This window comes from Channa argus, chromosome 6 (genome assembly GCF_033026475.1).
Source record: "Channa argus isolate prfri chromosome 6, Channa argus male v1.0, whole genome shotgun sequence".
In the NCBI taxonomy this organism is placed as follows: domain Eukaryota; kingdom Metazoa; phylum Chordata; class Actinopteri; order Anabantiformes; family Channidae; genus Channa; species Channa argus.
Genome location: NC_090202.1, coordinates 27,018,978 through 27,076,736, shown reverse-complemented (window position 1 = coordinate 27,076,736; position 57,759 = coordinate 27,018,978). Strand labels below are relative to the sequence as shown.

Below are 57,759 nucleotides of genomic sequence, written 5' to 3'. Positions count from 1 at the left end.
TGCCATTAACCAGTGTGACTTTATTAGTATCTGTAGTTTGAGGCTTATCCTGGTGGTAGTGAAGAGGCAGCAGGGGGAACATTTGGATGACGGTAGTGAATAACTGGATGACTTCCAGAGTAGAAACCTGTTCCGTTCAACCTCGGGCAGGCTCGTTATGACCACTTTAAGGTGGGGGCTGAACTGGACTCGTACTGGAGTGTCAGGGTAACATAAGTTTCCTTCCTTTGTTCAAAGAAATGGCAGATGTGGACGTGCTAGCTACAGTATTTTCACCACAGTGTGTCACAATTACGTTTCCTCTTAAAACCCCCAGATACAGAAAAGTTGCTTACTTGCTTTTCACACTTTGGATCACATCATGAGAGAAGTGACACATATCTGCGACAGTAGAAAAGGTCACAAGGTGGAGCTTTTTTTTTTACTTTTTTAACTTTTTTATTCACTTTTGTCTAATTTTTTACATTTTCCGAACATTCGTAGTCCAACAGAGTTCTAGAAGGTATCTTGAAATAGCAGTGAGAATGAGGCAGATTGCTGCTGGTGACAACAGTGAAATGTGTTATCGTTGCAAATTCCCCAAACTAGATGATTCTTGTTGGAAATAGGAGGAAGCATTTTTGCATTATTATGCTCCACAGGTTTAACAAAATGTCGTATAAATATCTTTCAGGCAATAAAATTTCCATGAACTTGTAGTGATAGTATGTTGGTTCTAGGGGTTTCTAGGGCTTTTAACCACATCTCCTGAGATAAAAATGAGCTAACTGCTCTCACTAAGAACATGAATAAGCATTTACACACTGTGATTTATTTGTTAATTCATTTAAATTATATTCCATTAATCAAACAGTTCATGTACAGCAGATGATATGAAAGTCAACACTTCTGACGTCTAATTATAAAATTCTCCTAAATCAATTGTGTTTAATTCAGTACGTTTCCTTCCTGACAGTTCAGAGAAAGGCTGGTGTTTTTGTCCTGTACAATTCAGTGTCACACAGGAAATGAATTTATTCGCCTAGAACAAGTGGCAGCAGAGAGACAAGCAGAGCTGCAGGAGAAAACACAAGCATGATGCACATGAAACATGTACTGAGGGTCCTGCTGCTCACCAGCCTGCGTTTGACAGGTAGGCTTCATATTTGTCTGTTTCTTGTTAGATTTGGTCAGTGGTGGAATATGGACAGTAACTATCAAAACTAAAAGATGAAAATTATCCCTGTAACTGATATATTAATATTTCCGATGTTATCAGTTCGTCATTACTGATGCATCAATGTTTAAACAGCAGTTTACCGTCATGGCCACTCGACGCACAGCGGGTTTAAATGGGTTATTAACCTAGTTTGATGCAGTTCTAAAGGTCGGGTTGCCTCCAAAGGGTCACAAAATAAATCTGAATAATGGTGAGATGATCAATGAGAGTAGAAACTGAATAAATTAGGTTCTGACACAAAAATGTGTTTTCATTTTTTTAAGAAATTCTCTGAAGTTAACTTTTTTAAGACGTAGTAGATAATTTGCGTAGTAGATAACTAAAAACTAATTGATATCAGTGCAGAAATTGTGCAGGATTCCCATGTGTTTTGACTTTGAAGATCGATAACATGATCTACAAAGACTTTTATTAAATATTCCTCTTCTCCATCAATACATTTGTTTTGGAGTCCTGAGGTGGACTGGTGACCCGTCCAGGGTCTACCCCACCTCATGCCCTACAACACTTTTTGTCTACATTCTGAAAATCCTGCAGTCATACTCCTGGTGAAACTGGTGGTGGATCGTGGCCGTACACAAACAGGGTTACATTTAAATGCACTTCTCTGTTTTAGCTTCAAATCTACAGTTTAATAGGCCTCTAAGTTGTATTCACATGAAATTCTATGAGAAGAAAAAAGACTCTTTGGTTGGCTACTGGTCCCAACTAGCTGCACCTCTAAATTACAGGTAAAGACAAAGAATTAACATAACGGATTTCCCCATAGCTACGTATCTTATTTTGATTCCTGCGTGTTTGAATTTTTAAAGGTGAGGATTTCATAGATATATCCTTTTTTGTTTGTTCGCAGGTGTCTGGAGCGACAAGAATTCAGTTTTTGTGTACAACACCCTTGGAGGGAGCGCCATCTTGCCGTGTACCAATCTAGTCTCCCAGGACTGCTCCCTCATCTCCTGGACTTTCTATAAGGGCGGCAAGGTGAGGTACAGAGACGTGGTCACCAATGGACAGGTGAGGGCAGACTCGGACACATACAGCCGCTTGTCCCTCACATCAAACTGCTCACTCTACCTCCGTGACCTCAGAATCGACGACGCTGCCTCCTATGTCTGCAAGAAACAGAAGGACTCCATCACTGACGTTTACCTCTCTCTCCTCACTATCACTTCCCCTTCTCAAATCACTGACCTGCAGCCTGGAGGAAACCTCTCCCTGAGCTGCATCCTTTCCACTTACTATGATGCTGGGAGCTGCAAGTCATACTCCAGCGTGTTTAACCTGAGCTGGGTGGCCGAGGATGGGACCACATTACCCACAGACAGCAGGTTTTCATTTTTCCTCTCATTTCCTTTTAGTAGTCATTCAAACTGTGTTGTAGGAAATCACATTTTATTAATCAAAATCATTATGTTAGTTACATTTCATTTTGTGTCACTGATTACAAACTACATATATACAGTTCATTTAGACAAACATCACACACATGAACACAGCACAAATTAAAACCATTACAAATATTATTATATATTGCTTACAAGCTATATAATATAGCAAATGTTGCAACTGAAATAAAACTAATAAAGATTATAGATAATGAAGCAAAAACACAAAAAGCTAGAAGAAGAAGTTTAAGAAGAAGACACTAACAAATTTGTAAATTAATTTTGTCAAATTATTTCCAAGCCTTAGTGGTTGTGTCTGGACTCGTTTTAATCACCAACGGGAGATTAATTTAATCGAATGAATTTTTTTTTTTATTAAGAAATCAAACAGATGACGCTGTAAATGATACAAAAATCTTAATTTGACTTGTGCTGTCTTAATGGTCAAAAATGACCCAGAACTATTAGCAGCAGAGAAAAGCCTGCATGATGCCATTTATATAAATGACAGCTATGATCCATACAGGTATGAGATGACTGCCCAACATCGCTGCAACATCACTCTGGTCATAAAACTTCAGAAGGAAGACAACAACAAGATGTGGAGGTGCCAATTGAAAACTAAAGAAAACAACCAGACAGTATTTCAGGACTTCAGATCCACCTTTTTGTTCCAAAGCTCTCCAGCTGCACAAAATCTGACCACTTCAATTGCCATCAATTGCCAAACCTCGCTGCCCATCAGCCGCATTGTGCTCTGTGTGGCTCTGCCAGTCATGGTGATCATAGTGGGAATCTTCACATGGAGAACAGACCGTAAACAACTGGCCAAAACATCTGCAGCTGGCTACGAGCTCAAGGAATTTAACTATTGAACCACTGTATCTGTTAATCTGTGTGCAAGTTGTAATGTCAAAAAAACCCATGATTTTATATTGTCCTTTAATTCATGAAAATCTGTTTCGAAATTCAAAAATGGAAAATAACTGTGTGGGATGTTGAAATTAATTCTTTTACTTTTGTTAGTTTCCACATCCTCACTTTGTTTTTAATGTTTAAGAAATGTATTTGTTGCCACGTGAACATTAAGCCATCCCATCCTGTTGCTGTAAGAGGTACACATAGAGTTATTTAAGCAAGAATTATAATAATTATTAAAATATATTATTATAATTAACGAAGAACATGTAGTGGTGGCAGTTTCACGGGGGTTGAAGAATTAATTTTATATTTAAAATTAGAAATAATGAATGTAAAAAAGATCTTTTTTCTCTTTGTTTTCACATGTTAACAGTGGGTGAAAGTTAAAATTATTTGGCTTAAATTTTGTGATGTAAATTGGTAAACTCCAATTTTAAGTGTGCTTCTCTGTGTGTAGAGCAGTAAAGTGGCTTTGAGAAAGGCAGCTTGGGCGGCTTTCGGCATTCTTTGGATGGTTCTTCACATCATCAACTGAAACTGGCTGTACACTTCTGTATATGAAATCAATTCATAAAATATTTTAGCTTCTCTAAGTGAAGGTTGTGAAGTGAAGTTAATTGCTTAGTTTAGAAAAGGGATGTGTGTGTTTTGTTTGTATAATTTGTTCCATTTTTTAATACAGTGTCTTTAAATTTACCAGTAAAACCTATGTTTAAAACGAAAAAAATAATCTTAAGCATTACAAAATAAGTAATATGATTACTAGAGCTGATCCAATTTAATTAATTAGGTGGGTGTGAGCAATTACTAATTCCCTTTGTAATAAATCTGACTATGTTTTGTCATTGGACTGTTGGTCATAAAAAAAATAAACATTTGAAAAGGTCACCTTCGACAACCCTGCATGGACATTTTTCACTGTTAATATTATCTTTATATACTAAACAACCAAAAATATTTATGAATTATTAAAACTAATGAAAAATTCTTTGTTGCATTTCATAAAACAATCCAAAAGCCAATATATGTGAAACACTGTTAAATTATTCAAGTGTTATATTACAAGGTAAATTATTTAAAACCTTCTCACTGCAAAAAAAATCCTAAATGTTAATTTATAGTAAATTTATGGTAAGGAATGGGTTCGCAGTTAATCTTCGTCCAAAACATTTTACTGAACTGACAATTGATAAAGGGAGGCCTCTTAAATAGTCTATAAGAACTTATAACCAACATAGACTGTGACAAGCCTCCTTTAGCTTTAAAAATTATTTTACGTTATAGCTTGTGAATTTAAAGTTCATTTATGCAATTTAAGGGGCAATTTAGTCAGGAGAGTGGTAATTTACAAAACGCATTTTACTTTACGTACCGTAGCTACGGGTAGTGAAAGCGGACAATTCACTTCCCTGCTAAAAACAGGGAAGCTTCGCTAACATCTCTGAACATGGCAGCACATTTGAAAAAGCGTGTTTATGAGGAATTTTCAAAAGTTGTACAGGTGAGCATATTAATGTGTATTTATTGATTCAGGTAGATTCATAACAGCAAGAATAAATGTCGTGCTTTAGCGCCAGTTAGCCCGTTAGCTAATGCTAAATGGCTAAGTAAGTTAACAAAATTGAATAACAGCGAGCCGCTCGCAGTTACAGTAGCGTAAATAATCGTTTTGATCTTTGTACATATTAATCATATTTAATAGCATTCCTCCAGATTGACCAGAACTGACTGAATTAACTTTCAGTTTGCGTTTGCCAACGTTTATGGGGAATGGAATAAGATGCAAAGTGAGATATTAAATTCGTTTGTGTGGCTTGTAATTCTTGCTTGTTCGTAATTTAGTAAACCTTAAGCGATCAGATGATGGTGACGCTTTTACACCTCAACTCGATCTTTATCATTAACTGATTACATAAATTCTGTGAACATCTGATTTTTCTAGGTTCTAGTAAAGTCACCTCTAAAGAACAGGGTAGTGGGTTTTACAGTACTTTTATAGTATTCGTGTTTTTGGGTCATTAGACTGAAGTGCATTTGTGACAGACCGAAAAAAGAATGTCTTGGGCAAATACTGGTATTCAGAAGATATAAGATTATCGTTCTACACAAATCATTTTGTCTGGACAATCATTATCCAGCAAATGTACAGATGTGTAATTTTGTTCTTTATCTAGATATTGTGCTTATTGACCCAACACAAAAATGTATTTAGAATAAATCCAAATTTCTACTAAAACTTATTTTATAAGCAAACAATATAAAGCCGAACAATGAACAGCGAAAATCAGAGGACAGAAAATAATGAGTGCTGGTAAAGTTCAATAAATAGATTTGATGCCGAATCATACCATCTGCCTTTGGTAGAAAGAATTTTTCATTCCAACTGTTGTATGTTGACAGATTCCCCATGAAGACATTCCAGCAAAGAAGCTGCGACTGTCCAAACCCAGCAAGTCTGCAGCTCTGCACATTGACCTGTGTAAAGCCACCAACTCCACTGATGCCTTACAGTATCTGCTGCAGTTTGCACGCAAGCCTGTAGAAGCAGAGAGTGTGGAGGGTGTAGTCAGGATCTTGTTGGAGCACTACTACAAGGTATAGAAGTATTGAGAGCCCTACAAATATAATGTTATGATATAGCCATGTTCTGCAGCTGTAAGCACAACTTAATTTGTGTGAATTTCTTTTCTATTTGATTCAGTCAAATTTAAGGTGACCACACAAAACACATGTAATAATGATGATGATGTTGATATCCTCTTTCAGGAGACAGATAACTCTGTGAGGCTGAAGATCGCTTCTCTACTGGGTCTGCTGTCGAAAACACAGGGCTTTAGTCCTGACTGCATTGTAGATGATGTCATTAACATACTCAACAATGAGAGTAAGACACATTTAGACCCAGTCTGAACATTACAGTTTTTACCTATATATGCACACAGATTATGCACATGGTGGTTTTAACAAAAATGCTGATTATAACTTAAACCTTTTAAACTACCTGTCACATGTTACAAATCACACAGACTTGATTGATTATAAATTATGAGCGTTTGCTCTGTTCTGTTTCTCTCTGTCTCTGAAGAGTCCCATCAAGTCCTTGCCCAGCTGCTAGACACTCTGCTGATTATTGGCACAAAACTACCTGACAGTCCTACAGTCAGACAGAGGCTCATAGAGGTGGCTTGCAAGGTGACACACACACACACACACAAACACACATGAAGTTCAGTGTTCACACTTTCAGTAATCACAAAAGGATTCCTGAGCAAAACTCTTCTGTGTTCTTCATCTTTTTTCAGCACCTGTCTGATACATATTTTGGAGTGAGAAACAAGTGTCTGCAACTCCTGGGATGTCTCGGCATGGTAGACACTCCTCTGAACAAGAACAATGAGGGACTGAGCTCCTTAGTAGGTATGGGACACATGCATGCTTTTAAAATGTTGTGAATGTGACATAGAGCAGGATACTCGTTGTCAAATTGTCTTCAACAACAATGAACAAACATGTATTCTGTTATGGCAACTTTCTGTGAGTTCCAGAACTCAAATGAACCCAAATACCTTTTTCTAAAATGAGTTTATGGGTCATGATTGTAGTTTGAATTACTAAATGATTTTACATGTTGCTCTTTGCTCCAGGAGGAGTGAGGGATGTCCAGAGTATCATAAGTGACTATTTTGGAGACCAGGACCCCAGAGTGCGCACGGCAGCACTTAAAGCAATGGTAGGACACATCGAAACCCACAACACTAGCATTACCACACTCATAAGTTGAGAGACCACACACAGTTAGCTCCAATCAGGAGTGAGAAAACTCGATCCGCTCTTATTTCCACAATGATGGTCTTTATGTACCTGAGCTCAATGGGTGTTCCGCTGTTTGTTTTCCAGCTCCAGCTGCATGAGAGAGGGATGAAGATTCATCAGATCATTTATGACCAGGTATCAGCACAGTTATTTGATTGGAACCGGACAAAAATAATGTCTTAGAAGACAGATTTTCCTATGGGAGAAGTAATCATTAAAATAAAAGGTGTTTTAATGATAATCACCCTGTGACAGTGCAGACAATGGCTATAACATGGTTGACTTTCTACATTTACAGCTGTGACGGTTTAAGACTACCTGTCATAGTCCGTATTTGTGTGTTTGCAGGCCTGCAGGTTGCTTTCAGATGATTATGAGCAGGTCCGCTCTGCAGCAGTTCAGATGGTTTGGGTGCTCAGCCAGCTGTATCCAGAAAGGTGAGAAGATTGACTTGCTTTCAGTGTAGCTGTAGAATTAGCTTCATGTACTCAAACATTAGAAATTTAACAGCATTTGGAGGAAAAAGATTTGTCTCTGCTGCAGTGTTCTTGAGCTAGACACTGACTTTAAAAGCAGATGCTCTAGTGAAAGAGAAAAAGAACTTGTATGACAAATTCTGCTTCCCAAAATGGAACAGTACCTATTGTCTTTTAAATATTTGGCATCTGACTGTCTGATGTTTCTTTTTTTTTTTCTTGAAGACTGATGGTTACAAGAATTAGTTTTTTATATAATTCAAGTTTTATATTTCTTTGTTGCCATTTACAAACCTATTGACTGCACCAGGTTGTAGTGGTCTTGCCTGACATGTTCTAAATGTCCAATCAGCATTGTGCCCATCCCGTCGTCCAATGAGGAGATTCGACTTGTTGACGACGCATTTGGGAAGATCAGTCACATGATCAGTGATGGCTCCTGGATGGTCCGGGTGCAAGCTGCCAAAACACTGGTGAGGGAATACAATCAAACCAAGACTTTCCTATAAATACAGTTTTGGGTGAACAAAATATAGCTGCAGTAGAAATAAACTCAAACATTAAATATTGATGTATTATCAAATTTCTACTTGTTTCTACCCTTTTAAGGCAATTTGCTATTAGAGCTTCTTTAAGATTTCTTTCAAAACAAAACTGGATAAACTTTTTCTTGTGTGTCAGGGTTCGATGCTGCAGGTCAGTCCTCACTTCCTGGAACAAACTTTGGATAAGAAGCTGATGTCAGATCTCCGGGTTAGTAATTGTGGTTTGTTCACAAGGTATCTGTATTTTTACTAAAAATGGTGAAGCAACACAAGAAACTCTTTATTTCTTTGTCCAGAGGAAACGTACGGCCCATGAACGGGCAAAGGAGCTCTTTGCCTCTGGGGAGTTCTCTTCTGGCAGGAAATGGGCCGATGACGCCCCCAAGGAGAAACTGGACACTAACACTGTCAACCTCATTGCCTCGGGGGCCTGTGGAGCTTTCGTTCACGGCCTGGAAGACGAAATGTTTGGTATGAGAAACATGAAGCAGCCTATCTTTGTTTCTCTAAGAAACTGTGCCAGAGGAAATATCTTTTAATAAAGATAAAAACTGAGCCCAAAGGCAGCTAGTGATGTCCAGCCCACAGCACCTCACAGAGTTACTGATTTTGCACTTTGACATACAGTAATGATTCTATTGATTTACCTCTGTCTTAATTAAAATAATTCATTCTTTTTTCCACATTTTTTCATATTTTATGTCTTCTCATCTGAGTGCTCCTACCTTTTAATCTTTAATACAATTTCAGAGGTACGTATTGCGGCAGTGGAGGCATTGTGCCAGCTGGCCAGGTCGTCTCCCAGCTTTGCAGAAAAGTGTCTGGACTTCCTGGTTGACATGTTCAATGATGAAATCGAGGAAGTGAGGCTACAGTCCATCCACGTGCTGAGAGAAATCTCTACCCATATAACACTGAGAGAGGACCAGCTGGACACTGTGCTGGCTGTGTTGGAGGTGCCCACATTAACACGACAACAATGTCTCTTTAAACCCCTCGTCCTGTTTGTCACACAGAACTTGTTACGTTAGCCTGATGTGCACACTAATGAAGTCACTGTCTGTCTCCAGGACTCGTCTCGTGACATCAGAGAAGCTCTACATGAGTTACTTTGTTACACCAATGTGTCCACTAAAGAGTGCATCCAGCTGGCTCTGCTGGAGCTGCTGAAGAACCTCAACAAGTATCCCACAGACCGCAACTCTGTCTGGAAGTAAGAGTCTGTATGTGTGTTTTACAGTCCCTACGAGAAGTGCTTGATTTCTTATGGTGGGTTAAAAACTTTATTGTCCATATTGTGGACAGGTCTGTTCAGCTTTACTACACAGGACCTAAAACTACAATGTCATGAATGATAGAAAGGCAACATTTCTGTGGGCTTCAAAGAGAGCTCCTAAATTTTAAAAGGGCTACTACACTGGGTGTTTCTGTCTTTGTATTTGTAAAACTACATTTTACAAATTTCCAGACATCAAAATAAAGGAAGCAAGCTCACGTTGCAGATGTTTAAAACTAAATACTAACTTTTTTCTGTTACACAAAGACATAATGATGCCAATTATATCATTTTTCGGTTACAATGTTGCTGGAACACATTTTTTTTTTTTTTTTTTTTATTTTTAAATTGTGTTTTTATCTGTCAGCTCTGAGTTTGTCATTAGCACTCCAGGCTGCTCGAGGTTAAAAACTAAATTCTAATCTGCAGTGAACAGCTCAGTCTGAAAGTGGCTCTGCAACACAAAATCGACTAAAGTCGACATAACAATTTTTTATTTGGTTAAAAACTCTTCTGATGACAGTGTTTCCCCCCAAACAAATTGTAGCACAATAACAAGAGGATAATAAGAGGTTTTTCTGTGTGCACACAAATAAATTTGGTGTATGTGCTACATATCTGCGCTGCCAACTGCTGCTATGAAAGGTCATGTGTGTGTCTGTCACCGACCAACATTTTAAAGGAATCCTTATGTTTTTTGTTACTTTATGCAGTGTTTCCCCAAGAAAAGTTTTAGGGCACAGTGGCAAGCGGATAATTTGGATTTTTATTTCTTATGCAGCACCTTTGCTTGGTAAATTCCATGTGAGGGTCAAGTAAAACCAAGTGACAATGTTTACCTTTGCTTTTTTTCATAATTGCTTTTTTTTAATGGAATTATCATAAAAAATATGTTTTAAATTAACACATTTAAAACTTTTCACATTTTAAATTTATGAACCCAGCAAATTCGAACTTACCATGTGTAGCCTAATATATCAGATTCAAACATTGTAAACATTACATGAATCCAGTTTCAGGTAGCGCACACAGGCCACGAAGTTTATGGCAGGGGTTCTCTTTGGCCTGCTTGTACTAATGCAGGGGAAACACTGGATGACATGATGACTAAAAGTGGTTATTTTCTTCTGTCCCCTTAGGTGTCTGAAGTTCCTGGGTTCCCGCCATCCAACACTAGTGCTGCCACTGGTTCCTGAACTACTTAGCACACACCCGTATTTTGACACACCAGAGCCGGACATGGATGATCCAGCCTGTATCCTTCCAGCTAGTGGTTTTATTAGCCTGAAAATAAATGAGCACCAGCAGAACACAGGCAGTATATATATTTTTTAAATGATCTGTTTTAGGCAGAGGCCAACACTGAGTAAAGTATGTAGAACTCATTAATCACTCTTTAGTCCACTGTGGAAACACTGTAATAAAACTCTGACTTCACCTGGAAACTTAGACATAAAGCAGTTTGTCGTCTTGTTTCTTGACTCTGATCTCAGACATTGCAGTGCTGGTGTTGGTCTTTAATGCTGCCAAGTCATGTTCCACTATGCCGGCCCTGTTCTCTGATCACACCTTCAGACATTACGCCTACCTGAGGGACAGCCTGTCCCATCTCGTACCACCACTAAGAGTAAGAGCTACAACGCTCAAGTTTTGACAGTAGAGTCTTTCGATGCAGAATTTTCCGTATTACACATTCAGCATTACAGATATTTCTTTTCATTTTTGGTATTGTCAATAAATCACAGATTGTATAAACAACAATAAATTGTGTCTATATAAATCCAGAACCTGATTTAAACGTATTCGTCTCAACCATAAAGCCCAATTGTTTTTTTAAAAGCCAAGTTTGCCTAATCAATACTATTATTAACAAAATATTGTGTTAGATGGACCTTTTCATGCTTTTTCCATCAAATTGTCTGGAATTCTCCTATGTATATCTCCAACTGTCTGAATTTTAATGCCATGTCATTCCAATGCCATTCTACATAGAGAGAATTTTGTGCATCCCACTAAATTTCAGGGACCAGGTTCCTGTTGTTGAAGTAGTAACAATAGGCCAAACTACAGTTCTTTGAGTGGAAAAAATGTGTTTGACTCAATGCTCAGACACTCAGCTCTTTGTCTCACCAGTAACTGTTCCTTCTACCCTTTAGTTGCCAGGCAGAAAGCAGATGTATGGTCTGGACTCGGTGGACTCAGGTTGTGGTTCAGGTTCTGTGGAATCAGCTCAGCTCTTCCTTCAACAGAGTCTGAACAGGGTCAGCACCATCCAGAACCTGGAAGCACCAGGAGCCCAGGAACTGTTGGACTTCACTATTCGGTGCACACTCACGTTTGTAGTTCTATACTGTACTTCCTGCGCCCTTTACCCCACCCTTCAACTAAATGTCTTTATTATATTAATGTCTTTGTCCGTCAGAGACCTCCAGCGCCTGGGGGAGCTGCAGATCGAGCTTGCTGGAGCCGCTGATTTCTGTGCTACATATCTGCGCTGCCAACTGCTGCTAATGAAGGTGGGCCTGTGTCTCTCACTGACCAACATTTATAAAGGAATGTTTTTTTGTTACAGTATGCAGTGTTTCCCCTAGAACAGTTTTTAAGTACGGTGGCAAGAGGATGATTTGGATATTTATTTTTTCAAGCAGCAGCTTTGCATGGTAAATTCAATGTAAGGGTCAAGTAAAACCAAGTGAATATTAATAAGATGTATTTATAGCACGCAAATAATTTCTCCTGTATGTCATCTTCTAACAGGCTGTTTATGCTGATGGCATAAACAGCAGATTATTTCTACCATCCAGCAGTAATGAAAGACAGTTTTTAACCATGATATTTTTAGAAATATTGCTTATTTTTTCAAACTGAATTATAATAAAATTACTTTAACTCTTTTTTATTTAAACATCCCATCAACATAATTGATATTTGCTTATGTGTGGACTTGGTTTAACACCACAAAATCATATAAATCTAATGTCACTGCTCTGCATTGTAAACATTACATGACTCCAGTTTAGGTCACGTGCACAAATGGCGGCAGAGCAAAGAGGCTCTGTAACAATCAGAAAAGACCATTTAATTTCACTGATTTACATATTTGTATGCTGCTCCCTCTATGTCCCACTATGTCAATCTCCCATCTTCTCGCTCTGACCGAGCTGAGGAGGGGACAATTAAATGCAATTTGCATTTAATTGCATTTAAGGACAGCAACGGACAAATCATACGGCCTTTAGTAAGTCAACAACAACCATCTCTTTAAATGGCTGGTTCTCTTCCTTCAGTAAAGAAGAGAGGAGTGGATGTGGGACGAGCAGTGAAATTTGGGCACAACATTACCAAGAACGGCTCACGGATCCCTTTGTACCCACCCGCGAGATGTTAAAACGATCCGGATTGGTCAAGAATGCAACATCCCTAGATATAGAAATATCTTCTGCCTCATTGTCTGACGTTCAAGCATGGCGGGGTTCTCGTTGGTTCAGAGGGCCGCCATGCTTGTACCAATGTAGGGGGAAACACTGCAGTATGTAAAGGTGGACGTTGCTTATAAGACAAATGCTTAACATGAGCAATAACTTCAGGAAAAATACATTTTTCAGAGGAAGAATCTTAATGTATTACCGTTTACAATGTTTGTGCAGGCTCTGCAGGAGAAGCTGTGGAACATGGCCGTCCCTCTCTGCCTCAAACAAAATGTCACGGCCACAGCAGCAGCTCAGCAGGTCAGCAAACACACATTGGTTGTACTATATGTTTGAGATCATTTGGGTTGGCTTTTGCCTGTGTGAACACACACGACTGTGTCTGTAGATCTTAGAGGAAACCTACAAGCTGGAGTTTCTGTACAGTGGTTTGGAAAGTAGACAGGTGGCCACAATACACCATGTTCGCCTACAGGCCAAAGCTCTGCAGCTCATTCTGACAGCTCGTACCAGGCAAGGGTCAGTATACACACACACACACACACACACATCCCAACTACATTTGACTTCATTAGAACCACATCAGTGTATAATGTTTCATTTTTCCTCAGGTTGGATTCTCTCATGAGCAGCTGTGAGAAATTTTTGCAAGATGTCGAGTCCTTTCAGAGGTAAGATCTGTATGTCTGTGTGTGCAATTGTCATTTTTTCATGAGAGTCCAAACATCCCGTTTAAACATATAACCTTTACCTGACATGTGTGCTCATTCCTGGCATGGCAAATTCATTTGTAGGCAATAAAAGAGCAAAACACAAAACATTTAAATGTTCCCTAAAGAACCTCTGTGCAATTGTAACTTCAGCTCCTTTCCTCTTAATTTTGACTATCTGTTGTAAATGGGATTTCCCACTGCGTCCTCTGACATCTAGTCCCCCTTAACTCTCTGTGGGGGATCTAGTAAATGTTGGACATTAACCTATTCGCTGGAACCCATTCATTGTGACTTGGATAGGTTAGCAGATTCATACTGAAGAGGGAAACTAAAAGGAAATAGCTTAAACCCCTACTGGGTTTTGTTGGTCCATGTAGAAAAGTGAGGCTATCTAAGCTCCACTATTTCTCCACTCAGCATTTTCTACATTCCTCAGGCTTTTCCTGACAGAGCTGCCCCACCTCCAGGACAGTTTTGTGGATAAGCTTTTGGAGCTGATGCCCCGACTTTCATCCTGTAAACCAGTGGAGATGGTGAAGATCCTGCAGACAACCCTCAGGCAGAGCGGCCTGCTGCAGCTCAGATTACCTGCACAGGTACAATGCATAAAGTCACGGAGGGAAGGAAGGCAGGGTGACCACTGAACCAAAAACGTGATGCTCACTCTAAGGCAGTGTACACGAGCAATACACCACGATATGATACCTGATTCAAGTACCAGGAGAGTTGTTTAGATTATGAAGGATTTTCCACATGAAAATGTCTTTCTACTCAACTCCATTAAAGTACACTGTGATATATAGAGTAATTCTTATTAAAATAAAATGCACTTGTCTGTTAACAGATCCATCGGGCAACAGCAACCATCATTGAGCCAACAGGGGAATCTGACAACCCACTAAGATTCACATCTGGCCTGGTGGTGGCACTAGACATCGATGCAACGCTAGAGCATGTCCAGGACCCCCAGAACACAGTTAAAGTACAGGTCAGCTTCGAAAATGCAGTCTTCACAAAGACTTGGTAGATCAGCCAAATGTTTGTGGAATGAGTTTTTTTTGATTAAGTAGTGGTTTTGTACGGAACCATTCATTTCTAATTCATATTAGAAAGAGAATTACAGTAGCTGGGCATGACTGGTCAGAGACTATTAACTTTTGGAGTAAGAGTCAAATTGATAAATCATTGAGGACCATTTAAAAAGAAAAAAGCCTGGACTTTAGCCCCTTAAAGCTACAGTCCTTAACTGCCCACTCATTTTGAGAATGGCTGAATCACCTTTCTATGCGTTGTACAACAGGTTCTATATCCAGACGGCCAGAGTCATGTGATCCATCCAAAACCTGGAGACTTCAGAAAACCTGGACCCGACAGACAACGGCTCATCACACAGGTTTACCTCTCACACACTGCATGGACAGGTCAGTAATGTGTTTATGTCCTACTGCTTTTAAATCAAACTGGAGCAAACAATGTAACGTTTGAGCAAAGAATTAAATGAACACTACTTAACCAGGGTAATGTGCATCAATTACCTCATTGTGAATTGCTAAATATTTACCACTGGAAAACTTGACTAAATACATATACACAGATCAGGGAGAACATTATAACCACCTGTGGAATTTAAGTCCAACACAGTGGTTCTGCCATGAATTCTACATTTAAAAGGTTATAATTTCTCTTTTTCTTTAGGTTGAAACTGTCAGAAAGATGATAATTCTATGTGTTTATTATTGAGGTCAAAGTGATTAGTGGATTCATACTGGTGTGAATGACAAGAGGTGGTTCTAATGTTTTGGCCAATGTGTGATCAGTTTATATATATTTTTTTGAATCTAGGCCAAATTTATCCTCTATTTTATCCTGTCTTTCTCTCAGAGCCCTCTCAGATTGAGGTGCGTCTCCTGCTCGCCTACAGCTCCTCCTCAGCCTCCCTCTCGTCTCCTTCCAAGCTAGGATGGAGCGACAGCACTGACAGTCTCTCTCCACCGGAAGCTGCTGTTGAGGGAACCATTCCATTCAGCAAGCCCGTCAAAGTCTACATCATGCCCAAACCTACACGACGCTGACAGACTCCCTCAAGGAAACACAGACAAGGCTTTAACTCTTTTCAGCTTTTACACGCCAGAGTATCTTGGCCTTTCCCCCCCTTTGATTAGGACTGACAGGATGGTAGCTCATCAGCAGCCATGTTAGGTTTATTAGAGTTGCTTGTACAGAAAAGGCCTTCCATGTGGTCACACAGACAGAATACAGCACCACATTTTATGTACAGGGAATACATTTTGCACTCTACAGTTCTTTCCTATAAAGATGAAACCATGTGATGGAGATTATTCATTTTCTAACTTTATTTTGTATAGCAAACAAGCAGTAATACACTTCCACCTCATGAAACCTGTCCTGTACCGTACATTCATATAATGTAGTTTTTGCCCAACCACTGAACTAAAGAAAGAGAAGCTTCAAAGTAAACCATACTTTGTACAATTTCACTTGGATCTAAATGAAACTTTTGGAATTTTTAATAAAATGACCAACTTCATTTCTTCTTTACACTAAAGTTAAAGCAGACCAGTCTGATCATTCTGGGTAAACACTCCTGGGGTCAAATTAACAAAGACCTAATGGGTTTTTTTCTCAGAAGTTTACGGATTTATAAAACTTCATAAGATGATTTTAGGCTATTATCTGAAGGTGCCTAGTTTTTGTCCATTTTTCCAGACTAAAAATGTACTGAAGACATTTCAGTCTTCCCCTAAATAAGTGGTGTGCAGACAAGCTGAGAGCTAAGAGGGCTTTCCAGCTCTACGCATGCTTAACACGGAGGTTTTGAGCAATAGTGCACTATAGGCTGTCCTCTTATTCAGGTCATCTCAGTTGATCTCAGTCAAGGGCACCATCAGCAGGTAGAGTGGAAAACCCCACCCACTTTGGAACCTTGGCCAGCCAGTTTGTTGTACTCGGCAACAGCCTTCTCGGTCTGCAAGACCCTGACTTCGACACCTTTCTGCTTAACAAAGTCCACAGTGGTGGAGGGAACCTGAGCAGACGGATGAAAGCACAAACAAGCATTTTGTTGAGAATTGCCACTATATAAATAAAGTTGAATTGAATTTCATATCTGCAAAGACATTTCATCTAGCAGAACATAATTTATTTGCATTATCAATCTAGAAGCTCACATTTTACATGTGCACTATGTGAGTACATTGTTATGCTTCAGTACTATTGCTTTATGCGCATAATCCAGTGTCTGTATATTGAGCTGCCAAAATGTTGTAGACCTACACTCAATACTGAAAAAAGCTAAAAACACAAGTTGCATTTTTATTTATTTTTTGTCCTTTTGGCTCATCCCGACACAACCCTCCCCAGTTTCCCCAGGGCTTGGACCGACTCAGAAAACACAACTTGCATAATGATTTACAAACAGACCCTATATTAAAATTATGCACACACACACAAACTCTGCTATATGAACATGAAGGATACAGATCTGTTGTAAGTGTTTGCAGGCACACATTGGTGTTTTCAAATCAAATGTGTACTTTTGCATATCCAGAAGTTTAATGTGAAACTACAATATAGCCCCTGGCTGGGTAAAGAATAACGTCAGGGCCAACAGACTCGGGCGCTTGCGTCCACACCCCAGAGAAAGTTCCAGTGCATGTCTGAAAGGGGCTTATTTCTAACCAGTGTCATATATCCCAAATAGTTCTTTATTACAGACATTGCTATTTGTAGGTCTTTTCTTACCTGCAGAGCTTCACTCATGCCCTTGCCGATGACCAACAAGTCTATTCCCTTCTTCAGAACCTCCTCCAGATCAGCAGGCTGAACTCCTGGGTAATGCTGGATTGGGACAAGCAAGTCCTGGCTGAAAGCATGTTTCCATTCATACCACCATCAGTATAGATGTGTTCTATCTATAAAGTGTGTGTGTGTGTGTGTGTGTGTGTGTGTGGTTACACTCACATCTGTCCCAGTCTCTCTCCAGTCCCAGGCCCTGCTGCCCCCAGGCCAGACCTTACAGTCCTTATAGCTTGAAGAGCATCCCTTTACCTTCATATGGCCCCAGGAGAGAGAGGAGATCTCTGGAGAGGACATGGTTCAGTGAGACTCTTGCTGTAAAACAAAGACGCACAGAGATACAGAAGGAGACTGAGCAGGTGTAAAGCTGCACTTAGATTATTTAAATGTTTCTCACACAGACACACTGTGGACAGCTAACATGCCTTGAGACCAATTTTTCTCACCCAAGTTACTTTGACATGAGGATCAAGCAACATAATTATTTGGATAACAAAACATTTTCTAATTTCACTCTTCTTTATGGTCATATGATTCGACAAAGCCAGTTTTCCCTAGGTCACAAAATTAAACCCATATTACACCCATACTCCTGAATACAACTTCAGTTTTGACCACTGCATTGGTTGCGTTTTTAGTAGAACTATTAAATGTGCTGCAGTTAATTGTATTTCTTCAACCTTCAAATTTGTGCTTGTGATTTATAGCTTTAACTTCGTAACTTCCTGTCACAACTGTAGCGTTAACGTGCGGTTAAAAAAAAGAAAAAGACACGGGAATGCTGCAGTTAAGTTTTCTGTTAGGTGTATTCGTATTTTAGTGTAAGTAGTTCGTGTGTTTTTTTTTAAGTACATTTACGTTGATGTTTGCCTCGTGATGCCTTTACAGGCCAATAAGCTCTTAAGTGCAAATGTGCTATCACCAACATATCTGATAAGTGACACCTCAACCGTTAGATAAAACTTGTTAAGAATTATTTTAAACACACACAGGAAGGTGCACCGGTCCTGGAGATACTGCAATACCAGGTCGATGCGTGGAGTGGACGGAGCAAGCCCCTATTCCATCTCCCTGTTCCAAAAATCAATTTAATATATGGTCCCCGGGTAGGGGACGTATCAGATATTAAACTGATAAGAACAGATACTACACTTGATCTTAGCCAAAAGGCCGAGAAGCGATGCTGAGCACAGGCGGAGGTAGAGGACTCATTCTCCGTGCAGACTCTGTCACTGACGGTGCGTTTGGGGGACACGCGGCAAAGTTGATAAAGAAAAACAGACAAACTTGCTCAGTGAGCGCTTCATGAATAAAATTATTCAAAAATATCTGAAATGGGTAAATTTAATCACGACAATGCGGCGTCTGGGGGTCGTGTTTTGTCACGTGATACCGCTCTCGTCCAATGAGAGCAGAACTCATCAAAAACTCTTTATGAAAGAGAACTAAAGTCCAATGTTTGACGAAGCTCTGATAGTCTAACAAAGCCAATATTATTAAGACACAACAAGTACACACACATTTCCCCCAAATATCAGCTCTGGTCACAGCTATACTACTGTACAAGAGTCAGACATTAGTACGTGCTACTAAATGTGCTGATGCTTATTACACCTCAGAAGAGCAAAATAAAAAGCAATTTAAACAGCAAAATCAGCAGAGCTGTGTAAATAACAGCAAAATCAGCTGAGATCAGCAGTAGCAATGGCAAAAGTTAAACCTTCCACTGCCAGTTCTGCTGTTACAGGACCAGACTGGGAGCTATTTTTGTAGTGGCTACAGTCTGGCTGCAGCTACCCAGCACAAACAACTATTTATCAGAACCCGTAGAATTATTGAAAAGCTCCACAGGCTGAACACGTTTTTAAAGAATTGGGTTTCAATATGTTTTCGATTAGTTCATTAAGCTTAAACAAGGAAATCACAAAGCAAAAGCCCGTGCTGCTCCTTACCCTGTCTCCGTGTCAACAAACTGGACACTCCCCCAAACGATCCTTCCTTCTGTAATTAAAGGGAAAGTAATGACGTCCTGATCCTCCTGTTAACATGTGACGTCTGTCTCTTCCCCACACAAAATACTCATTAGTAAGAAAATGTTGACCCTTTGATCCTTAACTTCTTCAGCGACACCAAGTTATCTGTCTTTGCAATTGTTAGCAATTAAAATGTCATGCAGATTGACAGAAAGATAAATATCGAGCAACAAATTTGATATTGATGATACAATATTGTTTAATAATTTAAAATAACAACTAGGTTTTAATTGGAAATGTAGATCAATAAATGTTAAGACAGCGCAATAATTATTCTTCCACAGTGAAAGGAGGGTGCACCGGTCCAGGAGATACTGCAATACCAGGTCGATGCGTGGAGTGGACGGAGCAAGCCCCTATTCCATCTCCCTGTTCCAAAAATCAATTTAATATATGGTCCCCGGGTAGGGGACGTATCAGATATTAAACTGATAAGAACAGATACTACACTTGATCTTAGCCAAAAGGCCGAGAAGCGATGCTGAGCACAGGCGGAGGTAGAGGACTCATTCTCCGTGCAGACTCTGTCACTGACGGTGCGTTTGGGGGACACGCGGCAAAATTGATAGAGAAAAACAGACAAGCTCGCTCAGTGAGCGCTTCATGAATAAAATGCTTCAAAAATGTCTAAAATTGGTAAATTTGCACACGATAATGCGGCGCCTGGGGGTCGTGTTTTGTCACGTGATACCGCTCTCGTCCAATAAGAGCAGAACTCATCAAAAACTCACACATTGGTTACATCCCCGTTAGAAACACAGCTGCTGTTGTAAATGCTTACACATGTTAGCAGATAGCATTTATCACGCGGGAACAATCCAGCGGAACACGTTATGGAAGAGAACTAAAGTCCAATGTTTGACGAAGTGTGAAATGCAGAACCTCAAGGCTGAAGAACTGTTTCTTCCCCTCTGCCATCAGACTCCTAAACAGCTGACAGGAGTTGCAACCATGAACATAACTGTTACACGGACATAACTGTTACGAATCACATTTTGTATTTGCACACTAATTTTTTTTCAGAATTGCACTACTGCACTGAGAACGGCACTACCTCACTTTATTGCCTTATTGCTCTTATTTTATTCGCTCTTATTTTTATTTTATTTTATTTCTATTTTTTGTCAATTCTCATTTTACTTACTGTGACATTCAGAGTGGAGGGCAAAGTAAGAATTTCATTGTACAGGGAAACATGCGTTCTATCTGTGCATATGACAATAAACACTTTGAATCTTGAATCTTGAATCTTGAAGCACTGCTAGTCTCTAGCAGAGAGCAAAGCTAAGTAAATATAATTTGAACATTTGAGCCATACTTAAATTTGATAGTATGAACACCAAAGTACATCATGCACAGCTTTGCTGCAGATTGTCAAACTTCGATTTCATTTCATTATGTTAATTCTAAGAGATGAACAATAAGATATTATCAGATTCCTCTTTGCTGGCTGTTTGAGAGGGGTTTGGTGTCTTTCCCAGGGACACTTCGAGTGTACGAACCTCTGGATCTATCGTCTGTGGGCAGACACTACCAACTGCCCCCATTTTAAATTTTATTGGAATTAAGTTTTAAATTGCACAAAATTTTGGGTTTACCAAGTCAAGACCAAATAGGCCAGTGTTTTCCAGCTGACTAACTCTTTGTGTGGATGAGACAGACATAATGTGTAAATGTCAACAGGCAGGACACACATCCCCTCAATAACTAAAAGTTTGAAAAGGTTTTGCCAAACAATCAAGATCTTTAAAAGTTATACTTTTCTCTTGTTTGCAATTATTAATAAGAAACTAGTACAGATAAATATCCACATTTACCCCCAAACACCAGATCTCAACTATACCAGCAAAGAATCACACATTAGTAGTGCTACTAACTGTGCAGCTGCTCCTTACACCTCAGAAGTGCAGAGAAGCCACAGCAAAAGCAACAGAGTTGTATAAAGGATTTCCAACTTATTTTGGTTTAAATAAGCTCGTTTGAGTTTGCAACATTGATACGATTACAGTCCAACAGTAACTTGTTAATCTCCGCTCTAATATTCAGCTCTTACACTAGTTTCATGATGAGAAAAAAAATAGATAAAGAACAAACGTAAATGTTTTTTAAAATGTAAACATTTAGAAGAGGTGCACAGCTACAAAGTCTTGAAACCAAACCTTGCTGCATGTTATTTGAGCTGGTATTGCTGCCAGCTCTAATACCATGCAGCAAGATTTCGTTATGAATTCTGTGTACTATCCAGGATTTCTAACTTCTGTGTGTGTTTTATAAGATAAAGTTAGCCACATATGACATTTATGGCACAATATCAGTTGCACCATTTACTAAACAAATGACATAATTAGCTCTGAAACATATAATATGAACTAAATACAGTTTTACCTTAAACACACACAGGAGGGTGCACCGGTCCTGGAGATACTGCAATACCAGGTCGATGCGTGGAGTGGACGGAGCAAGCCCCTATTCCATCTCCCTGTTCCAAAAATCAATTTAATATATGGTCCCCGGGTAGGGGATGTATCAGATATTAAACTGATAAGAACAGATACTACACTTGATCTTAGCCAAAAGGCCGAGAAGCGATGCTGAGCACAGGCGGAGGTAGAGGACTCATTCTCCGTGCAGACTCTGTCACTGACGGTGTGTGGACGGTGCGTTTGGAGGACACTCGGTGAAACTGAACAATGTTGACCCAGTGCGGTCTCTGTGTGCAGTACCATCCAAATATATGAAATGTAAAGGTGTATTTAAAAAAGGGTTAGTGAAGTGCCGTCGCTAACGCTTCTATCCGATGACATTACAAATTATCAGAAACTCTGATGTAATTTACAGCCGTGTTAGAAAAAAGTTGACCAGAGGATCCATGTCGAGATCTCACAGAAACACAACATGTAAGAGACGCGTACAGTGTCCTCTGTAAGAAGGTAAATGCTGTTTTTAATCAGCCACTCTGGTGGAAATGAGAGTTTAATGCTAAAGTCCAAGTTCCAGTGAACGGCCCACAACATAATTTAGTGGTGTTGATTCTGCACTAGATGCTTCAAATTGTTGACCTTTTGACGATTTGAAAACAGCCAAACATGGAATAATGTGATATTAAAATTAAAAATATATCACACAACCAAATCATAGTATTTTCTAACTCCTTTCCATTTGTCTTAAGATGATTAAGAGCTACACCGCCCTCTGCTGGACGACTGGCAGTTAACACCAGTTAAAACTTGTTAGCAAAAATTATTAAATACATTTTAAGTTTAGGTTATTTGAAGTTAATTCATGTTTACCGTTGTATGGAGTTTATTAATTAGTTAAATCATTAATTTGCCAGTCACAACCACGTAAAACCTTGCACGGAGCCACTTAATTGACCTCGCTAATTGAAATGAAACTAGGCCAAAACACGTTAACGTTACATGTGGATTTGTCCATACGGTCGATAAACTTTAAGTAAAGTTCTGTGACTTTGCACAAGCGTTTTTAAGCCCGTTTCTACCTTTAAGGTGAACCCCTGTCAGCGCACCTGAAGCGCTAAAGCCCGACGCCAACACTCAACCGCCATCTGCAAAAAAAGGCCACTGGCGGCATAACGTGCTCGTGACACGGCGCTGGAACGCGTACATCTGTACATTAACTCACCCAAACACGTCCTGAGAGCAAAAGCACGTTTACATGAAGGTAAAAACCGGGTTTTAATGCTCGTGATCTGTGCTTGGTTGTGTTACGATGATGAGCTCCACACCGCCTCCAGTGGATAACGGAAGTAGTTCACGCTGCAGGTAAACAGGGACGTCATTTACTGCACTTTCTTATTTACGGTGACGCGCATCTCTAAATGTAACTATGCAGATCCCTTCACTCTGCGCGCTTTGTTGTGCGTTTGAAAGAGCATTTTCCCCTCAGTGACCTATAATGACGATTTGTGGGTTCTCTGGTTATTTATTTATCCATATCTACAAACTCCAATTCCAAAAAAGTTGAGAAGATGTAACATGATGTAAAACAAATAAAAACAGAATGCAGTGATTTGCAAATCCCATCAACCCGTATTTTATTCAGAATAGAACACAAAACAACATGTCAGATGTTGAAACTGACACATTTTACCATTTCATGGAAAATATTGGCTCATTTTGAATTCGATGGCAGCAACGCATTTTTAAAAAGTTGGAACAGGGTTTACCATTGCGTAGCATCCCCTCTTCTTTTAACAACTGTCTGTGAGTGAGACCTGTTGCTGGAGTTTAGGAGAGGAATGCTGTCCTGTTCTTGTCTTATGCAGGGGTCTAGCTGCGCAACAGTCCTGGCCCTTTGTTTTTTGTTTTTGTTTGTTTTATGATGCACCAAATGTTTTCTATTGGTCAAAGGTCTGGACTGCAGACAGGCCAGTTCAGTACCAGGACTCTTCTCCTGTGAAGCCATGCTGTTGTGATTCATGCAGAATGTGGTTTAGCATTGTGCTGCTGAAATATGCAAGTCCTTCCCTGAAAGAGATGTTGTCTGGATGGGAGCATATGTTGCTCTAAAACCTCTATGTACTTTTCAGCATTGATGGCGTCTTTCCAGATGTGTAAGCTGCCCATAGGCACTAATGCACCCCCATACCACCAGAGATGCAGGCTTTTGAACTGTCCGCTGATAGCATGATTCAAGATTAAAGATTCAAACAATCTTTATTTATCTCATAGGGAAATTGTGTTGCCTTGTTACTGCTGCTCTCCACGTGGAAAAAGAAAAAAGTTCCACGGAACCAAAATAGTATTAAGTACTAGTACAACCTACTGATTAATAAGTAAGAAAAAACCCAACTAGAGGAATAAAAATAAACAAATAAAATTTATAAATGAAATAAAAACAATACTATTTGTCCATTTTGACCATTTAGTCCCCCTCGTTTTTACAGAAGGCGGATGAGTTGAACAGTTTAATGGCCACTGGGAGAAAGAATCTCCTGTGTGGTTCTGTGGAGCACTTGACTGTGATCAGGCTGTGGCTGAAAGTTCTCCTCTGTGCAGCCAGCACACAGTGGACTGGGTGGGAGGGATTGTCCAGGACTGAGAGGAGTTTGGACAACATTCTCCTCTAAGCCACAACATCCAGGTCACCCCACAATACAGAACCAACCCTGCTTATTGGTTTATCCAGTCTGTTACTGTCGGCCACCTTCTTATTTCTGCCCCAGCAGACCACAGCATAGAAGATGGAGCTGGCTACCACGGACTCATAAAACATCCGCAGCAGGGTGCTGCAGACGTTGAAGGACCTTAGACTCCTTAGAAAATACAGCCGGCTCTATGTTTTCCTGTATATTGATGCTGCATTAACTGACCAGTCCAGTTTATTGCCCGAGTGGACACCCAGGTGTTTGTACTCCAAAACTACTTCCACCCCCTCCCCGTTTAGAGACAGGATTGATAAGCTGGATGGTCCCTCTCCTTTTTAGTCCCCAGGACACAGCTTTCATGGTTTCCAAAAAGAATTTCAAATTTTGATTGATCTGACCACAGAAGAATTTGCAATTTTGCCTCAGATCATTTTAAATGAGTTTTGGGCCAGAGAACACGGCGGTGTTTCTGAATTGTGTTCACATTTGGCTTCTTCTTTGCATGATACAGCTTTAAGCATCGAGTTTTTGACCTTTGTTCTTGTCTCACGCACACAGAGAATCCTTCTGATTCTCTAAATCTTTTGATGATATTATACACGGTAGATGGTGGGATCTTCAAAGTCTTCGCAATGTTACGCTGAGGAACATTTTTCTGAAAGTGTTCCACAATGTTTTGACACAGTTTGTGATAGATTGGTGAACTTCTGGCCATGTTTACATTCAAGAGGCTCTGCCTCTCTGAAATGCTCCATTTATTCCCAGTCATGTTACTGAGCTGTTGCCAATTAACCTAATTAGTTGTCAACTGCTCCTCCAATTTGTTTTGTATTTGCAGCAGTTATTTTTTCCAGCCTTTTGTTGCCCCTGTTCCAACTTTTTTTGACTAGAGTTGCTGCCATCAAATTTAAAATGAGCTGATATTTTCCGTGAAATGGTAAAATGTCTCAGTTTGTTAGAAAAATCGAACCATGAAGTGCAACAATTCTCTGTAGACATTGTTTGTTTTAACCAAAATCTAATGAAGTACATGTATGTTGATAAAATACTTGGTCTTGCTTTAATGCATAAACACACATCTGCCTTTCTGTTGATCAAGGATTGTTAGCAGCATTGTTTTTGAACAGTGCAGATGTCAAATGTCATCAAACATGATTTCTGCTTTGTCCTGCTTCTGAATAAAATTGAAATCCTTTACCCTACATTTAACAATCAGACAATATTTGTTTATTTTAAAGAGTGCAGACAATTCTAAAAGTGTCGTTAACAGCCTTAACCAAACATGACAACAGTTTCAAACAATCAAAAAAAAAAGTTTGCCATATATCACCAACAACAACATGCATAAGAGTCTTTCCAAGTTTTTACATTAATAAAACACCCTACCGAACACAAATGGGACCTGGCCATCACACACACACACACACAGCAGAAAACATCATAAAACACATGTATATCAAAGAGGATACCACAGCCATTTCATGACAATATGTTCAATAGTTCCACTTAGTGCAGTACACAAAAACGAAAAGTGGAAAACGCTCAAAATTCAAGAGGTCTGAAGTAAACACTGACAATCATTGGTGGTGTAGTGAGAGGTTTTAATCCCTGAGGTTTAAATCCAGGCTGAGACATTAAGCATTTTAGAGAAAGAAAAAAAAAACAATGAAATTATGATAATATCTGAAAATGGATAAACCATCAATTTTGCCAAACAATTGAGAAAACCCCGTTATCTTTATAATGCGGATAACTTAACCAACCTTCTAAAAAATAGACCAGAAAGCTAAAACCTAAACCTGTGATGTGGCCTCTGTGACCACAGGTTCATGCTTTAGCTGCTTCGTGTCAGTTAATGAGAAAACCCCTATTGAGCGTTTTTCCCCCCCATGACATGATTTCTAAACGGTATTGACGAGTACTGTACTTTCTTCGCAGTGACACAACAAATAATGTCCTCATAACTACAATGTTGACAATTTCCCATGAACTTTAATTTAAAGTTAAAACGGTCTCACTGGTTCATTTCCATGGCACTCGATGGCTTGGACACATAAAAAGCTGGTAAAAGACTCAAGATTTTTACATCCAGCCAATGTTTTCTTTCAACAAGCGAAACGTACCCTTTGCAGAATTAAACCACCACCTTTTACTTAATATCCCACTGGTTAAGGCAGCAAACAAGGTGTTTGACGGCAACACCTACTGTATACTCACTGTACTGCTTTTACTTTAAATAGTCACAGAAAAAAGTAAAGAAAATCGTGGGGTTTGAGTATATAAATCCACTGGATAAATCCCTCCCGACAGATTAATAAATGTCAATAATGTCACACTTTGACACTCTTAAGATTATAAGAAATGTCTTAGTTAAAAAAACAAAAGTCACAGCAGGCCTGCTATAGGTACCATCAGTCTGATGCATTGAGTCACGGAGCAGAACAGTTGGATCTTTGTCTGTAGCGTTTTCACCTTTAAGACACAAACTAACGTCAGTACAGACTCTATTTTTATGAGATGATTTTTACACATTACACTAAATAGTTTTCACATACAGCAGCATCCAGTTCTTTCTCATTATCATGAGTAGCCAACTTATTTCATTTTTATGGGAAACCTTTTTTAATATATAACAACAATTGGCCTTGTGTTTATGACAAACATTAATGGTTCAGAAACATCTGTGATAAGATGAGAACGATCCATTATTGTCTTAATTAGACGGCAGTCTCAAGCCATCATATAACATAACTATGACATGATGATAGACGGGTGATGGGTTAAGGCTGTGAGTTGCTGTCGCGTGGTATGAGTGTACATGCATAACCATTATGTGTTCATATGGTATCAGTGATCGTCAATGACCAGGATACAACTTAGAATCAATCAGGTCACCTACCCTCAAACCACAAGTCTATGTTTATCAGTCATGTTACTGCTCAAGATAAATTGTCACATTCTTATAAAAACAAATGTTTTTTTTAATAACAACTTAATAAATTGAAATAAAGTTTAAAACACGTCTCAAAACTTGTAAATATGATACAACAGATTGAGTAAATCGTCCTTTTTAGCATTACTAAGCAGTATATAAGTATTTAATAAAGGGTTTATATCACATTATCATTGATTTACAAACATGTTGAAGCTTGATCAATGTTAATGTCTTACATATATCTACATTTAATAAATGTTTATATACTGCTTATGGAACTTATAGTAAAATGTTACCAGTGATTCCTTAAATAAGTACCAACATGATTATTTTTCTCTACGCTCCAGTCTCTCCTCTTACCTAATGTTCACCGCCTTTTTATTTCAGGCTGTCCCAGGCCAAAGAATTCTGCTTCTCAATCCACTCCATAACAGGGATGTCATTCAATTAAAATGATTAAAAGTAGCTTAAATTCCATTCTGATGAAATTTCATAGGATGAGGTAGAGCTCTGATGATACCCCCTGATGCTGCTGCCGTCTCCCATGAAGATTTATCCGTCCACTGGGTCCAGAAGGTCACGAGATTTCCACACACCATAGGTCAGTAGTGAAGTTATTTCCCCTACAGAAAGACTTTTGTCCACATCTCCGTTATGATGCAACAGCTGATTACATGGCTTGCTGCCGGACAGTCCCTTCCTTACTGGCTTTGCTGTGGGCTGCATGCTCAGATGGTGTCAGCAAGGGAGTGAGAACTGAAAATACAGAAATTATTAAGCCTCGTGTTTACTCATTATGTCGGTGTTTGTGTACAGGCTTTGTTTTGTTTGTAGGATTTCATAGCATTAATCGATCCTGGTGAAATATGTAGGAGGAGGCAACAGTAGTTTGCATAGCTTTACATAACAACAGGAACTGGGGGTTAAGAGGCAACCTGGTTCTGTCCTGTGCTGATAAAAGTCATCTACCAGTCACCCTAAAGTTCACTAACACTATATCTCTTGTTTGCTTTGGGGTTACAACTGCTACTTCCTATTTACTTCCACAAACCAAATTATCACTGAACCCTCAAGGTGAAGCACAGAGTAAACCGAATTATTGTTTTATGTTGTGCTGTCATTGCTGTTTGTACTGCATGCTCAGAAAACAGATTGTGTAGGTAAAGGTTATCATCACCTCTGTCATTTCTCATCATTCTCTCCAGAAAGCAGCTTTATTCATTTGTTAAGCAATGTTGAGTGCTTTGAATGGTGCTAATATTAACTTTCACTAAGAGGATTAAAGCATGCTTCTATCCACAGTCCAACATATTCTAATGTATGACGTTTAGGAAGTATTATGAAAAAAACATTTTAAGCCATCACTTTGCACAGACACCGAAGATGATAGCATTATGACTGAATGGATTCATATTGATTAATTGAATAAATTCCAGCATATTCGTTTCGGAATATTAAATCTCACACAATACGCATAAAACAGCATGAAAATATAAAAGAAATCAAATATTCTGCCTTATGTTGTCTTTAAGCCTCAAATTGCTCTGATTATACAGATAACACAATGTACCATCATGTTACAAAAATAAAATTTCTACATTTAAAGTGTGATTTATTTATACTGAAAGCTAATTAACATCCTGTCATGTCTCTCACCTTTCATCTCAGTTTCACTCTTGCTGTCGTTCGGATGGTTGCAGCTGTTCTTAGCTGCTCTAGCACTGGCTGCTGTTGCTGTTGCTGCATTAGTTTTTACTTGATCTGGTTTCCCTGCAGCACCAGGAAGTTTCCCATCCACACTGTCCATCTTCACCAGATAGAGAGTCTGCAGCAGACTTATGGCATCAAAGTTTTCTACGCCAGATTCACCTTTTTTTCTCAATAACTCTAACACCTTTAGTCAGAAAACATACAACAAACAAAGACATATGATCCTGATTTCGTTGCTAATGTTAATTGAGTACATATAGTATGTAATTGTGTTTTAATCACTAATTTGGTTTGTCAGAATTACACACAAAGGTAGAGTAGCTGAGAAGTGAAGTTACAGAAATATATTCTGTGTTTATACAGAAAGTTTTTAGTTGCAATGTTGTAATGGTGCCGTATAGAGCATCCATTTCTCTTACAAAATGTTGGAAAATAAATACAGTGCACTATAGTGTAATTAGGGCAAACTTTTGGACATCAGTACACAAACAAACAATGCCCACTTACAGACCTTCATGTATTTGTAGGACTTCAGTTCGCTGATGTTCTCCTCCAGGAAAAGCAGGTACAGAGAGAGATCATCCCATTGACCATCAGGGGTGGGTAGGATGCTCACTGTGGGCAGTGACTGATAAGTATGCAGGAATCTAGCATACCCATGGCAGAAGAGGGGGCGGAGACTGGCGTAGATTACCACAGGAACCAGTGCAATGAACAGGACCAAGTTGACAAGGCTGGAAAGGGTAAAACAGGCTTTAGTTGGATGTGCAAAGAGGGCCACATTACAAATGACCAGGTTATAGAACAACAAGACTGACAGAATAAGAAATCTACATACACTGATTCAAAGAAAACCCCAAACTTTAAGGGGAAATAAATCAGTACCTGATATACTGTATTACAGTTCAATCCCACATTCAATAGATGCCCCAAAGTCAATTTTACTGCACAAGTACCTCAACAAGGAGAAGACGCTTACGGCGATGAGTTTACACTGCACCTTCTCAGGGACAACAGGGTCTGAGGCAAGCAAGCCAACACGCAGCATACAGCCAAACTCATCTGTGATGGAGGCCTGGTGGAGGTAGTAACCCAGGTAGACGCAGGCACACACAAGCGTGACGAGAGTCAGGCAGCGACACAGCAAATAGCGACACAGCAGCATCCGCGAGCAACGTTTGGTCATCAGAAACTTCTCCACCAGCGGATAATGAAAACTCCCCTCGGTGGGGTCGCTGCCCAAAGACTCCCTGTGAAAAAGACAAGTGAACAAATGTGCCATGAAGAATAAAAATGTTTTCATTGATAAGGGCATTAACTATCCCAAAACCAAAAGATGACATGTTTATCCTGGACAAAAGTGGGAAGAAGGTCCAAATGCTGTTCTGGTATTTACATAGTTAATAGTATTTCAAGCTGTGTGAGCTGTGCATAGACCACAAAGGATTTTCAAAAGGTTTGTGTTCGAGCTCGTCTAAGTAAAAGTGTTTGGGTCTAAAACCGAGTAAACAGCAAAAGACCATTTGTTAAATAACACTTAATGCACTGCCCTAACAATGTTTAAAAAAAAAAGAATGTCTACTTTGTTCATAATCCAAATAGCAATGTTGGTATATTGTACTCACAGTTTACTCAAATACCACTTAAATAAAAGTAACTGTACCATGACGTGTAAATGTACGGGAATCTGACATAAATATTCACATGGACTCATAGATGAAGTGATTAGAGTAATTGTCTGGACAGACATGCAACCTGTCGATACTTATGTCAACCAGTCAACTGCAATGTGACTGGTTGACATAAGTATTGAACCACAGTGTAGTAATTCTAGTTTTTTATTTTGATAAATTTACTTCATAACCATGTAAATCTATATGTATTGCCTTTAATAGCTGATATTATGTGTCCACTGTACCTGTCCTGGGTGCGCTGTCCTGAGGTGGTCATACGTTTGGCCAGAGTGACAGCACGATTGTAACAACGGTCCAACTCCTCCATGATGAAGCCGAGGTCCGACTGCAGGAGTGGTGCAGCAGAAAATCTCCAGAACAAAGCTGGGGTGTACATCAGCACTGCCACCAACAACAGGATGTAGGGAAAGAACTGGAGATAGAAGGTAGGACAGCACAGGTCCAAATTAAAATGGTAGATAATTATTGGCAATAAAATTGGTTCTCATGGAGCCCAGGCCGTATAACTGCAGTGTCCTGGGTCTAATCAGAACTTTTACATTCATTCAAGTGTTATAGATGTTATTTAGGAGGCTTTCTTTGGGTCACTGGTTGCATAGGGCAAACCTCTGTGTGCAAGTGAGTGAAACACAAAACTAAACCGAGGATATGATAGCAATTTAACTCAATAATATCTTGTTTTTAATGGATAATAGCTAATTGTATCAAATCAATTACCCTTTTGTGAGAGCCAGACTGTAACTCCTAAGTCAAAGAGAGGTTATACAAAGATTCACCAGGAGGCAAATTACTTATAAGAAACAGAAAAAAGAAAGTATGTAGTAGAAAAAGTAAATTGAGTTAAACACTAACTACTTGGAATTTTTTGAAATTACTGTGAGACTGATATTCCCACACAGTTTGGTTTCTACCCAGATTATGTTCACACAGCCAGTTACAGCACTAAAACACACTTAGTATGTTATTGTCCTGCTAGGTGTGTCACTAAATATGTTCCCTTATGGTATGTGTGTAGAGTTTTAATTAGCAAATTAATGCCTAATAATACACAGCTTGAAACACATAGCTGACAACTATAATCCTGTTGTTGGTTGCCATGCGGTAGGTTCTCTTATTTCATCTGAATCACTGAAGTCTGGACAATGTCCAGAGTTGCGTTTCACATGTCTAATGCACAGCAGCAGATCACCCGAGTCAGAAACATCTCACGGGACAAACTCTGCTTGTTTTCAGCGAGAGGTCAGCACATACATGAGGCACAACGTGAGAGAAATAGTACACTGTGGAAAAGAGCATTTCTGTTCACAGCACAGTGGAGCCGTGCATCTATAATAACAAGAAAGATGTCACGGCTGCCGCCTTTCAGAAAGTTCATCAACACGCCCATTCACATGGTTCAAATCTTTTTTTGACAGGGAGCGTCTCACTGTTGCATACATGTACATACACCACCTCAGGATAAAGTATAAAGAATTCAGGATTTTAGTGCATGTGTAAAAGAGGGCTGTCAGGTGTGAGCATGTGTGCAAACCGGTGGGTGCAGTTGTGTAGAGGTAACTTATTATTTGCTATAGAAGACCCTGCTGTAAAGAACTTAAAACCAGCTTGCTGAAGTTATTATCCAGACATTTGTGGTGCACCATTTGTATATCGAGTTGCAAAAAGCTTTGAAATTATGTCATGCACATGTTAATACAGAGAACAATGATTAGAACAACGCTTCAGTAGACTATTGGCGTTGTGTTTATGGCATATTGGACTTGTGTGTTGGTATGGGAGGTGGCAAATACAGGGGGGGGCATAATCGTGCAGGACACCAGCCCTGATTCGTGGTACTTTCCAATTGAAGTTCAGTTTTCCCAAGTTCTATCTTGGAAACACTACACTGTGTGTGTGTGTGTGTGTGTGTGTGTGTGTACCTTGTGCAACCACAGAGGAAGGGGTTGTGTATGTACAGCTGCCCAGCAGTACGAGTCCACATAAGCAGCCTGTCTCCAGGAGAAGTTAGTAGGTGCAAAACAGCTGATCTGTGTACCTGAGAGAAACGACAAAGACATACAAACATATGAGGGAACAAATAAGCAACAGGAACAACAGTGGAAAGCTGTAATAGAGCAACTTCTCTCGAACCCACAACAGGAGTATTATAAAAATATTGTGAGCCTTCTAAAGCTGCTGCTGCTGTTGTCGTTAGGTTAAGGTTTTTATTTCTTTTAGGTATGAGTGGCTAAAATTAATGTCTTGGAATGATCAGGCGATAATATTCAGTTTTTTTTTTCAAACTGAAATGTAGGGAGACATTTCATTTACTGTAGCCCTACATTAATTTAAATAAGACAGGCATAATAACAGAAACACCTGTGATTGAATGCATCACAATTTAACAGCAAGATCAACAGCTTCCAAAGTGATTACACAGTTGAATCAACAGATCCCTAAAATCACTTCAACAAAAACTGACAAAAGCATTTTATCATTTATGTGGTTTAATTTCTAGATTGACTAAATTTTAGCTTGATGTACCTAATAAACTATGTAAAAGGTTTATATTTCATGTAATGAGAAGTTTAGCTTTTCATTCTCTTATGTTGGAGAACTTTTTAGCTTAGGTTAAAGAGAGGTTTCTGCAATCAATCCAGTTTTTCTTAGGCTCCTTGGAAAATTTGCCTAATGTAGACCAGAACCAGGCCAGATCTAGTTTGAGAACAGAATATTTCGTTAAGACTCCACCCCAGGCTTGATACCCCCACTCACCAACAGAGACTTCTTGAGCAAAGGCCAGAGAGATGAGGAGGAGGGGCAGACCCACTACCACACAGGTTACCATCTTGTCCACAGCCAGCTCAGTTCGGACATTACGGTACTGAGCGTGGTTTGGTTCCTTCAGCAGAAAATCGCTGAAAACATATTCGGTAGCCACGTGGGCGATGGCCATCTTACCCACAGGACATAAATAAGCCACCTGCACATAAATAAGAAGATTAAAATTAAGAATCACTTTTTTCTGACTGAGATACTTATTCTCTGTATAGAATACATGTCAGGTGTCCTGTTGGAGGAGTAACGAACACTGACAAATCTCTCCAGAAGTCTTCCATATTCTCTATATTTCACCGTTTTCTGCACAGATTCAAGGCAAAGCAGATCCATATTTCATGGATGTTCTTTTCTTTTTCTGTGGCTCACCTAATGCGTTATTTTCTAATCGTTATTATTGTGTCATCTGACTGAAGGACAGGTTCCCAGAGACACTCTGGTTCTTCTTGCATGCAGCAAATGGGTTCTGTGGTTTAACTCAGCCTCTATCTAGCCTCCATTATTACCTAGAACTCTAAGTGTAGTACTTGGTAAAACATGATACATGGATTTCTGACAATATTACTTTTCAGCTGGCTTAAAAGTTTGTTATATTTTTCCCCATTTACAGTCAGACTGGTAGGAAACTTTACAGGTGGCATAACTTTTTACAAATTAATATCTAGATATTTATGATGTAGATTAATAACTCTTGTCGAGTACCTACAATAACGGTTGCTACATTATTGCTCAGACTTTTTACATAGTTTTTTTGGTCATATTTCATATTAGCGATTTAATACCTATTGTGTTTTTAATTATCTCATGAGCTGCTGATCCCATTTCTCTGTTGGTAATACTGAGTGGGCAGCCAATGACAATACATAAAGATGATATATTAAAAAGACGCAAAACTCTTAACTTTAATACTCAATATACAGTAGTTTGGAGTCGTGAGTTGATTTACACGAACTTTCTGACTGATGATCTTTTGGGTTATTGAAAGCTCACCAACGGTAAATCAACAGTAACCTCAATTTTTCGTCACTTCTAAGTGACTAAATCATTGCGTGGTTTGCTTTTTGTTATTTCTACAACATGTGGCCTGATGATGATTATTGGGCCAAACCAAGGCTGAAAACAACTCGTGACTGTCCCGGTTCCCACATCAACAGGCTCCTTTGTTTACCTGGAGATGGAGGGTTGCACAGCAGCCTAACGAGCCATTTGCATTTAGTTATTTCTGCAAAATATAATATTTTCCCTAAAATAAAAAGCCATTATTTGGAGGCTAGGTCGAGAGTGTTATGTAGCTAACTTTAGCCGTGTGGTATGACAAATCATAAAATGGATGTCTTCACATCCAGTCACTTAGGTAACCTGGCCTTCTCTTCTTCACTAAAAGTCACAGATCTGCTCTTTCTAGGAATTCAAAAGATACTGATGCTAACTAGCTCATAAAGACGAAGCCTATTATGGTCTGTGGTAAAACTGGACAAAAACATGAACGTACCTACCGGCGGCGCTCACGTTAAGTGTAGTTTATCTAATGTTAAGGTTATTAGTGGGACATGGTTTCGTTTAAACAGCGTCGGCTGCTCTAACACTCGAGTTGTCGATGTTTTCCCGGACTGGAGCTAAAATTCAAAGCAACACTTAATGTGCAACAGGTGAACAACAAACACAACTTTCGGAATGAAGCGTTTTCCTGTAAGACAAAAAACTTCTTCCGCCCTCCTTAAAAGAAGATGCATTCAGGTGCACACAGACAGCTCTGATTTTCCAGTACTAATGGCGCCTTCAATTGCAGCTTAAAAACTTCAGCTTTGGCAGGTCGAGTAAAGGCGAGTCTCTGTTTAATAAAGCCTTGTATACAAATTTGGCAGAAGTACAAAAACGGAATGCTCAAGTAAAATTGCAAATACTTGTTTAAAGAATTTATCTAGCACAAGAAGAAGAAATCCTTTGTTAAAGCTAAAGCACTAATAAATAGTACTGTAAATTTAAAATTTTAATTTAGGCATATACTTTAGGCTTTGCAATCATTTAGCAAATGTTTGTGGTACTTTTGTGTGTATTTATTGTATTTGTGTTTTTCTTTTAAATCTTACTTTTGTGATCATTTTGTGCCCTTAACTGAATTCTGTGACTTTCAAACAAGAAATCCTTACAAGATCGCACAGAGACCCAAAGGCCAGTAGAGAATCCACCCATGTCTACAACAGTATGAAAGTACAAAGAGACTTCCCTGGACATCAGTTTGATTGAATTAGTAATTAAAAACAAAAGATTTTAAACACTATTGAACTTGATGCATTTGATAACATGAACAAATCTCGTTGATATTTGTTTCACATGTACCTCACTTATAAAATTTTTCAGGCCTACTCACTTTCATTAATGTACAGACTCAGGGCCAATGAGAAAATTATGTTTTGTGAGCTCACATTTATTTACACGGTGGCTAAGATCCTCCCAGGTCCCACTGTGTGGTCTGTGCCCTGCACAATTAAAGATGTCTTGGGTCTCAAATGATCATGGCTATGTAACCGATGCTGAAGTGAACTGCTATGTGCTGATTGGGAACATAATACAAAAGCAGTAATTTACGGGTTTGGTTCAGAATAACAAAATAAATGGTTGTGAGATAACAGCATAAGAGGGAACAATAGAATATCTGCTTTAAAAGTAACTTTGAGTGAATTTTGAATTATGGCTCTATAATTAATCCATTCAGTGTTTGGAGAAAACATACTTTACTGCAAACAATAGGTGACATGGTGCCTTTTGAAAGGTTTTGTTTAAGCTAAAAGGTTACAAATCACTGATTACAGTGAAAATGATCCCAGCAGTAACTGAAATCTAAATTCACTACTTTGGTGTTGACACTGAACAGATGATGGACATTGTAAAGACTGTAAAGCCCCATGGGACAAATTTGTGGTTTGTGATATTAAGGCTAAACACAGTTGGGGGCAATGTTTGTATACCCTTATTTTGAAATGAAAAAAGGAGTAACACAAGATATGTTTTCCATTGACATAATATTTAATGCACATTCAGCTGGTACAAATGTTCCTTCATCAGAAATTACATGTAATTTGTAATTAATTTATCAAGGGGGGTGCAAACTTTTGCACTGACATAATTTTCATTATTTTACTAAAGCTTATATTTTTACACTCTTTGACCATTTCCATTACTTCTGATGATGAAACTATTAGTATTTGTATTAGCTGATTCTGTATTGTTATCATGATGGGTTTTCAGAAGGTAGGTTGCAGATCCCCTTACACTGAAATAGCATGCAGAGGGATGCAAACTTTTTCTGTGGCTGTGGCTCAGTTGGTAGAGCAGCCATTCACAAACCCCAAGGTCAGTGGTTCAACTTTTGGTTCCTCCTGGCCATGTGTTGAATTGCCTTTGGGCATAACACTGAACCCCAAGTTGCCCCTGGTTTGTGCTCCTTGTTTATAAGTTGCTTTGGAGACAAGAGCTCCTTAATAACTAATTGTAAAAATTATAATTTCATTACTGATTCATGATTCATTACTGAATGAGGATTAGTGATGTAAACAGTGAATCTACAGGCACCAAGAGAGCTTAAAACCCAAAAAAGCATGAGAAGCTAATAAAGAATTTCAACTGATGTACAGTAACTAGCTGATTGAATTGATAAAAATGTTTGATTAAAATATCAAATGGTTACTTTGGTTTAAATCGCGGTTTTGATGGAATTTACAGCAAAATTGATTTGTACAAAATTCTGATCAACATAAAACTCTAATTAGTAGTCCTGCAAAAAAATCCATAGAAATCAACCAATAGGCTACATAACAAAACGACAGTTAAATGACAGTTTTTAGATAATGTTTAATGTGCTGGTAAAGCAAAATGCTAAATGGGTTCAGAGGGTTAAGGTTTTTACAAGATTTTCTGTCAAGTCCAAAGAGGATATAACATGTTCACAACTCTCAGCCTTCTCACGAACTCGATCGTCTTAGGTTAAACAACAAATGGTTTACTAATTTTTCTGAGAAAATTTGAAATGTCTTTTCCTGATTGTGAGATGTTTCCAACGGTCCATAAGTTCAGCATCTTCCTGTGCGGTGTGACTATCTGCGCACCATGCAGCACACTGAGCAACAGAATGTGTTTAAAGAAAACAAGCTGTCGTAGCAACTACACCGTACAAACAAATAATTAGAAATTACACTTCAGTATGTATTTGTATCCACGTTTCACAGCTATCTTAGGTGTCTTTATGTTTGTGGTAGCCTAATGAACGGTGATTTTACGACGCTGGAAACAGAATCAAAACCACAACCAACTCAACTGTTGTTGATGTTGTTCTGTCGCGATGAATTCTGGGCTTTTCTCGCTCCTGCCTTTCTGGTCCTCCCAGCTTCTCGTAGCTCCGTCAAGCTGCTGCAAAACACGTACAGAGATACCGGAAGAGAAATCGTTTAGGCAATAGAGCGCAGATTGTATTTAAGAAACAATTAAAGAAAACAACATTTCAGTTGTGTGACAATCTTCCGAACTAAAAGTTTGGAAATACTACCTTACAAATAAAACTTTTGCATTGGAAAACGTTTGTATATGAAAAAATGTATTAGAATAAAAATGTACAAAAATTGCCAAGAAAAACGCCCATTATGCTCAATAGTTTATTTCATAATAATATGATATATATCATTTATAGCTTATTATTTATATCAAATAGTTATTTAGCACTTTAGTATCGTTTGAAAGTATAACTAGAGATTTTATATTTTATATAACTTTTACTTTGCCTTACTAGGAGATGCAGACTCTTATATCTGTATATCATACTAAAGTATTATATATTCCACCTGGCAGTACATAAAGTTATGTCTACCAATACCACCTTCAACAGTACTGATGATTACATTAAAAATAATCCAATAATATGATTTACATTATTCTGACAATGACTCAGGGTTACATAACAGGTATTTGGTAGTAGTTTCCAATGCACGACGTTTATGCTGGAGTATTCACAGTAATAATATCCTGATGTTTATTATTATTCATATTTGGCGCCTAACTATTTCAGCATACTTTCAGCTAGAAACACAGTTCAGACTTCAAAACGTTCAACGAATAAACGACATTATGGCTTGAATGCGGCTTTTTACTATCGTTTATAGTTTAGGAAACGTATTGCGTCATCGATGACATCACATAATTGCCCCTTCAATTGCCTGCCTTTGAAGTGTTTAAGGCTAATTGTATTTGAAGTTTGCCTAACCACTATATAAGAAAGCGACATTTCGTTTCAGCTATTTGAGCATAAACAGTTGAGGTTTTTCACCTTTTTTGGGGGAAAATCCTTTCAGCACCAAAGCATTCACACTGAATTTTGTTTTTGGAAATACTTTTTCTAGTTTGAATGGACTATTTCCAAACCGTAAAAAATGTTTTGCCTAAGCAGAATATCAGAGCCCTTTTTCCCCGATTATACTTATTTTCTGGTCTTTGATGAACCCAGAACGTACGCCCGAAACGATTTTATTTTGAAAATCATATCCGGAAGCTAGAGGCTGTTGCACGTTCCAGCTTGAACCCGTTAGATACTTCACTCCCTCCATTCATTTCGTTCGCACAAGTCGCATCCTAGCAGCGGGCCCTCCCGTCCTGTTTCTCTCCGCTTGGAAAGATGGCTGCTCCGGCGGTGGTGAGAAGCTCCGGCCCGGCGCTCTGCCCGAGCTTTGCGGAGGTCTGTTCATTTCTGGAGCGATATGGAGCGGCGTTGGACCTTCCCGAGATGACTTTCCCGCAGATGGAGAGGTATCTGCGGGACAAAACTACAGGTGAGAGATCGGTGATAGTAGTGGCGGGGCCAAGAAGTGGTGGAAAGCTGCGACACTTGAAACCGAAGGAGAGGGGGGGGGCACCACTACCACTACCACTACCACTACCCCCCATCACCATCATCGTGATGATGGTGACGAAAAATATTATGTGTATGTGTGTGTGTGGCGCGACAGAGCAGCATCGGATCGTGTGTTTAGTCTGTGCTTTCTTACTGGCAGTGACACATTTTGGCCCGGGTCAGAGTCAGTTTGTAGCTAGAAACACAGCCAGGGTTTAGTCCAAGTTTCTGTAGAAACCTTTGTCAAGACAGATCAGGTAGGCTGGTAACACAAAGCTAACCCCCAGTCCGGATTCCACTCACTTTGCTCTGTTTTGTTCTATTGTTCCTAAAGTTGTGGCAAACGGATATAAACCGAGGTACAAAATTTGGCACGATACCCCGAGGGGTTTTAGTCCCAGTTAAGTGACAGGTCGTCGATAATGTTGTCAAGGCAGATATTGATCTGTTAACGCTCACAAACTTGGTGTGGGAGCCATGATGCAGCACTGCCGAGTGACCACACACAGGCAGGCAGCTAGCTCCGGAGTGTTGTCAGGTGTAATTTTTCACCGGCCTTGCCTCACAGGCAGTCGAACTGGAACGACACCAGTGTCCCATGTGTTTACGTGTTCGTCGTGGGCTAAAAGCGAATATATTCTCCCTCTAATGTGTAAGTTAGATCGCTGTCATAACTGAGCGAGGGATGTTAGCTAGAAACAGTGGATGTTATATTTTGAGCAGTGGGAGAGTAGGCTGTCAAATCTGCACATGCGCAGCACGGATTCGGTAGCTTGCTAACCAACTAGCTAAGTAGCATAAAAGATTCCGTCAAGTTGTAGTCAAAGTAAAACGCCTACAGCCAATTTACTGATTTGTTAGTTATCCCAAAGAAACGTTTAAGAACAATAACGTTAGCTGGTGTGTTAACGTTTGTAGCTCCGTAAGAGCGTCAGCAAAGCTTGCTTGTCAGTTCGACAGTTCTCCGTTACCGTTAGTTGAATTTGCTTATTTGTGTCCTTTATGTATTAGCATACACTCCCTCACAGAGCTGAGTATGAGTTTCTGGTAAACTCAGGTAACCGGTGAATTTGTTTAAAACCCAAAAGATGCTTTAGTGCACATTCCGCTATTCTGATGGCATTTCAATGACCCACAGAGAATCTTTTAACTTTCTGGATGGTTAAATTGTGTCCTCTGGACAATTAAAATTTATTTTTAACCCGTTTTCCCACATTGCGATTATACTAAGAGTCAGCCGGACGCCATCTTTGTTTTGATTCGCAAACATTGTCGCCTTTGGGGGAAAATGGTTAGAAACATATTTTATCCGTGAGTGAACTAAACATTTTGGCATCCAGATGGTTAGAAGACCTTGTGGGGGATATCATATCATCAGATTACTGGTGAGTGTTTTAAACGACCGTATGGGTTTTAAACGAGTTTAAACTTTTAAAAAACGATGGTACATACTAGGAAAAAGGCTTTCCTCCAAAAAACAAAACAAACAAACAAAAAGCCATCGTTTGTTATAATATTTTTAACTGGGTTAGCTGGGACAGTGAGTAAAACGTTGAAAATCTCAACTAAAAAATACTATTTCCTGGAACTGTAAGGGCTCCATAAAAAGTCTTAGAAGCATGCTTGTTTGTTTGCTTTATGGTCCAAAGTTGGTTTTAGTTACAAGCTGTCATTGGATATTTATTTATTTATTTTCATTTTGAAGGTAGTACAAATAGTCATAACAGTGTCATGACAGCAATAATCAAAAGTCAGATGTAATTTACTTTGGATTAGACAATTTACGATTTAATGTAGAAAACAGAAAGAAAGAAAGAACCCGCTTACAGCTCTCCACTGTCAAAATGCTTGTTTGACCAAATAATCCTACAAACCCAAACAATATTTAGTTTATAAGTTACATCAACGAAACAAGCAGTTATAACCCCCCCAAAAAGGAAATACACTGATTATTGAAATATATGTATATGAGTACAATATATGAATGCATTAGCACATCGCATCATTGGACATTTTGAAATACTTAGCTATTGAGTTGTGTAGCTGCTGTTTCAGTAAAGTAATCATTTATAAATTCAGTGTTGTGTAAAGAATTAATCACAGTGTTGAGCATTAACTTATCTGAACAGTGACTGATAATCTACAAATAGATGACAGAATAAACTAAAACTGTTGAACACACAAATATTTCAACGTCGTCGTTGGTTTTGGGATAAAATTGATCCTCAAAAGAGAAAAGATCTTTCACCTTTTCCCACCTAACAACTGAGATAAAGGTCAGCTATAGGAAAAAAACAAAACAAAACAGCAATTTTGCAGCTGGCTATCAAGTTTTGCTTACACTTTAGCAGCATGAATCTTTGTTGACACTGGACTTGAAGGGACATGTAAAAAGTAAAGATGAGCACTGTAATGTTTCTAATCTTTGTGTGTTTTCCAGTTCCTAAACCTCTTGTGGAGCTCCATGTGAAGCTGCTCAGAAAGCTGGGGAGGTCTGTGACTTCTGACCGCTGGGAAAAATACCTTGCTAAGGTAAGGGCTCCAGGTGTGTTTGGTGTGGAATGCCAATGACTTTTAGAGCCTTGCACATAAAAGAAGATAAAGCCTAACATAGCAGTGTTAAGAATGGTAAATGGCCACTTATGTAGCACTCTTATCCAAAACGCTTTACAATGTTGATTCCCATTCACCAATTTACACACACTCGCACACCAATGGGGGCGGCTGCCATGCAAGGTGCTCACCTGACTCCCCAGGAGCAACTTGGGGTTCAGCATCTTGCCCATGACACTTCGACGTGTAGCCGGGACTGGAGATCGAACCTGTGGTGATCCTTAGGGCCATGGGCCTTACCAGCTGAACTACAGCTGCCTGTTTTTGAATGCTGTGACTATCTATAATTGTTTCCTGTAGGTTTGCCAGGACTTGAACAACACCTGGGCCTGGGAGCTGGAACAGAAGGGCTACCAGGAGATGTCCATGGAATGCAAGTCAAGCATTCTCAAAGTATGAAAAGCCCTAATGTTATTCACGGTAACTCGTGTTTCCAAAAGGTTGAAACCTTAACAGTTGATGCGGCAACCCCAATAACCATGTCTTATTGTATCTTTTCTCCTTTCGACTGTCATCCTCCTGTTCTTTCCACACATGAATATTATTTATCTGTCAGTATCTCTGTGAGTGTCAGTTTGATGACAACCTCAAGTTTAAAATGGCAATCAATGAAGAAGACCCAGAGAAGATGCGGCTACAGCCTGTAGGACGGGACCGTCAGGGGCTGATGTACTGGCTTCAGCTGGACCAGGAGCAGAACATTCGGTTGTACACTGAGGAGCAAGACGACCTGGATGGGTCCACTTGGAAGTGCATCGTAAGGTAGTTCTCTTTTTTTAATCCGGTCGATGTCTGTGCCTGGATCCATTGTTATGGTTTTCTCTGTGTGTCTCAATGTGGATTTTAGTTGGGTTAGGGTTAAAATGCTAATTTAAATGCCAGTGCAAATTTGCAAGATTAGCTAAAAGTAGTCTCTTTATTTCTTTTCTTTTGAAATATCAATTATCTGTCTCGGGTTTTTGTTTTCTTGTTTGAGCCACTTATCCAAACTCTTCTCGTAGAACTCGTAATGACCTGGCTGAGGCGCTGGAGCTGTTGAAGGCCCAGATTGATCCAAACCAGAATCAGGACCGACACCTCAACCAGGCTGGATCCAGGAGCACCAGCCCCACAGAGAAAGATGCAGGTATGTTGCATCAATAATAAACACTGGTTTGGATTGTAAAGGTGGATTAGGACTAACATGTTAGTTATAATTTCATATTTTTAATAGGGAGACAATATTATTCTGGTCACATTATCTCCTTCATGTCAGTCGAAACACAGTTAAAGTGTTTATGAATATCTTGTTTGAGTTTTTGTTATTATATAGCCATGATACAGTACAGCTAAGAGTATCTTATTTTAACAAAAAAGACAAAATAACGGTTAAAAAATTGATAAATATAACTTAAAATATCAAAGAGGCCAAGTTTGTTTGTGATGGACTGCAAGTCCATTTTTATCATAGCACAGATTTGTGTGTGTGATGATTTTAGAAGATGAGGCCATGGGAGAAACCAAACCCGAACCCTCCAAGACGTCAGAGGAAAGTATTGGTAGTAAGAAGGTCGACCCTGTAAATGACGAGAAACCCCTAAAACAAGGTACAAGATTAAATCCACTTAATGAAGATAAATAGATGATTGAATGTGATTGTGTTCGATTTATATAAACTGTTGAAAATGGAGTATTTGTTTTCTTTGTAAAGTAAAAGAAAAATGACTTGAGATAGTTGGTGGGGATGGGCTATAAAGAAAGGTCCTTATCTGGACTCAAACTACAGAAGACTGTAGCACAGAGCAGGAGTAGAGCTATTTTTACTATTTTTACCTGCCAGATACAAGAAGAATCGAAGATACCTTGAACGATATTTCTTTACCAGCTCAGATCGTCCTACCCCGATCATCAGCTCTACTTTTATTTGATTCTCATTTTGATTATGGCTGTGCTTGTTACTTACAAACTATAATTGTTTTGTCTTGTTTTGCAGTGCTAGAGCAGGAACAGTCACAGCTGATCAAGTGGGAAAACACTAAAGCTGAGTTGAAAGAAGAGAAGGACAGCAAACCCCCTTTCTTCGATAACCGTGTGAGCACGATAACCACCATAATCAAATCAGAATCAAGGGATGTTGACGCCCCAAAAAACGCTGTGTCCGTTGTGATGGCACCAGGTGTGACAGTGACGAAACAGGAAATGAGCAAGGAAGAGGAAGCAGAGCGGGCAGTTGTCAGGAGCAACCAGCAGGCTAAGATACCACTGAAGAAGAGGGAGCTTAAGCTTGCTGAGAGCTACCACAGCAATCACCTTAACAACAATAGCAGCAGTAGTATTATTGTTTGTAATCCATCTGTTATCCAGAACAAGGACAGTCACGGAAGAGAAGGGAAGGTACCAAACTTATTAGCACCCTCTGGTGGGCCAACTGCATCACCACACCCACAGCAGCAGCTTGTGGTCACTACATCAAGCCAGGAACTGACCAACGGGAGAGCATCTCTCCTCCTGCCGCACAAGGAGGGTCACAATGGCGTCATAGGGGTCATAGGTCAAGTCAGTGTTGTTGGTCATGTTGGGGTCATTCGCAGTTCATCTGAGCATCACAGAACCCCCAGTGCTGAGCAGCAGGAACAAAATGGGCCAAGCCCAGCCCAGCGGGGCTGCAGCCTTGTGGAGGACGAGAGAGAGGTGAGCCGCCAGTCAGTACTGGTAAGAAAAGGACTTCATGAAGGGGAGCCTGTAGCAACCCATACTTGTCCTCCTCCTGCAGCTATGGAAGCTCAGCCAGACAGAAAGCTACTGTTGTCATCGTCTGATCAGCGACCCAAAGCATTTGAGAGAAAAACACATTCTGTAAGTGCTTCCTTGCTCTCTCAGTTGACACAGGAACAGCAGAGACACTCGCTGGAAGACCAGGGTAAAAAAACAGCAGAGGAACTGCTATACAAGGGGACCAAAACAGGTCTCAGTGGTCATCAACAGAAAGACATGGATGACACGAAGGAGAGGAGAAGAGAAGATGACCATGACAAGAATGAAAGCACTTTAGGGAAATTGGAAGCAAGAGCAGGGATGACCACTCCACCTCTAAATGTAGAGCAGAAAGATAAAAAAGACCAGCAGGACCACCAGGGAGATGGGGTCAATGGTGGGTTGGCATCCCAGGTCAGGGTGAAGGACACTGAATCAGAGAGGCAGCGTCCCCTGGAGGAAGCCTCCTCTGAGCTCCAGAAAGAAGGAATCAGGTTGAAGATAAAGATTCCTCCCCACCGGAGAAACAAGCTAAGGGAAAAAGGAGCAAAGGAGAGCGAGAAAGAGAGGGAGCAGGATGAGAAAGAGAGGGAGCAGGAGGTACAAGATGATGGAAAACCGCTGAGAAGATCTGCAAGGATTTGCAGGTATGTGTGATTTAATACAAAAATACAAAATAAAAAGAAACTAAAGGATTAGAGAATGAACTCTGTATTTTATTGTCCATTTACATTTTGTGCACAGCTGGTTTAATAATTTCAGCCCCATTTATACCTTTTTTCTTGAAGATCATCTGCTTTGCCAAACTGCAGGCCAAGCTCGAAGGCTGCTGAGAGCCAGAGCAAGAAACAACAAAGAAAACAGGCACTGCCTAACAGAACAAGGGAAGATGATGATGAGGAGGAGGAAGACGAGGAGGAAGATGAGGAGCAGCAGAGTCCAACAACAAAGAAAGACAGAAAAACACATCCTGTTGGACAAATTAGGAAACGAAGGGTAATAAAGTCCTATGAGAGAACACTTATTCATATTTATGGCTCTATTTCACCATTTCTCTTTCTCTGTTGCAAATTCAGGGTAAACGGAGGCATCGACGCCCCCGTTGGTCCAACATTCGCTCAAAGAGACGCAAACTCAATGAGGGACTAGAGGTAGAGGACAGAGGTAGGAAACGAGAAGAGGAGGAGAGTGAAGGAGGGACCGAGTCCGATGAATCATGTAAATCAGAGGAGATTCCCAGTGAAGATGCCTGCAGTCACTGTGGCCTGCCCAACCACCCTGAACTGGTGAGAGAGGAGCATGTGGGGTTGTGTGAAAGATACAAAACAAAAATCTAGAATCTTATTCAGGAATTAAAAATAGTACAATTTACAATGCAAAATATGCTTTGGGTCTTGTTTATAGTAGTTGTACTTTGAAAAAATGAATTAATGCTTTATATCACTTATTTTACTTTATTCTATTTATATACGTCTGTGTGTGTGTGTGTGTGTGTGTGTGTGTGTGTGTGTGTTCTCAGATCCTTCTGTGTGACTCTTGTGACAGTGGATACCACACTGCCTGTCTGCGGCCGCCGCTCATGTTGATTCCGGATGGAGAGTGGTTCTGTCCACCCTGCCAACATGTGAGTGTGTGGGAAAGCACAAGTTGTCTCTGATCAAACTATAAATCTATTTAGAATTTGGGGGTAAAATTCCAGCTGATGTCAAAGCTCAAGTCATTATGTAAAACACTGAATAACATGCCATGAGAAATACTTAAAATCCTGTCTGAAGTGATTGATTCAGATTGAAGTTAAAGAAGTTTAAGTTTAAAGTATTGCTGGGTATTTGGTTGAATGCCAGTGACCTTACTACACTACTAACTACTGACTTATTTCCAAAACCTTATTTTGATAATATAGTAAACATAAAGTGTATTTCCAATATTTGCATGCTCACAATGTGACATCAATCAATATACCAAGTCTTGGTTTCACATTTTCAAGTGTGTAAAGCAACAGTCAGGTGCATATATAAACAGTGAAACAGGTTTTGCTTGCTGTGATTGTTCCTACTCTTAAAACCCTTTGTAAGAACCCTCCAAATGATGCTTCCAAGTGTAACTGACACGGGTTGAAACCAACAGTCTGTGGAGAAAAAACAAAAATAAAAAAGTAAAGACAATAAAAGATTAAATTTACAAGCTCACTCATTGGAAAAGATCCATTGTTTTTAGTTTGAAAGTTCCTCTTTTGTTACTTTCCTTCCACTTCATCTCAACAGGGAATCAGTATCAATTGAGAATTTTATACTTAAAACCCTTTTAATTGAATATAATTCAAAGATATATATTAACGTATGAGTGTCCAAGCCACATGTTGGCTTTAGATGCTCAACTGATTCCATTTTGCACTGAACAATGTGAAAAAGGTCTCTCGGTGCCCAGTATGAACAGGAGGAATGATTGATTGATTACATTATGTAAAACATCTTTCAGTGTTCATATCTGACTGTCTTTTTGTCTTCAAAGATATGAATCTGTTCTTAAGTAAGTAAGACAATCTAAAAAAAACATTTCACACTGACAGATTTGTACTTTTCTCCTTCCTTTTCTTATTCAGAAGCTGCTGTGTGAGAAACTGGAGGAGCAGTTGCAGAATCTGGACAGTGCTCTGAAGAAAAAAGAGCGAGCTGAGCGGAGGTACGCACACACGCATACACACACACTCACTATGATGGGCTTTCTGGAAAATTCTAAAATCAAGTGGATTTTGACTCAGTTCTCCTGTGTCTGCAGGAGGGAGCGGCTGGTTTACGTGGGAATCAGTGTAGAGAACATCATTCCTGTGAGTAAACCAAAAGGAGCAGAACAGTGAGCTGTTTGAATTTTGCATGTCAGTTTAAACTGCCGAAGTTTTTATTTAGCTTTTAAAGCCCACAACATTAAATTTCAACCCAGTAAGTTGTTTTGACTCTCTAAGGAGGGAGATGAGGAGGAAGAGGGGAAGTCTGCAAAGAAGAAAGATTCCAAAAAGAGTAAAAATCTGGGAAGGAGATCAACAAGAACCAGGAAACACATCAGCTACAGGTGAGTGTGGCTAAACGCAGGGCTTTGGGATTTATTTTGAATAATCCATTCAGCGTTTCAGTTATTCATAGGTAAGTAAAAATGTTCACCCAACATTCGCTGGTTGATTCCACGAATAGTTGTCCAACTGGACGTACTAGTCCATATGTTATTTGACCTCCTACAGTGTCTCTCAAAATGCTTCAGTACATCAGTATAGATTAAATCTATAGTTTCTGTTTGTATTTAAATTTTCAATATTACTTTTTCATGTGTGTCGCAGGTTTGATGACTTTGATGATGCAATTGATGAGGCTATAGAGGAGGACTTCAGAGATCTCTGTGTTGGTGAGTGGGTTATCCATCCATCCATTATCTGTCACTACTGTTTGGGTCGTGGGGAGGGCTGGAGCCTATCTTAGCTGTCATTGGACGAGAGGCAGTGTCCACCCTGGACAGGTCTCTGGTCTATCTCAGGGCCACAGAGAGACATACACAGACACACTCAGGGACACATCTTGTTGGTACACTGGGATTTGATCCCGCAGACTTCTGCATCCCATCCTGCTACCCATTGAGCTACCAGGCTGCTACTTTTTATCACCATTTACCAGTTACTGCTGATGCATGTGCAAAATAACAAAATCATAATAAATGTATTCCTAATGTATTAAATCCTATATTTAAAATCAAATCTGGTATTAGTTCTTTGGATCATTCATTGTTCACAGTGCCAGGTTGGTAAAGTTACACAGTCAAATTTAGCATGGTAACTTAGACGGTCTACTCTTAAAATAAAGTTTAAGTTAAGCAAACAAACAAAATAAAAACATTTGTTTGTTTAAATGTAACAGTGGCAAATATTTCTTCCTACACAAAAGAAAAAGCAGCTTGTTAATAAGAGAATCCAGTTTCTGCACAGGCTACATATAAGCAGGATGCAAATAACATTGTTTACACCGAGAACCCAAAGCTAGCAATACATTTAAAATAAATGTAATTAATTAATTATTTTATTTTATTTTATTAATTAATAATTTAATTCCTTTTATTTTATTTTAGTAGGAGCAGGACGAGGCAAAGACATCACCACCATCCTGACAGAGGATGGGAAGCAGAGCCAGAGACCAGTCAGAAGCCAGGCGCATTCTCCCAGGAGCAGGAAAAAGCGTAGACTTAATGACCTAGAGAGTGACAGCACGGCAGCTGAGAGCGAAGATGAGTTCATGCTCAGTAACAGGTAACACACACACACACACACACACACAGCGTTTTATTTCTGTGAGGGAAAACTCTTCTCTTTGTTGTCAATATGTTGGATTACTCTCGTCCTCGTTCTCTTACAGCTCAGAGGACGAAGATTTTGGTGTATCGGGGGTGGATGATGACGAGGATGAAGAAGATGCGGGAAGCGATGTGGGCAGCTTGGGCAGTGGTACACGCCCTCGACGTGCGCTGAGGGGGGTGCCTAAACACCGACCAACCCGGACCCAGCACAGGGGCAGAAAAAGACTGAGGCGGCGGCGGCGGCACTCCTCTGAAGAAGAGGAGGAAGAAAGCAATGAAGACATGGGTGCGTGCATGATGAGGGGAAACCCACAAGACCGATTTATTTTCTTCCAGTACTGTTGTGTAGCTGCGTTAATGTGTGCAATCAAATCTGGTAGTTTGAACATTAAATCAGGAGAGTGGAAACAAATCAGTTTTGTTAACGGAGCTGTTGCTGTTACAGGTCATTTTGAATTGATTAGTCAATTTAATTACACTTGATCACTTTAGGGATTAACTACGAAGTACTAGTAAGTAACAATGAAAAAAATGTGGTTCTAGCTTTTTAAATGAGTGTTTATTATCGGAGGAAGTTGGGACGGCCATTTTTTGATATTTTATGGACTGCAAAAAATTCTAAAAGGTGCAGATTAATCCATCGTTGATTGCAGCCATAATTTTAATTTTGCTCCGACAGTCATGATTATAAAATGTCCCACAGAAATTCCTAGGGTCCAAAGGGGTGTTTGTCTTCAAATGTCTTTTGTTCAACTTACAGATCAACATGCTCCATTTTACAAAACATTATTTTGTGTCACGGGTTGGTGTTAAAATAGAAAGCAAAGACGCACAAAGCCAAGCTGACAGATTTAGTGATGACAGTAGTTTCAATTTGAAAAAATGGAAAAGCTTTGGCAACAATGGCAAATGTGACAGAAGAACCTGTGCTAGTCCTGTAAATATACTGAGGAACTGGTTGTGGAACGTGGAAACAGGTGTCCAGGTGGACAAGGGAGGTCATAATCTGAGGTAAAGAATGAAATTGGCTGAACAACAGGACGGGATCAACCTTTTCACTTACCGAACGACTAATAATTATTTAAGATCCCTATGTGCAAATGTTTACTGCCTCTGTACGTCTCTGTTCAGACTCGAATCAGTTCAGTGACTTGTCAGACCACGACGCCGACAAAAAGAGGCAAGGTCTGAGGCGGGGTCAGCGGCAGCAGGTCAACTACCGCGAGACATCTGAGTCGTCGGACAACTCCCGTGCCTCCACCAACAGAGACAAGGTCAAACTCCACAGCAGACCACGCAAAGACCATCTCTCCAGTGACTACAGTGAACGTCAGTCTTTTCCTCTTCCATCAAATTTAATCAAAATTTTGACTTGTAGGGAACCAAGTTCTGTAACTAAATGTTTAATATTTTGAAATTAAATAAATCTGACATTTGTTTTTTTCAAGAGGTCCTGGTTCCAATACATTATAAATATCGTTTGCTAGCCTCATGTTATGTTGTGCTTCCTTTAGCCTTTAAGACTGTAATGCTATAAGGTCTCTAATGAATCCTGATGTAGTTTCTAAGTCGTTGTTTCCTGTGCACATATTTGTGTTGTTGTCTTTGGTCAGGAAATGAAACCGAACAACAAATCCTTCCTTCTTTTCCCTTTAGTGTCGCCTTCTTCCAGAGACTCTGAGGACGAGGAGGATTATGAAGATGAGGAGGAAGATGCCCGGAAAAGGAGAGGGAACAGGAGGAGAAGAGAGGAGGAAGACCTCCGGAGAAACAGGACGAGAGCCAAGCGGAGGAGATACGACGACGAAGAGGACGACAGAGACAGAGGGAGGAGGCTGAAAAGGAAACTATTGGAGGAGGTGGACAGAGACAAGCAGAGGAGGTTAAAGAGGACAGACAAAGAAGAGGATGTGGAGAACATGGGCAGAGGTAAAAGGAGAGAGATACTGTCAGAGCAGCGGCGCAAACGTCTCGCTCTGATGCTGAAGAAACGCCGCCCTTCAACAGATGATGAAGACGAGGAAGAGTCAGAAGACTCTGAGTCTTCATCAGAGGAGGATCGGCCAATCCGCAAAAGACTCAACCGCATAGACTCCGATGATGATGATAATGATGATGACGGTGAGGATGAAGAAGATGAAGAGGGGGAAGAGGAAGAAGACGAGGGAAGACAGAAGATGACGGCTAAAAAGTCTTTTGTGGTGGAGCGGAGGGCTGATGGTGATGCTCAGGAAAAAGGGAGGGGCCGCAGCCTGTCTCCTTCTAATGGACACCGGACCTCCAGAGGCCTAGCAAAGCCTGGGGCTGGAAGTCCTTCTTTGACCAGGGACAGTGCAGAATCAGGCAAGCAGGGCAGGTACAATGGCCCCTTACATCCTGAGGAGGTGGAAGAAAAGGAGGAGGAAGTGGGCGCCCAGACAGACTCCTTAAACTGTGTCCAGAACAGTCCGCAGTCATGATGGCTGTTTGTCTGAACAACGCTCACTTATTTGTTTCACCTTTTTCTTTCAGGCCTTTGACCCACAAACCACCTTTCAAACTGGATATCTCTCCACCTTTTCCCCTCCCTGCTGCCCTGTCTTGCCCTTCCTCCTCGCCGTTGGCTTGTGGTAGAGTGCTATCCACCATCACACGATGTACATCACACACACTAGTGCTCATTTCCTCTCATTGTAACAGCCAGCTGGACCCAAATCCTCCGCACAGCAGGACTGGCAGCACTTGCACACAGCCCGAGGTCGGCGGGACCATTTCCCCGAACTCTTGAGTTACTTGCATCTTTCCAGTGGATCCTAGTGACAGGAAGGTAGAGGATTCATCCCATCTGGGCCTGAGCAAACTGGACTCACAATTCTGTTTGTGGTGTAATTCATCATTCTCATAGCACTTAAAATAGCCCACCACCAAGGAGAGTACCAGTGTGCAACCAAACACTTTTGAGGATTAGAAGGACAGGACACGATCGTCACAACAAAAACAGCGTTTACTCATTTGCCGGAGTATCTGGCTGCAGACAAAGAGGGCAGACGGCCTTGTCAGGGAGTAGCAGAAAGTTGGAGCCTGTTTTAAAGGTGGATAGGATTAAGCAAACGGGTCGATGGTTAAAGTTAGGAAAACAGTTGGTCTGGGTGATAATCACCAGAAATCCTCCGAACAGATTAACCTCCCAGTAGGGGGCAGGGGCTAGTTTGCAACCTCCAGGGGAAGTTTAGATGTCGAGCATTTGTCGGCACTCTGTGGTCTTTGTCTGCACCCAGGGTTTGAGGTATCACTCTGAAGTTTCTGCTTCACTTCAGTGGAAGTGAATGTGTCTGTGGTCCTCACGGGAACACGTCACTCTTCCGGTATTTTCCGTCTGTGTCTCATTACAATGATTGTCAAGATAAATAATCAAATGTAAACAAGCACAGTGAGCGCCACAAACTAAACAAGGACTCAGAAATCCAGAGAGACGCCTTAAATCCTGCAAAAATTAATCCCAAACTGTGTGTGTGAGAGTGAGACGCTTTAAGCAAAATACATACTGTGTTTTATCCTGGATCACTACACAAGTCAGTGACTTTTTCTTAGTTGTTCTCACTGCACTGAAATAGAGAATTTAGCAAATGTACACAAACTACAGTAATAATGAGACATCAGTTAAAATAAGGTGACACACACTGACCGAAAGCAGTTGGGTCCCAACGTGTTTTGACTGAAGCGGTAAAGCGGTGACGGTGCGTTCAGGTGCTCCGCGTCAACCTGTGGTAAACAGCACTATAGTTTACAGCATCACGTTGCTGGTTTAATTCAAACATGACAACTCGGTAACATACCGATTCTAAGATGAGCTGATTAATCGGTCGATAGGAAAATAAACAATTCTGATATTTATTGTTTTTTTTTTTTTTAACCAAAAATGTTAAATTTCTAGTTCTAGATTTTTGAAGCGTCAGGCAAAAAACAATCACTACATGATTATGAAAGAGCTTATAGACTAAAAAGATTCAGCTGCTGAATTAATAATTCTTTAGTTGTAATTGAAGGCCAACTGGTCAAGCTTGATGTGAAGGAAACATCCCAGTGCAGTGTTTTTTGAAGTTTTTACAGTACTTCTAAAAATTGTGAAGAAAGATCCTAATTGAGTTTGTGATTAAAGACGTTGTATATGAGCCCTTTGTATTTGTAACGAGCAGTTCTTCCAGGCTGCAGACGATTCATCCATGTCCCCCGCTGTGCAGTCAGTGCAAAGGTGCGTTGATGAGGATCACCTGACTGCCTGCAAAGCTCTGACCGCAGACAGTCAGGGATCAACCAACGTGCGTTCTTCACATCCAGACCCTCTGCAAACTGGCCGAAGATGACGTAGTGCAAACTTTGCAGCAGCTGTAGACGGTTTCTTTCCCATCGGACATTCAGACTCACGTTGATTCACAGAGTTCAGTTTCACACTGGTCTGTTCACAAACCCTTGGTTGGTGGGAACACGTTTGCTGTACATACTTTGCCTGTGCGCTGTTTCTTGTAAGATAATAGATGTTCTGTTCTCCTAGTCCTCTTGTAAAATATAGTGTTATATTTTCTATATGAAGGAGAGGTGGAGAGATGCTGCTGTGAGTGATGTGTGGATCGATGGGGTCTGAGCTTCACCAGCTCCTTTCAGTTTGAGATGAGACCAGCGCGGAGCCCGTTCACCTGTCACGAGTAACAAATACTGCTCGCTGCTTTCAGCCCCGCCTCACACACTGGTAACGAATTTGAAGGTTTTGTCCCCTGACCCCCTCCAGGAGTTTTTAAGAAGGAACAAAGCTTTATTTTTTGATTGAGACTCAGGGGAGGAAAGCGATGAACGCTGGTCGCCAACAAACAAGTTTGTTTTCTCCAGCAGCCGCCTCAGCATCACTGTCAGGGTTTGTGTTTCTGGTCTTTAAACTGGTCTTATTCGGACTGAAAATCTGTCACCTGTCAAATTGTTTGTTTTAAATGGGTTTTTACTGCTGTTAATGGGAAGAGGCTGATTACCATAATAATTACTGTCAATAGTTCAAATGTTTCTTTTATATATTTTTATTTGACAGTTAAAAAAAAAAAACAATTTCACAAGGTTCAAACTCTGAGCTGGTCATTTATCAAATGTCTACAATTCACACTAAAGGGAAAAGCCGTTCTTTGCAGAGCATGAGCAACTTACAACAAAGTTTAAAAAAACAAAAAAACTTTTACTCTCAACTGATCATTAATCTCATATCTGCTGATGTTTATAATGATGATGGGATCAAACAATCAGGTGAGAAACCAGAATTTAGAAACAAATGCGTGAAAAGCAGCTGCAAGTTATAGTTTAAACCACTGTGAAATACAAAAATTAAAAAGCAGGTGTAACCACCTCTAAAATATTAAAATTATAATTATAAAAGCAAATTATAAATTAATATCCATGTACTTTGAGCAATTCCTGTGGAACTCGTCTTAGAACGTTTTCTTCTTTTTACCAACTCTTCTCCTGAATTCAAGATCATTTTCAGGACATTTAGTAAACGGTTGTTTAACTTCAGGGCTGCTGTTACCAAACTTTCCCATTTAGGAGTTTGATAAATACAGGTCCAGGTTCGTTAGGGACAGGAGACCTTCCAGATTCCAACTTTCTATTGGATTCGTGTTTGAGTGTGAGTTTATATGTCAGACCTTAAATAGACTTTTAGGGTCCAAATGATTCTTTGATTGTTTGTTTTTTTTAAATAACCTTGTTTTAAAAAAATCTTCAGAGAAATAAAAAGCGGTCTTCACAAAAAAAGCAAATGGTACAGGTTGCACAGTCAGATTCGAAGCAGATTTCCTAAGTTTATTTCCTTATTTTCCTGCATTTCCATTCATTTTCAGTTTAAAATCAGCATGTGAATTATTGTTACCTGACACTTCACCAGGTAATTATTACAGTAGTTCAGATTGTGTTAGTGATTTTACATTTTGAAAATGATCAAAACCTGTTGATTTGTGCATTTAAAAAAAAAATCAACATTTGAAAAGTCACTGCTTTTATCTGGCTTTTGGTCACAGAGACGTTTTCGGTTTGCCCAAAGCAAACTGCCCAAAAGACAAATGAGATTGACTTTGTAAACTGATTGTTGGGATGAATGTGGCCTGGAATTTGCTGTCGGTTAAATGTTCTTTCAGGTACTTTCCTGCAGTTGTTCAGGTGTCCTGGGACTAAGCTGTTACCACCAATTAGAGCAGATGAAATACACTTCCCACAGGTTGACGTTTCAGCTCCATGTTGTCCTCAAGCTCCCATTGTAAATACAATATGTCCACATGTGATGGTCAGGAAAATCCCCGTAATGCAGACCTGCAGGGGCAAAGTCTTGATCATGCCAGCTATGGTTTTGAATCACTTGTTATCTCAACTGGGCTCTCAGTGCTTGTAACAATAAGGATTTCAGCATTTATTTAGCAGTTTATTTTGCACACAGCTTGTTTTCATCCCTCATGGTGGAAAACCCTCTGACACAGCATTTGGACCAATGACAGTAAAAACCTCTGCCAACTATTAACAGCAAAATGAGCCACCCCCATCTGTTTTAACAGTGCGAGCAGATGAATGTGTGTTTTTGCCACCAACCCAGAGTCATTCCAATGAGCCTGATGTGCATCACTGCTGTGGCAGAATCTGTTGGTTTTAAAACTCATCTGGATTCAAACAAGCACCACTGGATGTAAATGTGGCTCCTTCCATTTACTCTGTTGTACTGTTACTGTAGTATCGCTGTAACATAAATGATTTCTAAGTTATTAAAACCAACATCCCAGGCATCTCCTCAAAAACACACTGTTTCTGAGCCTTATTTTTTCCGGAAATGATTACAGAAAAGTGCATCACGCTGTAGTTTTGTAAAGTTAAATCTTTGTTCAGTGTGTTTAGTATTTGATATCATTATTATTTGTGCACTGGTGTGTAGGCAGAGTTATAGAGTTGCATGAAAAAGCTAAGCTTTTACTTTCGTTGGATGCAGTAGGAATTTTTATTTTTACATAAACTGGATTACAACTAATGATTATTTTTATTATGAATTGATCCTCGTGATTTTTCAAAATTGTGAGAAAAGCTGTCACAGTAAACCAGATAGATCATTTTTATGACCTGAGGAAATGTTACCTAAATAACATATCAACCCTTTACTACATTTGTTTTGTCCAAATTATTAACCAATTTAAAACCTGTTCTGACGTAATAAAAAGTAGCTGATGGTCATGTGAGGAGGTGTAAGACGAAATGTTTGAAATTTCTGCGTGAAAAATATTTAGTTAAACTTTTATTAAAAAGAATACTTGCCAGTAGTTGTATTTTCTGTCACTCTGTACTTCTGTAGTGTTAATTTACTGTCGGGCAATAATTTATAAGGAAGCCATGTTTACTGTATTACATTTATATTCAGAGCGTGAATGAGCTGCCCTCTAGTGGTAACGTGAGAAACAACAGAATGTCGCCCGTGTAAAGTTAGAGAGAGTGCTATATAAGTAGTGGTTTCCGGCTGTACCTATCAAAATAAACTATACAGAAAAATAATGCCGTTACAGAGTATAGCCACCGGGTGGCAGTGTAAACACATGAGTGTAAAAGGATAAAGGCAGGTTTTATTCCAAATGTTTTTGGTCTGTTTTTTTTTTTTTTCTTAGTTAATTCACAGACTTGGAGAAAATAGCCAAAATTGGATTTACTTTTAAAAACAAAGCAATATACATGTATACATACACACTTTACATATAAAGACTGGTACATACCTACAGAAAATCCCAACATTAACGGTGTGCTAATAAATAATTCCAATTTTTGATTATTAATATACTACTCAATAAATTAATATGGTCAGTGACTTTTTCTTAGTTGTTGTCACTGTACTGACATAGAGAATTTATCAAATTTCCATAAACTACAACGTGTTGTGACTAAAGTTCTGACTAAAGTTCTGACTAAAGCGAGTGCAAATGTGGTTTCTACCAGTGGTAAACACTAGTTTACAGCCTCATGTTGCTGGCTACAGTAATATTATTCTAATTCAAATATGAAAAACTGTCAAGCAACACACTACTGTATGTTGAAGATTAGAGCTGAAAAGGTGACTTGATTAATCAGTCGACAGAAAAATAAACAATTGATCATTTTTAACCAAAAGTGCCAAATTTCTAGTTATAGATTATATACATAAGATTATTATAGGTAAGTGTCAGGCATAAAACAATCACTTTAGGAATATGGAAATGTGGACAGGAATTTACCGAGAGTTTATAAAATAAAATATTGTCATGTTAACAATATTAAAGGTGTATTAAAAGCAT

At 39.6% G+C, this 57,759-nt stretch overlaps 5 protein-coding genes and 3 non-coding genes across 14 annotated transcripts; 3 read left to right on the top strand and 5 right to left on the bottom strand.

Moving 5' to 3' along the window:
* Positions 1–905: 905 nt before the first annotated feature.
* LOC137128644 (uncharacterized) lies at positions 906–4,440 on the top strand. The gene is made up of 3 exons (XM_067506984.1): positions 906–1,132; positions 2,073–2,547; positions 3,131–4,440. Exons 1-3 carry the CDS (start codon positions 1,075–1,077, stop codon positions 3,477–3,479), a joined length of 882 nt encoding a protein of 293 aa, XP_067363085.1. The 5' UTR covers positions 906–1,074; the 3' UTR covers positions 3,480–4,440.
* Positions 4,441–4,897: 457 nt separating this feature from the next.
* On the top strand, positions 4,898–16,324 carry ints4 (integrator complex subunit 4). Its single transcript, XM_067506980.1, has 24 exons — positions 4,898–5,026; positions 5,926–6,120; positions 6,292–6,409; positions 6,611–6,717; positions 6,828–6,942; positions 7,170–7,255; positions 7,423–7,473; positions 7,687–7,775; positions 8,167–8,287; positions 8,496–8,567; positions 8,656–8,830; positions 9,110–9,315; positions 9,430–9,572; positions 10,775–10,890; positions 11,129–11,262; positions 11,792–11,958; positions 12,058–12,151; positions 13,283–13,363; positions 13,452–13,582; positions 13,675–13,734; positions 14,213–14,372; positions 14,621–14,764; positions 15,077–15,197; positions 15,658–16,324. The coding sequence occupies exons 1-24, from the start codon at positions 4,973–4,975 to the stop codon at positions 15,846–15,848; spliced, it is 2,931 nt and encodes a 976-aa protein (XP_067363081.1). The 5' UTR covers positions 4,898–4,972; the 3' UTR covers positions 15,849–16,324.
* On the bottom strand, positions 16,107–19,746 carry aamdc (adipogenesis associated, Mth938 domain containing). The gene is made up of 4 exons (XM_067506983.1): positions 19,545–19,746; positions 17,758–17,907; positions 17,539–17,634; positions 16,107–16,822 (listed from the first exon to the last, which is right to left on the bottom strand). The coding sequence occupies exons 2-4, from the start codon at positions 17,887–17,889 to the stop codon at positions 16,682–16,684; spliced, it is 369 nt and encodes a 122-aa protein (XP_067363084.1). The 5' UTR covers positions 17,890–17,907; positions 19,545–19,746; the 3' UTR covers positions 16,107–16,681.
* On the bottom strand, positions 18,584–18,774 carry LOC137129582 (U2 spliceosomal RNA). Its single transcript, XR_010914741.1, has one exon. It is a non-coding gene; the product is annotated as a U2 spliceosomal RNA (small nuclear RNA).
* A 168-nt stretch (positions 19,747–19,914) lies between the features above and the next one.
* LOC137129584 (U2 spliceosomal RNA) lies at positions 19,915–20,105 on the bottom strand. The gene has a single exon (XR_010914743.1). It is a non-coding gene; the product is annotated as a U2 spliceosomal RNA (small nuclear RNA).
* A 1,919-nt stretch (positions 20,106–22,024) lies between these two features.
* On the bottom strand, positions 22,025–22,215 carry LOC137129586 (U2 spliceosomal RNA). Its single transcript, XR_010914745.1, has one exon. It is a non-coding gene; the product is annotated as a U2 spliceosomal RNA (small nuclear RNA).
* A 4,787-nt stretch (positions 22,216–27,002) lies between these two features.
* On the bottom strand, positions 27,003–35,600 carry LOC137129160 (pannexin-1-like). Of its 2 annotated transcripts, none has more exons than XM_067508082.1 (8): positions 35,381–35,600; positions 33,826–34,033; positions 32,991–33,106; positions 31,296–31,483; positions 30,334–30,627; positions 29,889–30,111; positions 29,324–29,561; positions 27,003–28,423 (listed from the first exon to the last, which is right to left on the bottom strand). In XM_067508082.1, exons 2-8 carry the CDS (start codon positions 34,004–34,006, stop codon positions 28,338–28,340), a joined length of 1,326 nt encoding a protein of 441 aa, XP_067364183.1. In that variant the 5' UTR covers positions 34,007–34,033; positions 35,381–35,600; the 3' UTR covers positions 27,003–28,337. The 2 variants fall into 2 exon arrangements, with proteins under 2 accessions (XP_067364183.1, XP_067364184.1); XM_067508083.1 differs by having other exon boundaries at positions 35,385–35,600.
* A 3,865-nt stretch (positions 35,601–39,465) lies between these two features.
* Positions 39,466–56,249, top strand: rsf1a (remodeling and spacing factor 1a). 6 transcript variants are annotated; one of them, XM_067507320.1, is made up of 18 exons: positions 39,466–39,704; positions 42,207–42,298; positions 42,680–42,772; positions 42,936–43,141; positions 43,381–43,505; positions 43,858–43,965; positions 44,352–45,759; positions 45,925–46,108; positions 46,189–46,398; positions 46,632–46,736; positions 47,715–47,794; positions 47,891–47,939; positions 48,075–48,181; positions 48,444–48,508; positions 49,226–49,400; positions 49,507–49,733; positions 50,579–50,776; positions 51,104–56,249. In XM_067507320.1, exons 1-18 carry the CDS (start codon positions 39,551–39,553, stop codon positions 51,904–51,906), a joined length of 4,389 nt encoding a protein of 1,462 aa, XP_067363421.1. In that variant the 5' UTR covers positions 39,466–39,550; the 3' UTR covers positions 51,907–56,249. The 6 variants fall into 6 exon arrangements, with proteins under 6 accessions (XP_067363421.1, XP_067363418.1, XP_067363420.1 ...); XM_067507317.1 differs by having other exon boundaries at positions 39,467–39,704; positions 43,861–43,965; positions 45,901–46,108; positions 49,223–49,400; XM_067507319.1 differs by having other exon boundaries at positions 39,467–39,704; positions 49,223–49,400.
* The last annotated feature ends 1,510 nt before the right edge of the window (positions 56,250–57,759 follow it).

What these genes read in the sequence shown, in the direction of transcription:
- LOC137128644 (XM_067506984.1), top strand. Translation starts at nt 1,075, where the DNA reads ATGATGCACATGAAACATGTACTGAGGGTCCTGCTGCTCACCAGCCTG. An exon ending in CACCAGCCTGCGTTTGACAG is followed by an intron (nt 1,133 to 2,072) that starts GTAGGCTTCATA and finishes GTTTGTTCGCAG; the next exon opens with GTGTCTGGAGCGACAAGAAT. An exon ending in ACATTACCCACAGACAGCAG is followed by an intron (nt 2,548 to 3,130) that starts GTTTTCATTTTT and finishes TGATCCATACAG; the next exon opens with GTATGAGATGACTGCCCAAC.
- ints4 (XM_067506980.1), top strand. Translation starts at nt 4,973, where the DNA reads ATGGCAGCACATTTGAAAAAGCGTGTTTATGAGGAATTTTCAAAAGTT. An exon ending in CCTGGAAGACGAAATGTTTG is followed by an intron (nt 8,831 to 9,109) that starts GTATGAGAAACA and finishes ATACAATTTCAG; the next exon opens with AGGTACGTATTGCGGCAGTG. An exon ending in GCCAACTGCTGCTAATGAAG is followed by an intron (nt 12,152 to 13,282) that starts GTGGGCCTGTGT and finishes ATGTTTGTGCAG; the next exon opens with GCTCTGCAGGAGAAGCTGTG.
- aamdc (XM_067506983.1), bottom strand. Translation starts at nt 17,889, where the DNA reads ATGTCCTCTCCAGAGATCTCCTCTCTCTCCTGGGGCCATATGAAGGTA. An exon ending in GGAGAGAGACTGGGACAGAT is followed by an intron (nt 17,635 to 17,757) that starts GTGAGTGTAACC and finishes GTCCCAATCCAG; the next exon opens with CATTACCCAGGAGTTCAGCC. An exon ending in GCATGAGTGAAGCTCTGCAG is followed by an intron (nt 16,823 to 17,538) that starts GTAAGAAAAGAC and finishes CCGTCTGCTCAG; the next exon opens with GTTCCCTCCACCACTGTGGA.
- LOC137129160 (XM_067508082.1), bottom strand. Translation starts at nt 34,006, where the DNA reads ATGGCCATCGCCCACGTGGCTACCGAATATGTTTTCAGCGATTTTCTG. An exon ending in GGACAGCGCACCCAGGACAG is followed by an intron (nt 30,628 to 31,295) that starts GTACAGTGGACA and finishes TCTTTTTCACAG; the next exon opens with GGAGTCTTTGGGCAGCGACC. An exon ending in AGCGTCTTCTCCTTGTTGAG is followed by an intron (nt 30,112 to 30,333) that starts GTACTTGTGCAG and finishes TACCCTTTCCAG; the next exon opens with CCTTGTCAACTTGGTCCTGT.
- rsf1a (XM_067507316.1), top strand. Translation starts at nt 39,551, where the DNA reads ATGGCTGCTCCGGCGGTGGTGAGAAGCTCCGGCCCGGCGCTCTGCCCG. An exon ending in GCAAGTCAAGCATTCTCAAA is followed by an intron (nt 42,773 to 42,935) that starts GTATGAAAAGCC and finishes TTTATCTGTCAG; the next exon opens with TATCTCTGTGAGTGTCAGTT. An exon ending in AAAGAGCGAGCTGAGCGGAG is followed by an intron (nt 47,795 to 47,890) that starts GTACGCACACAC and finishes CTGTGTCTGCAG; the next exon opens with GAGGGAGCGGCTGGTTTACG.